This window comes from Barbatula barbatula, assembly GCF_947034865.1.
Source record: "Barbatula barbatula genome assembly, chromosome: 18".
Classification (NCBI taxonomy): Eukaryota; Metazoa; Chordata; class Actinopteri; order Cypriniformes; family Nemacheilidae; genus Barbatula; species Barbatula barbatula.
Genome location: NC_136781.1, coordinates 21,534,042 through 21,604,703, shown reverse-complemented (window position 1 = coordinate 21,604,703; position 70,662 = coordinate 21,534,042). Strand labels below are relative to the sequence as shown.

At 41.1% G+C, this 70,662-nt stretch overlaps 5 protein-coding genes across 7 annotated transcripts; 3 read left to right on the top strand and 2 right to left on the bottom strand.

The window, feature by feature from the left end:
- Positions 1–2,997: 2,997 nt before the first annotated feature.
- Positions 2,998–9,157, top strand: rlim (ring finger protein, LIM domain interacting). 2 transcript variants are annotated; one of them, XM_079480397.1, is made up of 4 exons: positions 2,998–3,189; positions 4,232–4,435; positions 6,064–6,168; positions 6,270–9,157. In XM_079480397.1, the coding sequence occupies exons 2-4, from the start codon at positions 4,267–4,269 to the stop codon at positions 8,003–8,005; spliced, it is 2,010 nt and encodes a 669-aa protein (XP_079336523.1). In that variant the 5' UTR covers positions 2,998–3,189; positions 4,232–4,266; the 3' UTR covers positions 8,006–9,157. The 2 variants fall into 2 exon arrangements, with proteins under 2 accessions (XP_079336523.1, XP_079336524.1); XM_079480398.1 differs by lacking the exon at positions 2,998–3,189 and adding an exon at positions 3,307–3,631.
- Positions 9,158–15,129: 5,972 nt separating this feature from the next.
- glod5 (glyoxalase domain containing 5) lies at positions 15,130–17,622 on the top strand. 2 transcript variants are annotated; one of them, XM_079480638.1, is made up of 4 exons: positions 15,130–15,292; positions 16,503–16,661; positions 16,772–16,927; positions 17,104–17,622. In XM_079480638.1, the coding sequence occupies exons 1-4, from the start codon at positions 15,239–15,241 to the stop codon at positions 17,236–17,238; spliced, it is 504 nt and encodes a 167-aa protein (XP_079336764.1). In that variant the 5' UTR covers positions 15,130–15,238; the 3' UTR covers positions 17,239–17,622. The 2 variants fall into 2 exon arrangements, with proteins under 2 accessions (XP_079336764.1, XP_079336765.1); XM_079480639.1 differs by having other exon boundaries at positions 15,145–15,292; positions 17,079–17,622.
- Positions 17,623–44,582: 26,960 nt separating this feature from the next.
- Positions 44,583–48,236, bottom strand: irg1l (immunoresponsive gene 1, like). Its single transcript, XM_079480530.1, has 5 exons — positions 48,175–48,236; positions 47,784–47,971; positions 47,096–47,188; positions 46,389–46,594; positions 44,583–45,908 (listed from the first exon to the last, which is right to left on the bottom strand). The coding sequence occupies exons 2-5, from the start codon at positions 47,859–47,861 to the stop codon at positions 44,981–44,983; spliced, it is 1,305 nt and encodes a 434-aa protein (XP_079336656.1). The 5' UTR covers positions 47,862–47,971; positions 48,175–48,236; the 3' UTR covers positions 44,583–44,980.
- A 10,834-nt stretch (positions 48,237–59,070) lies between these two features.
- LOC306907259 (uncharacterized protein) lies at positions 59,071–63,395 on the bottom strand. The gene is made up of 9 exons (XM_079479248.1): positions 63,328–63,395; positions 62,755–62,868; positions 60,791–62,476; positions 60,607–60,706; positions 60,357–60,505; positions 60,162–60,274; positions 59,987–60,076; positions 59,786–59,908; positions 59,071–59,702 (listed from the first exon to the last, which is right to left on the bottom strand). Exons 3-9 carry the CDS (start codon positions 62,070–62,072, stop codon positions 59,484–59,486), a joined length of 2,076 nt encoding a protein of 691 aa, XP_079335374.1. The 5' UTR covers positions 62,073–62,476; positions 62,755–62,868; positions 63,328–63,395; the 3' UTR covers positions 59,071–59,483.
- An 827-nt stretch (positions 63,396–64,222) lies between these two features.
- Positions 64,223–66,112, top strand: LOC306907655 (glutamine amidotransferase-like class 1 domain-containing protein 3, mitochondrial). Its single transcript, XM_079479930.1, has 5 exons — positions 64,223–64,338; positions 64,669–64,781; positions 65,114–65,285; positions 65,408–65,609; positions 65,695–66,112. The coding sequence occupies exons 2-5, from the start codon at positions 64,674–64,676 to the stop codon at positions 65,885–65,887; spliced, it is 675 nt and encodes a 224-aa protein (XP_079336056.1). The 5' UTR covers positions 64,223–64,338; positions 64,669–64,673; the 3' UTR covers positions 65,888–66,112.
- Positions 66,113–70,662: the final 4,550 nt, after the last annotated feature.

Sequence of the window (70,662 nt, the reverse complement as noted above, 5' to 3'; positions counted from 1 at the left end):
GGTGGCATACCAGTCCCATGATCGCCTGTGCCCGCTGGCAGTGAGGGCCCACTCCACTCGGAGTGTGGCCTCCTCGTGGGCACTGGCACAAGGCGCCTCTCTGGCAGACATCTGCAGTGCTGCGGGTTGGGCTACGCCCAGTACCTTCGCAAGGTTTTACAATCTTCGCGTGGAACCAGTAGCAGCCCATGTCCTTAACGCCCCCGGCGTGTAGGACGGACTCCTGTTCTGGGCGTACGCCTGCGAAAACGCCTTCTCCCCTTGCTAGGTGAGACTACGGCGTTATTAGCCTCCCTACTTTCCCCTCTAGGCGAAGCATAGGCATTCCATCCATCACTAAGCATTGCACTTGGTAACAGACTGAGCGGAGCCGTCTGTTAGAACCAGGTCCATTATAGGTAGAGTCATCCCTGCTCGGGTAGACCCCTGTATTAGGACTAGTGCCCATACGTAGTGACTCCCCTCTGGGTCATCCCGTGTGTTGTATTCCTCACTCAGGATTTCCCGATTGGTGAATCTGTGACCTCCCCGCCGGTGGTATCCCACCTGGATTGTCCCCCTATTCGGGCTAACACCTTCCGCATGATGTTCTCCCCGCCGGGGAGACCATGTTAGTATCTCCACATGTAACCTCCCCTTGGGTAGGATGTGGCCTCCGTAACACACTCTTCTAAGAGGAGAGCAGTGTTCCCCAGTATTCGGCTCCGGACAGCTCCTCGCTACTAGAGGCGTACGCCACTGTCCGTGAGGCCGTCAGTAGAGGCTTCTCAGTATGACCAATACTATGTGACTGGAAGATTACGTCTCGCGGTAGCACTATAGGGCACTAGCCCAGTCAGGGTCGCTCCGCTAGAGGTCGTGATATCGGTGCAAGCGCTGTGGCGTTTAAGATTGATCCCCAGTCAGTCTCTCACAACGTCGAGAGACCGACTGAAGGGGAACGTCTCGGTTACGTCTGTAACCTCGGTTCCCTGATGGAGGGAACGAGACGTTGTGACTTCATGCCACAACGCTGCACCGAATCACTGCAGTGAACGTTCCAGGTTCCTCAGTACAAAGGGTAAGTGAATGACCGCCGCCATCTTCCTTTATACCCGTATGCACGGGGCGGAGACTGGCGCGTGCCATTCGCCAAGCCCATTGGCGTTTTTTAATTAATTAATTATCTCGGAGAGGGTAGGTTCTCAGGATCAAACCCCAGTCAGTCTCTCACAACGTCTCGTTCCCTCCATCAGGGAACCGAGGTTACAGACGTAACCGAGACGTTTTTCTCTTTTAAAACAGATCTATAAGAGTTATTTCAAATAAATTCTGTGTCTTTGCCTTATATTTACTCATATTGGAATCGTTTTGCAGAAGATATTGTGTGGAAACAGGTTTGGCTTATTCCTAATCAGTATTTAATTACAAACAAAATTAATGAGGTATCATTCAAATTAATACATAGAATATATCCTGTTAAACATGACTTTATAAAGTTAAAAAGTGATATTGATGTTAATTGCATCTTTTGTGACAGTTGCCCTGAAACTGCGCTTCACTTATTCAGGCACTGCCTGTGATCTGACTGTGAATGTATGTGATCTTATCACAAGAAACATTGATGACCAATTTATGTTGTTTTGGAAACATATTTTGTTTGGTCTTTGCGAGAACAGTAGAATCAAGCATAATCAGGTTTATATAATACATTTTATTCTTTTAATGGCAACATTTTATGTTCACAAATGTAACTTTTCCTGTAAAAACCCTGTTTAACTTCATTCAGGAAAGCAACTGAACTTTATGTTGATTCACTCCGATTTTCTATGAAGCAAAAAGCAAATAAAACATTGAAAATTTGTAAATGCTTTAATATATTCATGTAAATTAACAATAGCCCCCTAATGTGCAAATCTTTGTTATATATGTGTTGTATTTCATTATGTAGGCCTACACGAGTGTTTGTAAAGAATTATTGTTGTTGATAATAAAATAAAAAGAGTTTTTTGGCACACGTGGGCATGCATCTCGCGGTGATGGGTTCTGCGCAGGTTTTGCTCATCTCAAACAAGCCTAGTTCTACCGGCATGTATGTTGCCCTGATCACCGGTGAATCTGGCCATCTCAAACGAGCCCAAGTCACTGACACCGCACATCATCTGGGTTTCTGCTTTCATAGAAATGCTGATTTAACACGATTTCAACATTGAAATTCCAATATCAACCAAAATTGTCTATTTTATTTCAGAAATGACAAAAATGATTGATTATTAGAACCGTTCAGGGAATGGGCCAGATTCACTGGGGGAGATGTTCTCTAGTTTTAAGCCACAGATGTAGAAATTGCCATGTATGTATAGCGTTTGGAGGCCATTTCGTAGATAATCTATACTACACATTCTGTGGTGTCACTCCGTTCTCCATTAAAATTCAATCACTACTGGACTCTGTAACTCTGGTACACTTCCAAAAGAAATGTTGGGTTCTTGCCATTAAAAGTAATGTATAACAACGAGAGGATCCTTAAGTTTGTATAAACAGCCTTCATGCAAGTAATTACTTATTAAATTACATGGTTACACTAAATGTATAAGTCTATTTCTTGAGCCCAAAGCCATTTAAAATGATTTACAAGAAAGGGCATGTTTGGCTTTAGGCCTATAATCAAAATGATTGTCAACGGAGAACCCAAATGTGATATTGAGTCAAAGAATCCTACCGAGAAAAGCCAAACAATAGACTAATAAAAAACGGAATAAATTAGAAGGGCATGACCACTTCTGTCGAGGCACAAATTTAGATGCGATTTATCACTTTTTATAGAAACATTCATGTTAATTTAAAATAACTAGATCCATAAGCTGTTCGGGGTTAACCATGTGCAAGCAAAAAAGCGAGTATGACTAATAAGACCTTTACTTTTAAGCTACCGGAAACCCAGAGAGAGTTTAATAAGTTACATTTGAACAACCCTCAAAAACGAAATAATTTAAAAGAAACAGGAGTTTCTAAGCCAACTTAAAATAAGAACTTTTAGTTTGTATTTTGTCGCCCCACAATTCCGTACACCGGAAATAGATTCGACGCTGAAGAGACGCTTGAGAAAATGAAATCTTGAATAGCTGTCAAGATTAACACTTAAAAACATCTCAACGGCACACAGGCAACCGTGACTACGTTATCGCAAACTTCGACATACACAATAAGGTGGAGTTCTGTGTATTTCCTCTCGTTTCGTTTGTGTAATTGTCGTGTTCGTCGAATCGCTGTAGCGCTGTCTGAGTGTTTGCTGTGTTTATCCCATAGCCGTGCTAACGTTAGCTTAGCTTCAGCTCGAGCTGTGTTTCTCTATGGGTCGTGCTCAGCTGAAGCTCATGTTAGCATTCACCGTCAGTCCGCAGCCCTCACGGTACACCGGCGTCCTGTTGAGTGGACGCGTTTATAAAGTCGTGTATTCAGCTGATGAGTTTTCTTCGCTTCTTGTATCTTGTATGTGCTATAAATGACGCAGGGAAGGGTTGTCTTTCACTGAATGTGTTGAGCTTTAGCCTTGTTTTGCTCGATGATGCCATTTTGTTTTCAGTCTTTCTGATCGCATCAAGTTCATTTGATGTAAACGTAGACTCGCAAGTTCACATCACATTGGACTGTAAGTTACTGCTTGAAGGGTGTCAGAAAACCTTAAGGCCCTTTGTCCCGTTTTAGAAGATATTTCTGTCCGATTACAACACACCTGGTTTTCTTTTGTGGAAATGCTAATTCCACATTCTGTCTGGAGACCTGTTGACTTGTGGCTAATATAAACACTTTTCTGGGTTGCTCTGGAAGAACATCACTCATGTTATTAAATAGAAATGATACCAGAAAGGAATTTTAAATGAGTGTAAAGTAGACCTGGCACATGATTTTCAGAGAACTAATGGTTGCCTTGTTTGCTGCAGGTAATGTCCAAGCATTTGTTCACGTTTAGCCATTTGTTTCAGTCTCCGAACATTTTATGTTCATATTTAGATTCTGTATATCATCCACCTTATCAGTTAAGGGTTTATCGGTAATTATTATCGGCCAAAATGTAAACATCGGTGCATCCTTACTTAAAAGTTTTGCAGAGAGCTCCTGTTTCCAAGATTTGAAGAACACAAAAAAATGGCCATCATGCTCTGTGTCTTTCTGTCTGTGTGTGTACGCACTGTATTGATTCTTGCATATTGACATTGTTGTCTTTTTTTCTCTCTTCATCTGTACTTAGGTGTGATATCTGGGTCATAGTGAATCTGAGTCGTGATGGAGGGTCAGGATAATGCAGAACAAGGTGGCAGTGATCAGTCAGAAATGCAGCGCAGGAGACAGCTGGACCGTCTCGACCGAGAAGAAGCCTTCTACCAGTTTGTCAACAATCTCAGCGAGGAAGACTACAGGCTCATGAGAGACAACAATCTGCTTGGCACCCCCGGTAACATGTTTTTTAGTGTTCTTGTAAACATTGGTGCCTTAACATCTTATAGCTTGTGGTGGATTAAAAGTGATTGTTTCCGTCATTGACCTCTTTAGTGTCCTCTTATATTAAAGTCTTACGAACAATAGCATTTAAGAGTTGTTTATTTGAATTTTCGTTATATTGTAGTTTCTGCTCTCGCTTGTGTGTTGTTATTGCAGTGTCAATGCACTGCTCTTTTCAAATTGATCAGTCTTTAACCTTTTAGATTCAGTTATTCCTTAATTGCAAAGGAAGGAAAGAATGAGGAATGGAGTCTGTTGAGTTACTGAGACTTCTTTCTTTAAGTATTTGTCCTTTTTGTAAGCACACATTCTGAGTTCTTATGTTAGTGCTTGACAATAAGCATTGTCATGCAGCTGTCCTTTGGACAAGTCAGAGTACTAAAATGGCTTGTCCAAAGATAGAAAAAATATTTTATTTGAATTATAATATAATATAATTGTTTAATATTTAGATTGGTCAAGTTTGCTTTAAGCATTTTAACTAGTATCCGCTTTGGCTGCCTGAATATGGTTATAGGCCTACTCTCAGTGTCTGCTATAAAACAAAGCAAGCAGTAATTATTAATAGTGTTAAGACTGTAAGTGATTTTTTTGCACATAGCACTGGTGTAAGAGAGGGAATAAAGTTTGGAAGCACAGCCCAAGCAGTAGTAGCACAAGTATAATCGTCTATTGTCATCTTTAAAAAAAACAATTTCAAACTACTATAGTAAACTGGAGTAAAATTCTTATATACTATGTTTTTGAACTTTTCTGTAGTACACAGTGTTTATCAATTTACTACAAGGGCACTAACATTTTAAATTGCAAATACTATAGTACACTACAGTATTTTTTGTCTCTGTGTTCAATTAAAGAGGACTTTTATTTTGACGGGTCTTCGGGAAGTTTGGAGTTGAAGTTCATGTTTTATATCCTCATATAGTGCTCACTCGTGTCGTATTTTAAACGTTGCACATAATTCACTCAGACACGCTGAACAGCCAGATGACATTTAAATAGCAGGATTCCGCGTCCACATCTAGTTACATGGACTCACTGCATCACGCCATTCATTATTGTCACACACAAACAAGCACAACCATTACAAACGCACTTCAAACAAACAATGCAGCTCTGTCTAATGAACATATTCTTATTATCCTATATATGTCGCACTGTTGTTATTTAAGTTTTTTCATGTTACTTGTCCGGTCATACTAAACATTCATTGTCCTGAACAAGCATACAAGCTTTAATGTCGAGCCCTGTGTAAGTAGTAGCCTAATACTTAATGATCTAAACATTTTGTCATATCTATTTTATTGACCTGTTGTGGTATTTGTTTATGATGTCAACGAACAGCAGCTATGAAAACTTTGACGAAGACAAATGTTTTGCTACATTCATATATTTTTTTAACATCATCCATGTTGTGGTGTTCTGTTAGATTCTGCTGTAGAAACATTATAACCTGTGTTATTGTGTAGAATTGTCTGCAGTGTTCTTTGAATTTGTAAGGTTGTCGGTGTAAAAGGTCACACAGGTATTTCTTCGATATCTGACTTCAGAACAATTCTCACTCTTGCATTTCTTTGTCAGGTGAAATAACTGCAGATGAACTGTTGAGTCGTCTTCGTCAAATTAAGCATGGCCCTGAGCCGCCCGACAATGAAAACACTGAGGAAAGAAGGGAAGAGCCTGCTGGTAAGTTTATTGGTGTTTGTTTTCTTGTTGGTAATGGAGTCCATATTACCCAGTCTTAATATTTTAAATTGAACAAAAACAAACAATGTTGTTATTCTCAGTGACAGAGTCAGAGGGCACCGAGGAAAACCCCAGTGGGGAGACCCTTCTTGACTGGCTCAACACAGTTCGACAGACGGGTAATACAACCAGAAGCGGTTACCGGGGTAACCAGTCATGGCGGGCTGTGAGCCAGACCAATCCCAACAGCGGAGATTTCCGTTTCAGTTTGGAAATCAATGTCAATCGAAACCTAGCTGAGCAGCAAACGCAGACAGAGAGGCCGGAAGGCAGCCAGGAAAGACCAGATGGACCCGTGTCTGAGCCAGAGAGTCTTATGGAGACAGCTGAGGTGGTTGAGGAGCCAGTGGTGGATGAGGTGGCAGTGATTGTCGAGCCAGACTTGTCTCTAATCAGAGAAGTTAGTGCACCCAGTCAACCAACTACACTTAGTCCACCAACTACACTTAGTCCACCAACTACACTTAGTCCACCAACTACACTTAGTCCACCAACTACTCTTAGTCCACCATCTCCACCAAGTCCACCATCTCCACCAAGTCCACCAACTCCTCCAAGTCCACCAATTCCACCAATATCGGCCTCAGTGGAGCAACCACGTAGAGGTCAAGTAAGGGCTCGCAGCAGAAGCCCAGAGCAACGACGGACGAGGGCTCGTACCGCAAGAGGTCGATCGCCTCTCAACCTTGAAAGATTAGATGGACTTTCTCCAGCTCAGCATGGCCTACCTCCTCGCACTTCCGAGAGCCTTCCCGAGCCCCAGGTGGAGGGTAGCTCAAGGACTCGTCAGCTGTTTTTGTCTAGGCAGAGCACGGCAGAAGTAGACCCTCAAGAATCGGGAGCAGCTCCCGACGCGCCGCAGGAACGAGAAACACCTGCAGGAGAAGCGGGAGCTTCGGGACGACGTCCTCCAACTATAATGCTGGATTTGCAAGTACGTAGAGTGCGTCCTGGAGAGTATCGCCAGCGGGACAGCATTGCTAACCGTACAAGGTCTCGTTCGCAGACGTCCAACAACACTTTATTATACGAGACCGAACGCGGCGGTTTCCGCCGGACTTTTTCGCGTTCCGAACGTGCCGGAGTGAGAACTTATGTCAGCACAATCCGCATTCCCATTCGGAGGATTTCAGATGCCGGACTGGGGGAAGCCACTTCCTTGGCTCTGCAGTCCATGATTCGGCAGATCATGACTGGCTTTGGTGAGCTCAGCTACTTTATGGACTCGGATTATCCTGACTCCAACCGTGAGGAGTCAGACAGCCCACCGGCGGACATCGCCGACGCACTGAGTAACCCTGATGCGTCTACTGGAACCACGGATTCCTTCGTTTCTGGGGCCGGAGGCTCCAACCAGAGTGATTTAGATGCACGGACAGAAGAGAGGGAGGTGGAAGGTGGAGTTCCCAGCGCTGCTTCTCCACGCGAGAGCCGGGCCAGACCTCGGGCTCCCATTAGCCTGGATGAGACCGGCTCTCTGCCTTTTCTGCGACTTGCGCACTTCTTCTTACTCAACGAGGACGACGACGATCAGCCACGAGGCCTCACCAAAGAGCAGATCGACAACCTGGCCATGCGAAACTTTGGCGAGAGTGATGCGCTTAAAACCTGCAGCGTCTGCATCACGGAATACGCCGAAGGCAACAAGTTGCGGAAGTTGCCCTGTTCTCACGAATACCATGTGCACTGTATTGACCGCTGGCTTTCCGAGAACTCCACCTGCCCGATCTGTCGCAGGGCAGTTCTCGTTTCAGCTAACCGCGAGAGTGTCGTCTAGCCACAATTTGTTTTGTGGCACGTTTCCCACCTCTTTTCCTTAGTGTGTAGTCAAGCAAGGACTTGTATTCAGACTTTTTCCACACATCCTATATGAAGCCTGAATCATTAGGTTTTACCTTATTTAATGGGCTTGGCTAAGAATAAGTTTGTATGCAAACTACAGATCAGTGTATTTCGACCCACCTCACCATGGAATAAATTTTTGTGCGTGACACAACTGATGTGGGCTGTGCTACAAGTTCTAAATTCTCACTTCACATGTTTTTTTAGCATGAAATGAGGGGAAGAGTATATTTTGGAGGTACCTTTGATAGTTTACGGTAAACATGAAGAGATTCTTTCATTTTAAGCGAGTATCCACATTAGGTTTCAATAAAAGTTAAGTTGATGACACTGCCGACCAAGTCAGTTCAACAATTGCTTGACAGTGGCCATTCAGTTTGGGTCTTAAATATTTGTGGTTTCATAGTGTTGGTTGTGTTTCAATTTGAAAGAAAGTCTCTTTTGCACCATGAATGTCTAAACACAGCTAACAGTAGAACATTTCAAGCAGTGTTCCTGAATGAATATGTCATCCTTTAGATTATAATTTGTCATTTTGAGTGTTCTGTAACTCTCTGGTCAGACGCCTAAATGACATTAAAGGCTGTAAATATCTTCCCAGATTTGACCATGATACATCAGATGGCTGATCCAAACACACCATACACACAAAGAATCAGTGCGGCGACGTATAGGCAACTCTGTGCAATGCTAATAGGGTAAAAATGTAAAGAACATGTTGACAGTGTACGTTGTAGTCTGTAAATATTAACACTTAAAATGAAGACTTAAGTTTTTCTAACAGTTGTGTACAATGAAGATAGCACCATTTATCTTCTTCGAGGAGGAATGATTATTTTCTCATTCTGTAATGGTTGGTCTATATGGGTACTCTTTAGTCCCATGAGGGTACAAAAATGCAGTGTTATTATTTAGAGACAATATATTAAAATATCTGATGTCATTGTTTCTGTGTTGACTTTGGAGCCTCATCCTGACAACCACAAGTAAAATCAGCATTTCACACATTGTAAGCAATGCAAACTCTTGTTAAAATGTACATTACAATTAAGTTCATGTATTGTATCATAAAAGTTTCTCAGCTTCATATTTATAGGTTATATTGAGTCATTTTTTGACTAGCTTCCAATTTAAAACGTAATAAAATCTGTGTCCTCATCTGTGTCTCGTCAAATTTAAAGTTACAATGTGAATATGACCTCCCTGCTATCACAAGCTTTGCAATACCCGCTGCTCCTGAGCAATATGCTGTGATAACACACACACACACACACACGGACGGACGCATAAAAGTGTGGCTTGAGCTTTGAGGAATTGAGTGAGTTCTGAAAGGTTTGCTTGTCCTACACCACTTCTTAGAGCACACCATGTGGCAGATTTTCTGCAGTCGTCATGGCTGAGAGATGACTGCAACTTAATTATCATTCTGTTCTGGTTTATGCCGTAATGTTATTTGTAAATTACAATAAAGATATGTACAACAGCAGGACTGGAATAGTTTATTGATATAAAGGATATAACCAAAAGCTTTTCATTTACGTCATGTGGTTATTGGGCATTTAAGTGAACGTGTGTGTTTTGTACCTTTAGATGGCGCACTCCTCATGCTGGTGAAGACTCTTTCGAATGGATTTGTCTTGCATATGCATTAATAACATGATTCCGTAGCTGATGAATACATTTTAACTATGAAAACAACTTTCCCCAGCATTGGACAATTAATACATCTATCTGTCTATCTAATTGCATCTATATCTGCTCCGCCAGACGGACACATCGACGAGAATATCAGTTTTGTTCATGATTTTGTTCTGTTTACCATATTATTTATGATGATGAATTGCATAACATGCCAAGATTCTTGCAGAACATATTTCACTTTTCTTTTAGCCAATATGTGTTAATTTGCATTACTGATTTTGTTTGTTTTACACTGCAGATCGATCAAACGGGTGTTCGTGTAGACTTGCTTTGTGAAGTCTTCATGTTATTTATGAGAGGCAGTATTGCCATTTCTTTTACACAACGGTCTACAGTTTCACACACTTTCACGTGTTTCTTCCATCTGTCGACGGTGTCGCCATTTCACCCGTTTTTGTGCGTACGCCTGGGTCAGAGCTTGTGTGAAGGACCGCACATTTTCCCGTCAAGTTTGCTTTTTATAAATACCAATTATTGCGTAGAGAGCGGCGTACGCCTTGATTTGTGCGTACACAACGTTTCAAAATTAGGCCCCAGGACTTTTCATAGCCGTCATTTCTACTCAAATCTTGATTCGTTTAAATCCGTTAGATTCCAGAGACGGGTCATTCATTCTTCATTTGTGGTGACAAATCCTTGTCTCTTTACTTTGCAACAGTTGAAAACCTTTAAACTAAATGACATTTCCTTTAAAGATTGCATTTGTAACTAAACTGCATGTTCACGCCATACCCAAGCTGCCTGGAACTACATTTCTATTTTTATATGTCACATGCGTCATATGAATATTTTGAATGTCCCCCAGCAATCATGATTCCATGGCAGTCTCAATCGGAAAAATATGGGATTTTATTTCCAGGTACACCAGTATTTTTTCATTGAAAATACTGAAATTAATGATATATTGACAATGATTTCATCGACACGTGTTTCAGCCTATATAACACAAACCAGTACCGAGTAGACTATATATAGAGGTTATATTTTCATATGATGTTCATAACATGATCACAAGCGGTTGAGATAAATCAGTCCTCAATAAAATCCTGCAATTATCAATCATCATCAGACAGCACCATTAGAGTTCAGAATCAGATGGCTGAAGGGTTATTTGCCCGTTCTGTCTGATTGATTGCTCTGTGATTCCTACAAGGAGTACAATACGTCGTATAGATATAGTACATTTACATTTAGTCATTTAGCAGATGCTTTTATCCAAAGTTCATGGAGCAATAAGCGATATGTCATAAAAGAGCAATAGTAGGGGAGACCGGGTATGGTTGTAACACTTTTTTCTTCAGCACCTAAAACTACCTTTTTGTTTAGGCTACACATCTGAAACTTTTAGGCAAAGTACCATCAATTGTCTACTACAAATGACAACACTTTAAATTTATTCAACTACATCACAGACTTTGTGAGATGATGACAAATACAAGGTTGTCCTTTGTTACAACCTACCCCACTACTGGGGTAGGTTGTAACACATACTGGGGTAAATTGTAACAGGTAGACAAAATGCACAAAAACTAAGGGTACTCCAAGTGATATGCCAAAACAACAGTTTTATTTTAAATGAATGGCTGCAACAATAAAATATGGGGAGTGCATGAGCATATTGTGTGTTTTTGTGCATGTACATGTGTACATTTGTGTGTGCATGTCTGTCTGTACATGTGTGTGTGTGTGTGTGTGTGTGTGTGAGAGAGAGAGAGAGAGAGAGAGAGAGAAAGCAAATTACCAAACATATTTACCCCCACTCCACAAAATGATCAAATGAAATGCATTCTTTTTCAGTCACAATAGTGACAAAAACAAACGAATGAAATGCATACTTAAGCCACAATGGTGACAAGAACAAACTATTTAAAAGCATTGTTAATCAGAGTCACAATGGTGACAAATGAAATTGGTTAGGCCTGGAGTGCATGCCTGGTGGGCCCAAAAGCTACATAAAAACACACTTGACCCACACTTCTTTGGATTTTAAATTTCTGAATGCTTCCATGCAGACGACACAGAAATCTTCCTCTTCTGAAGAGGAGTAGTCAGCCTTCACCCTTTTCGCGGCAGGTTTTTCTTACCTTATTGTTTTTTCTTTTCTCACTCCCCTAGATTTTTTTTCTGATGTATTTCCCTTTTCGACGCTCCTCCTCTTCCAATGTCAGCTTCACTGGTGTATCAGTAAGGATTTCCGAGCGCCTCTTCTTCCTACCCCTACCTGTCTCTTTCCTTGGGCCTGCTTTTGGAAATGGCCTAATGAGTGATGGACTGAACAACTGACCTACGATGGACCCTGAGGTGCTCGGCATCTCATCAGAGTTCAGGTGGACAGCATGAGTGGTTGGAGAGGAGCCGGGTGGCAAGTAAGGAGGAGAGGAGATGGGCGGCAGGTGAGCTGGAGAGGAGATGGGCGGCAAGTAAGGAGGAGCCGGGCGGCAGGTGAGCTGGAGAGGAGATGGGCGGCAAGTAAGGAGGAGAGGAGCAGGGCGGCAGGTGAGCTTGAGAGGAGATGGGCGGCAAGTAAGGAGGAGAGGAGCAGGGCGGCAGGTGAGCTTGAGAGGAGTCGGGCGGCAGGTGAGCTGGAGAGGAGTCGGGCGGCAGGTGAGCTGGAGAGGAGTCGGGCGGCAGGTGAGCTGGAGAGGAGTCGGGCGGCAGGTGAGCTGGAGAGGAGTCGGGCAGCAGGTCAGCTGGAGAGGAGTCGGGCGGAAGTTGAGCTGAAGAGGAGCCGGGCAACAGATGAGCTGGAGAGGAGCCGGGTGGCAGGTGAGATGGAAAGGAGTTCTGTTGAAGAGCCCCAGATGGATCAGGACGATCTGTGACTGGAGAAGGTGCAAAGTCACAGTCTTGAAAAATGTTACAATTGTATGGCCATATGCCTGTACACTGGAAGCCCGCCTGTATGTTTTTCTGTGTTGCGGCTGTAGGCAGGGCGATCCTCACAATGCCTGGAATGTCGTAAATACTCATAGATTTACCTGGATTTCCCTCATCCAGTCATCGCTCACCATCCTTTTAAACGGACCAAACACACTACGATCAAGTGGTTGGAGTTTATGGCTGCAATGTGGTGGGAACGTAAGTAGTACAATTCCATAGCTCTCACAGAGATGTGGGAAGAGTGGTTATCAAGCAGGAGCAACACCTTTCTTTCTGGACTTACCTTTGTATGCTTCACAAAGTGAACGAGGAATGACAGGAAATCCTCTTCCTGCATCCAGCCTGATGAATTAACACTTCCTGCACTCCCCAATGGCCCACTCTGAACAAAGTGATCTTTAAAATTCTTACGAGGGAACACAAAGAATGGAGGAATTGTATTCCCCAGAGCTTGCACAGCATATGCAACTGAAACAAGTGTGCCCCTCTCCCCAGACGTCATGGCACCAACCTGCTTCATACCCCGTCGACATTCCATATGTCACTGCCATCAAACCCATTTTTATCAATCACCTCCCCCAGTCGACTGAAGAAGAGTTCCACATTAGCACGATTAAAACTGGTGGCTCTTGAAAGGCTAGTTGCCTGTGGACTCCTCACTGATAGTCTGGGGTTCCGCTTCATAAATGAGCTAAACCAATCAGGCCCCGCCATTTTCTTCTCATCCCAGGTTTGTGGATGCTGTATGCTGAATTCCACCGCGAGTTGATAGGCAAACTTTCTGACCTAAAAGTAATCATAACATGATGTCTGAGAAGGGACACACATTTTTTAGTAATTGTCTAAATGTATGTGTTGGTATTTATTTAACTTTTACCTGTTTTTAAATATTCTATTCATCATTCACAAAGATTAATTTGAGTTTGCATGAGAGGGCCAATACACATTAAGAGGTCTTGAATCTTGCCTTTTCTACCCTGTTCTCAAGATGCCTTTCCATCATGCTCACCTCACGTGGAGTTAGCCCATAGTATATATCAGCTGCCTTGCTTATGTACTGTGACAAAGTCTCCTCCTGCTCCCTGGTGAGGACTGTACTATCCTACACGAGGAAGGTCCCTCGATCCCTGGTCTTTCAGTTCTCTATATTTCTGCCAATATCTGTTCAAGGTTACATGGCAGAATCCGTGGGATTTTGCCACTGCCCTAACAGACTTTCCTGTCCTAACCTCCTCTGCTGCTCTTTTTAAAAGACTGGCATCGACTCCACAATCTGTTTTTCTCACCCAAGTTCTAGGCATTCTGTAGAATTATTAAAAACAGAAAAAAATTCTTAGTTGTATGTAAGGGGATGGTTGTAACACTTTCAAAACACGTGTTACAACCTACCCCGCCACTGTCACCCATTGTTTAGCTAGCTTTATTAGCATGGTGCTTTGAAATTGGCAGGAGGTTGATACACCATTCTTTACTAGAGACACTACAGTTTGACCTGATATAACTCATACAACATTATCTACAACAGCAGAGGGGGGACTAAACAAAATATTATCTTGTTGTTTTTTTTACTTTCTTACCTCAGAATTAGATTTTCTGCTGTAGCTTCAGGAGAGATAGCAGCACAGACTGGAAAATCTCCATGTGGGATCATAAAGGAAGCTTATTAAACTGGGAGGGTCACATGACTCCTATCGTATCCCTGATTCGTGGAATTGGTAGTGTTACAACTCTCCCCGTGTTACAACTATACCCGGTCTCTACAATAGGTGCTAATACAAAGTTACTAGTTTCAACAAAAGCCAGACCACACGGTGGTGGAAAGAATGCCAAGATGGAAGTTTGAATCAGCAAAGTGGGAACATTTCAAGGAATTGTGTCATAACAGAATGTCTGAATTTAAGAATTAGATGGAAGATGTCGAAGGTTTTAATTACAAGTTATGTGAAGTGAGTACTGCTGAAGAAATAGGAAGAAAGCCACTCTATGGTGGAATGAAGTGTGTAGTGAGGCAATAAGTAAAAGAAATAAAGCACTTAAAAAAGCAAGGAGATCATTTATCAATGATTTTATTCATTCTAAAAGAGGCCATAGAGAGGAGTGTAACATCCAAAAGACATTGGAGGGAATTGTACAGCAATTTTTATTATTGTTGCTGGTTATTGTTTTGTAAATCAGGGTCTGCATAGAATGGGGAAGCATGAAACTGTGATGATTGTGGTCATGCAGAATCAATAGATCACGTATTTATTGAATGTGATGCATATGAAAGAGAAAGATATCAACTAACTCACGTGTTAAGAGAGTTGGGAATAAATCATTTGACTAATTATTTTCCTAAAGAAACAAGGATGATTCATAGAATATAAGATATCCTTGTACTAAAACAGTAATAATCTTTTATTATCTCATTTATATATATCGATTCACACTCCAATCCAGTAGGTGGCGGAAATGCGCAATGAAGTTGGTCTGCCCACCGCCATTAAACCCCATAAGAAGAAGAAGATTGCTCTGTGTGTGTAGTGTAATGTCAGTTTCCAGTTAGTGTGCTTCTTGTTAGAAGTGTTTCTGTAAAGTGTGGCATATCATGGCGCTGCGTGTATGTGCTTCTGTGCTCCGCTCTTACTCTGGCTGTGGACAGGTAATGAATAACCTCAGTCTCTGTCAGTTTACTCCAGCACACAGAGTCATTTCAGACGTGTATAAATGTTGCGTAGCATCAGGCTTTATCTTACCGCTGACTGAAATATCATATCTGTTGAAAACGTTACTGTAAGGGTGAGCGATGCTTCCTGGTAACTGTACGAATCCTACTATGCTGAAGGGTTTGCTTATGAATACGCCGTGACGTCTGCTCTTGTTTTGACTTCTATCCACTCCTTTTCGAGCAACAGTTGGAATTGTGATGTTAAAGTATGATGAATTTAACTAGTTGTACAGACTAATCAAAATGCTGTATTACCTTTGTTATGTGTCATTATATATTGCTCGAAATAAAATAAATAAATTAATTTATGAATTCACACAAACATAAAATAGAATAAAGAGAAAATTACAACAAGGAAGAATTCTAATAATGAGAAATATAAAATAAACGCATGTCCTAATTCTTAACTTCAGGCGTGTTTTGTTTTTGTTTAGTTTGCATGTAAATATAAATAAATAGATGGGTAATGTAATTCTTAGAATAAAGAGAAAATGCATCAGATGACATTCTCAGCCAATGAGCATGAAGCTGTGTCGTCAGTCAGTCGTTTCCCATCATGCTTTTGAACAGCGCAGTCGGAGGAGAGCAACTGCGCTCGACTGCTCAATCCGACACAGCCGCCTCGCCGTCGCGAGAGTTTTTTGGCACACGTCAGCATGACATCAGAGCAAGGCGGACGTAACTCGGACACTTTTCTAACCGGCATGCATCTCGCGGTGATCACCGGTGATCGGTTCTGCGCAGATTTTGCTCATCTCAAACAAGCCTATTGGGTTTGATCCGACAGGCGGGTGACATCAAAGTACCGCGAGAGCGATTGGAAAAACGATAAAAAGTTCGCATAAAAATCACTCTCGCGGTACTTTGACGTCATCCTCCCGTCGCATCTTGCGGCGCTGCATCAAGTCGAACTAGCCTATTGGCTCGAATGGAGGCATTGGGTACACGAGTGACGAATCAATGGGCTCTGGTGTGTGTCGTCACAATATCATTTGACGGGTTGACCGTCGCCATATGATTTGTGTGGCTGGAAACCGCAACTGCACATACTCGATATATTTGTATGAACAAGAATTCTGAAGCACGTTAGAAGGAAATGTGAAATGAAACTGAAACGTAATTTTTTTTCTACAATGTGACATAGTTACTATCAGTTGTTAATGGAGTCGGGTCAGTCCGCTTCAGAAGTTCCTGTCCGGTTAACATCAGTCATCTGGACCACCTGGTGCTCACAGTTCAAGATCTGAACAAAACCACTCATTTTTACTCCACAGTTTTGGGAATGGAGGTCGTCACTTTTAAGGTAGAACACTTAATACCACATGATGGCAGCAGTGTGTTGTATCTTGAGTTTTTATTATCAACAACAACACATTTAAAGTGCCATGTACATTGATTGGTTGTGTGTTTCAGGGAGACCGCAAAGCTTTGAGTTTTGGAGAGCAAAAGTTTAACCTGCATCAGGTCGGGAAGGAGTTTGAGCCTAAAGCCAAAATCCCGACCGCAGGATCTGCCGACCTGTGCCTAGTCACCAAAACCCCGCTGACAACTGTCGCTGCCCATCTCAAGGTTTTTCTTTTATAAATCTATTTACACGCATCCAGCTGCTTCCACGCTTACAACATGCATTAGAGATTCAATTTGATCAAATCCAAATATGTCATTCAAATGTGCATTTTATAAGTGATTTAAAAAGACCAAGAAAATCATGTGATCTCAGACCCAGAACCGTTCTGATATTCCAGGCGTGTGGAGTGAAAATTGAAGAGGGTCCAGTTGACAGAACCGGAGCTGTGGGTCTCATCAGCTCTGTTTATTTTCGTGATCCTGACGACAACTTGATCGAGGTCTCAAACTACAAACAACAGATAAAGAAGTAGCATTTAATTATGTGATATAAACTGTAATAATTCATCCCCGGCAGTGCTTTAATAATGGGTTCAAGTTCAGGCGCTTAGTAAAGTGTGTTTAACCAAAGACAAGCATTATCTACAAATTTATTTTTGTAAACATTTATAGACACTAAATGTAAAAAATGCTTGTTTTGTGATTTCTACATACTGTGCTGTATGTCTTTTAAATGAGTTAAATACTCTTTACCTTCAAAAAACGACTTAGTAGTATTCACAGAAGAGATGGGTTCTAAGTCGCTTTGGATAAAAGCATCTGCTAAATGACTAAATGTAAATGTACCCATCTAATATTCTGCTGTGGTTTGGATAGTAATGAAACATTTCTGTTTAAATAAATAGTGTTTTCAAAGGAATGGCGGCTCAAATGACTCTTTCTGTGGCATGCAGATGAACTTTAGCAGAATGTCAAAGCTGCATTTTCTAAAGTTACTAAAATGCAGCATAAGAGTAAACTATCATTAATTGACCTTTCATAAACATAATCATAAATAACTTCAGCGTAACAAGGTTTTGCGTTGTGTCAGTAATACAAACTTACTCTCATCATCCTTTTCTGGGAAGGGAAAATGTACTCTGGATTCAGAGAATGTGTGTTATTCTGTTATTCTAGTGACACATTCTGTCTCAGAGAGAAAATATACATATCAAGCTTGAATTATTCAATGTAATACCCTTGTGCAGGCTTGTAGAGCATAACTTCATGAATAATGTGTCAACAGTAAAGCTTACAGTCAAACTGTTCTCTGATGTAAATTAAAATATATATTTTTGAAGGTTGTGTACAAGCTGTGACAGCTGTGATTTCAAAGCAGCGACATAAACAAACGTTACTGTGCTTCAACATTAAAAGCCTATGGGAGGAAAGTTGAGGTAGAAAATAAAGAAATGGCTCCTATTTTAGAAAATGGCTCGCACCTGTTTGTGATTATCAAGTAACCCTCAACACCCCCTTCAAATCCAAGAACACAAAGAACAGACTTGTGTTCTCGTGGGGACCGGTCTTGCGAGGCAACCTCAGAAGAACGAACTGCTGTGGCTTTTGGGACTTCAAGCCGTTTCCATACACACGGAAAGCTGCATTCGATGCCAGCTTGATATTGAGAACACATCCGGGTACCTTTATGCGTTTCACTGCATTTTATGAGGATGGGAACCAGACTTTGACGTTATTGATGAAGTAGAGTGAAAACACGATGACACAAGACTATTAATAATTTAAAACCATTTTATAGGAGTATTTTATCCATTAAACTGAAGTTATAAGTTTGGAAAATGCGGTTTGAAATCACCCCGGTTTTCTTCGCCATAAACATGTAACCAATCACATCAACACATTTGTTTGAGTAGATCAAGTCAAGTCAGCTTTATTTATATAGCTCTTTTTACAATTTTCATTGTTACAAAGCAGCTGTACAAGAAAACATTGACTATAAGTAAAACATAAAAGGTTATGGAAGTCAAAACACAGGTCAAATATCAGACAGACTATAAATTCCTATATGCAGTGTTCATTAAATAAGACTATCAAATTCTAGCAGCCCCCGGCCCGACAAACAGTGCAAAACAGTATGAAAACGGTGGCGAGGAACCCAAAACTCCATTGGAGGAGAAAAAAAACCTCAGAGGGAGATCAGGCCTAACCGAGGGATTCCAGTTCCCCTCTGGCAAAAACTGCTGCCTCTGCACAAGCTCGACAGTGCGCTGCACAACAAGGCAAAATAAAAAAAGTTTGATTTAAAATTATCATTAATAATCTAATAGCGACTGAAGTTTTGTTGAGTCGCCACGTCCTTCGTCCAGCATTTGTCAGGTCTGGGAATAGATTGCGCCCTGCCCGCTCCGGTAACCTTGGATTGCGCCCTGCCCGCTCCGGTAACCTTGGATTGCGCCCTGCCCGCTCCGGTAACCTTGGACTGCGTCCTGCCCGCTCTGGTAACCTTGGACTGCGTCCTGCCCGCTCTGGTAACCTTGGATTGCGCCCTGCCCGCTCCGGTAACCTTGGACTGCATCCTGCCCGCTCTAGTAACCTTGGAACAATGAGACAAGACTGGCTGAGAGTAGAGCACTGTTCTGCACTCTTTGATGCAACAAATGCATCAGTTGTTATTGGAAGTGTCCCTGGTTCCGGTTGATCTAACTAGTGCAGCCTAAATCTTTGAAATATATATATTATGATAGTTTAGTGTATGCAAGATTAAAAAGATGCGTCTTAAGATCATTCTGAGCCAACAATCTTCTACATCGCCGCTTCATGCAATGCAAGTACTGTATGCTCTGCTCACATGTGTAGTGTGAAACATAAGTGTATGACATCTACAGTATATACATATCTGTGGTCCAAGCTGGTGTTATTGACCTGTGTTGGCTCCAAATGTGTTTAAGCTGGAATCAGTGAGGACTGAAAATGGAAACTTTTTAAAATGACACCATTGCTGTGTAAACTATGAAAACCAGTGAAAACACTGCCATGTTCATGCATATTACCTGTTCAGCATGAGCGAGTATTCCCAAAACAATGAATGGTGCCACGTAATTATTAACATTTCTCAAGCAAAAAGTAGGTTTACTGCAACACTACAACCAGTGGAGACATTATTTACATCCACCAGACTATAAACACACATACAGTATATGTCAACAAAGGATATTAAAAAGCACTTTGTAAAGAAACACTACATACAGTATGCATTTAATCCAAAGTGACATTGCCAACTACTAGCCAGGCATGTGTAACAAAGCGTTTTTACTGAGTTTTAAGTCATAATAAAAATTTTAAGCGATAGAATTATTGACTATAAGTATCAAAACGAAATATGACATCTAGAAACGACATTCATTTCAAGATCAGTGTTTCACAAAGTTTTATATAAATACTGTGTTTGATGCTTTATCTTTAACTTCATATGAGAAATAAAGCAGTTAATGTTGTGTCCAAACTATGTCTTCTCTATAGCGTTCTATCTATACACACGCACCCACGCACTCTATATCACCGATCAGTTTAATCAGCTGAAACAGAAACTTATTGTGCTGTCAATTTACATAAGAGTAGAAAACACAAAACTATTTTCTGCAAACGAAAAAATGCAAGCAAACAATAATAGAGTTCAGTAAATGCGCTCTTCCTTCTTCCTTCTTGGGAACAAATCTTTCGTGGTAGATACTATAGGTTTGCTTGTCGCCACGGTAACATTTTCATCATATTTTCAGACCTTCCTCAGAGTCTGAACAGACTTTTCGACCTGGCCTTGCCAGTGGATGCTCGCCTTAACCGCCTGGAGCGGTACTCTCGTCCTAATCAAGGACTCAGATGCGCGGAGAGCCGATCGTCCAGCGAGAGAGACACGGTCAGTTCCGTCTCCGATCCCGAGCCCATGCAGGTAGGGAGTGCTCGGCTTTCCCGGGAGGAGAGTGAGAGGCGGAGGTCCCGAGGACTATGTCTTTACTGTGGAGGAACGGGTCATTTTTTACACGCATGTAAGGTAGTAAGGAAGATGCTACTATCGGGCGGGGTTCTTTTTGTGGGAAAGAAGGATGGTTCCTTGCGACCTTGTATTGATTATCGAGGACTGAACAACATCTCGGTAAAGAATACCTATTCTTTACCGTTGATGTCTTCGGCTTTCAAGAGGTTGCAAGGAGCATCTGTTTTCACAAAATTGGATTAACGTAACGCTTATTTGGTTCGCATTCGGAAGGGGGATGAATGGAAAACCGCCTTTAACACCCCCAGGGGTCATTTCGAATACTTGGTCATGCCTTTCGGGCTGTCCAACTCCCCGGCGGTTTTTCAGGCACTCGTTTACGACGTGTTGAGAGATATGGTAGATAAGTTCTTATATGTCTACCTGGATGACATATTGATCTTTGTATGTTCTCTCCAGGAACAGGTGCAGCATGTCAGGCGAGTGCTTCAGAGGCTGCTAGAGAATGGGCTTTTTGTCAAGGCGGAGAAATGCGATTTTCATGCACAGTCTTTTTCTTTTCTAGGATACATCGTCTCGTCTGAGGGAGTACGTATGGACCCTGCCAAGGTTAAGGCTGTGGTAGATTGGCCAAGTCCAGATTCCCGTAAGGCCCTACAGAGGTTTCTGGGGTTTGGCAATTGTTACCGCCGTTTCATTCGCAATTTCAGCCAACTAGCCGCGCCTCTGACCGCCTCGACGTTCAGGTGGTCCGCTGCAGCTGAGGTTGCATTCGCTAAACTTAAGGGCCGCTTCGTTCTCATACCCCCTGATCCTTCACGTTAGTTCGTGGTGGAGGTCGACGCATCAGAGGTGGGGGTAGGTGCAGTTCTATCTCAACGTTCTTCCACAGACGACAAGATGCATCCCTGCGCGTTTTTGTCCCATCGTTTATCACCTACTGAACGTAATTTGTCATGAATCTGCCTTCATGTCTTGTCTATTCTTGGTCTTGAGGCAGATTCATGACAAAGCCTTGTGTTTTATGTGAGAGAGAGATGTTGGCTATCGGCTTTCTATGCTCTCTCTCTGGTCCGTGTCTTTGTTCCCGCCATCTCGTTTCCTCGTTAACCTTCCCTGAGTGTTTCATTACCCGCACCTGACCCTTGTCAATTATCCTGTGTTTGTTTCCCCTATAAAACATCCTCGTGTTCATTGTCCTGTGCTCGTTCATTGTATTTTGTACCTTGGTCGTGTATGCTGTGTTTTTCAATATCTAGTGCTTGGTCATTGTAATTTGGTGAGTCAGTGTAGTCTTGTCCTTAGTGTTTGTTTTCTCAGTCTAGTTAGTCCGGGTCCTGATTATAATTTATCTTGTCTTGTCTTGTTTTACCCCCTTGTGGGTTTTTGTTTTGTGTTTATTTATAATAAATTCTTGTTATCCCGTGTCTGCCTGCACTTGGGTTCTTCCTGTCCTAATCCTTGACAGTAATTATGACATTGGTAACAGTGAGTGGCTGGCAGTCAAATTAGCGTTGGAGGAGTGGCGTCATTGGTTAGAAGGGTTGGGGGTACCTTTTATCGTTTGTACCAATCATAAGAACCTAGAATATATCAGATCCGCTAAAAGACTTAACTCCAGGCAGGCTCGGTGGGCACTTTTTTTCGGACGATTTTATTTTTCTCTCTCGTACCGCCCGGGTTCCAATGATCCTTCTGAACGCCCGTCTACTCCCGAGTGTATTTTACCCGAGACATTAGTAGTCTCCACTCAGACATGGGAGGTCGAATCGAGGGTCAGAACGGCCTTGGAAGGGGTAACGCCTTATTATATGTACATTTTATATATAACACTACCTCTACTTACAACATTTTCCATTTGCACAAGTGTACATACAATCTGTTAATATGTATATTCTACTATATACTACGCTGTACAATGTCTCCTATATGTTATTATCCCCCATTTGTATTATTCCGCCCTTCATAAAACTACAAAGTATTCAGATGATGTTACTTTAGAAATTACTTACTTTTGTGGTTGTGTTGCTTCTTATGTATAGACTGAGACAGTAAATATATTATTTTATAAAATTCTATATTGCTGTACAGCCAGTGTTGATTATAAATACACATAATTCTCATGCAGTTACCAGAGATGGGTTAAAGAACACAGAAACTGTATATGTGTTTATGGTCTTCATATTGCACCAGTCAACGTCACACGTTTTCTGACTCTGTAAGTCTCACTTGTGGTCTTTATGTTAGTGCCCTCCAGAGAATGAATTATTACATGAGCGTGTTTACCTCTCCATAATGCTCAGAAACAAAAAGAACAGTCAAGTACTTTATTACGCTGTACTTTGAGTAGTTTTTCAGCAAACTATTTATCTACTCCTACTTGAGTCATTATTTTTCAGTACTTCTTGTACTTGAGTAAAATATTTCTTGAGTAACAATACTTGTACATAAGTACAATCCTTCAGTACTCTTTACACCACTGTTCACAGGAATGCTGCTGTCATCAGTAGCCGTTTTATAATAGCTGCTATCCACATTTACATGAATAACATTACCTAATAAGCTTTATGTTATACATCTCTTACAGAAAACAATACCGAATGTATTTCTGTGTAGTTAAAGCACATTTACGGAAAAAAAAAATTGTGCCAGAAAATGGTGTAAAATGATGAAATCGCTCACACAGCAAACATCAACTCCGAATCATTTGTAAACAGGTCGCCTTAGAATGGAGTATTAGGTGAGAACCTTATAAAGTTGAATGATGATTGCGTAAAATAATTTCTTCAACTTCATTGAGTAAATGGGCTTTCTAAGCTTGGTGCTCAATGTAAAACTATTAGCTTTGTCACATAAGGAGGAAAGAAACAGTCCATACAGCATTACTGCAGTGGGACTTTTCCCTATGTGAACAAAACACTAACTTGGTTTTAACAAACTTAAAGATCTGTTATAACACAACTTTTTGGTAAACTCGATTTAGGTCACGGCCATGTCACTTTACACCACAATCTAAGCAAGATAATACATTAATTGGAACTAAAACTCACTTCCTCTTTGTGGTTATTTTTCAAACAAATCGCACACAGCTTTTAAATCAGAATGTTTCTTTGGAGTTACCATTCATGTTTCTGAAAATATTTTTAAATGGACGATATGAAAAGGTTTAAAAATAGCAAACATATCAACATAATCTTTTCAAACACTTTTACACGTTGGGTTTTCAAGCCGATTCTTCCTATTCGAAAACTATCCAATTTGCGTAGGACCCCATGCACCACCAGCGGGCCTTTTATTTTTATGAATTGCGGATCCAACTTAAGAGGAATCATTTGGAAATGTCTTTTTAATACTTAATTCATTTAATTCCTGTGAAATACTCAGACATGATGCAGTGCACAGCAGGTAGGCCTAATGACATGCGTGTGATGTGCTTATGCGCCTGTACATGTGGCCAAAAATGCCAACAACATGAAACAAAAGAACAAGGAGGCATGTGTGTTGAGCATCCGAGTGCGCAATTCACCTTCACTCGCGTGTAGGAAAACAAGCGAGACGTTGTTCAGTGCTGAATATCCTTTCAGTTGTATTTTTATTTAACACACTTCACTTGAACATAACATCAGTTCACTGCTCTCTCAACTTAGCAGCATGTGACGTAAAACAACGTAACGTCTTCACGTACAAAACCGTATAACTCTTAATAAAACAATTTAGGTAGTCAATACCGTAATACAATGTATAAGGGTGCAATACGTTTAACACCCCCACTCACTCTTAGCCCATTGTATTTCTAAAACAAAAAACAAAACAAAATATTAGGCATCAAATACAATTATCATCTTTACATAAATTATGTTCCAAACATGTCCCGAGAAAAAGTCTTTAACTTCTGTTTGGTGGCTGGCTTTGTCATTATGTCTGCAACCATTGTCTCCGTAGGACAATATTCCAAAATAACCTTGCCACCATTCACAATTTCTCTTATGAAATGGTATTTGATGTCAATGTGTTTACATCTTTGCCTAGAGATTGGATTTCTGGCTAGTGCAATGGTACCTTGGTTGTCTTCGTACACCTTTGTTTGTGCATATTTGTATGTGTCCATACCCTTAAGCAACTGCTCTAAGTAGATACATTCCTGCATGGCTGATGCTAAAGACATATATTCAGCCTCGCAAGTAGATAATGCTACTGTCGGTTGTTTTCTTGTTTTCCATGAGATCATAGAGCTTTCTTCGCTTAGATTAACACAGTATCCTGAAGTACTACGTCTGTCTTTTGTATCCGATGCCCAGTCAGCGTCACTATACACTTTCAGACCTAGCCTCTCTGTGTCATTTCTCCTGAAACATAATTGCTGTTCTGCTGTCCCTTTAAGGTACCTGAACACATGTTTGACTGTGTTCCAGTGTTGCTCTGTTGGTTCAGCAAAATACTGAGATAGTTTACTGACGACAAAACTTAGATCTGGTCTTGTGCAGGTGGACAAGTATATTAAACTTCCTACTGCCTCCCTGAACTTCTTAGGCTCTTTCATTTTTTCAGCATTTTCTGTAAAATCAAGTTTTGCTTCACATGGAGTTTCCCTAGATTTACAGTTCTGCATGTCAAAACGATCCAGTATTCTCCTCACATATCTTTCCTGTGACATTTTGACTAGACCCTCTGCTTGTTCAAAATCTATGCCCAGGAAATGTTTCAACCTTCCCATGTCTTTCATTTTGAACCTTTGGGTGAGCATTTCTTTTACACTTTCCAGAACTTTTTCACTGTTAGCAGCTAGGATTAAATCATCAACCCATACTATCAAGATTACCTTCTCATCTGGTTTTTCTTTTGTGTAAACGCAATTGTCAGCTGGGTTCTGTGTAAAACCGTTCTCAGTCAAACATACATGTAACACAGCATTCCAGTTTCTGCCAGATTGCTTAAGGCCATAGAGAGATTTCTTTAGCTTGCATACTAATTTTGCATCTTTTTCAGATTTTTGCTTATAACCTTCCGGTTGTTCCATATAGATTTCGTGATCTATTGGTGCATGCAAGTAAGCTGTCTCAACGTCCATTTGGTGCAAGATCAGGTTTTCTTGTGCTGCCTTCTGTAAAACCACTCTCACGCTTGTCATGTCAGCTGTGGGTGAGAATGTCTCATCATAGTCAGTCCCTTGTTTCTGACTGTAACCTTTCGCCACAAATCTTGCCTTGTATTTTTCAGATCCGTCAATGTCTCTTTTAAGTGCGTAAACCCATCTTCCTCCAACTGGTTGTTTTCCTGGTGGTAATTTAGTGAGTGTGAAGGTCTTGTTCTCCTCCAATGATCGCATTTCTTTGTCCATAGCATCCTTCCATTGCTTGGATTTTGTTGATGTTATGGCTTCCTGGTAGGTTTGAGGTATATCGCATACTGCTCTGTAGCAAAAATCTATGCATGTTTGCAGTTTGTCTTCTGCATCCTCAATTTCAAAATCCTGTAGGTAAGCTGGCTTCTTCCTGGTTCTTGGGGGGTTCTTTCTCATCTCGGATTCTGTAGCTCTACCTGACTGATTGGGAGCAGCTTGTTCGGGCAAAGTCTCTGAAACATCACTTTGAACACCATGAACTGGTTCATCCTCCATGTTATCGGCAGCATTGACTTCACTGCTGAAGATATTTGGATCCGTGTTTTCATACCTTGTGTATGTCTCAGATGTTTGTTTTTCTCTTTCACTGGTTGTCTGTGTTGTGAACTTCACCAATCTGTGTTTTTGGACTTTTTCGGTGTTGGGATAGTATACTAGATAGGCTGGGCTGTTCTTGTCGTAGCCTATAAAAACACCTTGTTCACATCTTGAGTCCAATTTGCTTTTCTCTTGCTTGTAAGCAAAACATATTGATCCAAATTTGTGCATTCTGGAAACATCTGGCTTTTTGCCTGTGAATAATTCGTATGGTGTTTTCTTTGTACGTCTACTGTAACACCTATTTCTCACGTAGGCTGATGTTTGCATTGCGTAGTTCCACAACTCATCTGGTAACTCACTCTCTATCAGCAAGCATCTGCTCATATCAAAAAGTGTTCTCCATCCTCTCTCTGCTGTGCCATTCTGATGAGGTGAATAAGGTGCAGATGTTTCATGTCTAATCTTATTCCTTCTCAACAGCGCTTGGAAATCTCGACTCATGAATTCAGTGCCGTTATCTGAACGAAAACACTTGATTTCTCCAAAAGGTGCAGTGTCAGCTAAAAACTTTTCAGTAGCTTGTATTGTGTCACCTTTAGTTTTCAAGAAGTAAACGAACATGGTACCTGAATAGTCATCTGTAAACGACTGTACATATCTGTGTCCTTCTTTGCTCTGTGTCGGCGTGGGACCAGCCAGATCCGTGTGAATTAATTCAAGAGGTTTCTTCGCCTTTCTGTCTGGCTCCCGGTTTCTGGTCTGCGTGAATTTTCCTTTTGTACACACTTCACATAATTTTTCCTGTCGCATTTTGTTTCCGCTTATCTCCATGCCTCTTACTACACCTTGTAGCTTCTGTACATCTTCATGGTTACAATGTCCCAAAATTTCATGCCAGGTTTGTAAATCATGACACACTTTGCACTGGTCAGGGTCCTCTTCTATTGTTGGCAGATAGTACAAGTTTCCACTTTCATGGATATCAAAACGGCTTCCGTTTTTGGTAATCAAGTGACTGTCTCCTCTTTTGAAAATGACTGTTGCTCTTCCATTTGTTGCTCTAGCTACAGAGAAAATGTCGTGTGGGTATGAGGGCATGTATAGCGCGTCTCGTAGCTGTGCAGTATGCTGTTTTCCAGCATCATCTATGAGATAAATCACTGCCGTTCCTCTCCGTTGCGCCATTCCACTGCACTTCGTCCCGTCAGCTAATTCCACTGAATGTTTCTCTGGTTGAAATGAGCTATCAAAACTTCTGAACTTTGTGATGTCGCTCACAATATGAGATGTCGCGCCAGCGTCTACCATGATGCCTTTCATCTTCACTTTGTTCTTTGGTTTTTCATATTCTGAGTGTTCAGCTTTGAAGAGGTGATCTTGGTCATTATCGTGTTCGTCTGTAACCTTTCTGAAGCCATCTTGGTCGCCCTTTTTCTTGCACAGGAACTCTGTATGTGAACTATTTTTACAATGATTGCACCACACTCTCTTGTAACATTTTCTTGCTTTGTGTCCTTTTATTCCACATTTGTAACATGTCACATTAATGTCTTCATCTTTTCTTTCTTTAGTGTGGTACCGGACGGGACCTTTTCCACGTCTTGTCTGTGTCTTCATCACATTATCTGTGGATTCGGTTCCTTTCATTTTTTTCCGCCTCTTCGTAAATCCGCAGTCTTCTCTTAAAATCTGTGAACGTAACGTCGTCCTCATTCTGTGTTATGTGGACGGCTAACGGCTTGAAGAAATCTGGTAATCCACGGAGAATCATTGCTATGGTTAATCCATCACTCATGGCTTCTCCCGCATCTCTCAATGCTGTGATGATGTTTTCTGCTCTTATCAAGTAGTCAGTAACACTTTCGTCGGCTGCCATGTGTAGCTGAGTTAACGATGTGTACATATTTATTATCCGTGGCTTGCTTTTCCCTGAATAATGTTCTTTCAGTATTTTAAGGGCTTTCCTGCCATCGTCAGCAGCTTCGTGTCTTATCAGTGATAGGCTTTTATCATCTATCAGTCTTACAAGTTCAGCATAACAATCAGCATTCTTCCGTCTGTCTTCGGCTAGCTGTTCTGCGTTAGCATCAGTGGGTTCATGCAAAATAGTCTCTTTTAACTTTAGAGTGTGCAAACAGCTTAAGAATCTCGTTTCCCAAAGATCGTATTTATCTTCGGATCCATCAAACAAAGATTGTGTTGCCAGTGCTCCTACCGCTCTGTTTACCGCTCTGTTTGCCATTTTTTCGACTTTTCTTCTAATGTAACTCCAGTTTAAGCTTTATCGCTAGCTTCATAGAACGCGTTATACGCCGCGTGGGTTTTACTCACACTCGTTTGTTTCCGTGCCTGGGCCCATAACCTGTTGAGCATCCGAGTGCGCAATTCACCTTCACTCGCGTGTAGGAAAACAAGCGAGACGTTGTTCAGTGCTGAATATCCTTTCAGTTGTATTTTTATTTAACACACTTCACTTGAACATAACATCAGTTCACTGCTCTCTCAACTTAGCAGCATGTGACGTAAAACAACGTAACGTCTTCACGTACAAAACCGTATAACTCTTAATAAAACAATTTAGGTAGTCAATACCGTAATACAATGTATAAGGGTGCAATACGTTTAACAATGTGTTTTTGTTCTATTTTAAAGTCTTATTTTGTTCTTGCCAAATTATGGAAGAACATATTTACAAATGATTCATCCACTGGCACAAAGTTGCTTGACGTTGGAGGTTGTATATTCGTGAATCTACACTCTCGGAAAAAAAGGTACACAAGGGTACAAAAAATGTTCCTTGAAGAACAGTTTTGTACCTCTTCAATAAATGTACCCTTAATGGTACAAGTAAGACCTGTGATGATACTGTTTGGTACCTTTCAAGGTACAATTGATATTAAGGTACATATTTGTTCTCACATCAAGGGTACAGTAACCTTTATTGATATATAACTCATTTTTATTACACATGCAAATAGCATATGAAATATAAATTTTGTCTAAATTAAATCATGAGTAATCCCCTCATAAAAATATGATAATACATTTGGTTTTACTCAATTGACTTTAAAATTCTTCATAATATCAGTTTGAATACAGAATATTGACACGATTATTTATTGAGTATTTAGGATTTATTTTGATACATAAAAAATATCTCTGACTGTTTTAAATAAATGTTTTTATAATATATGAGAATATAAATTCGCATTTATCCACAATTAGTATCTCACGCATTATTGGTTGCTATGTTAATTATTAGGCATAGCAACAACGAGCCGATTGGCCGAAGTTAACTGCCACACAGTGTTCTAGAATTTTCAGTCAGAGCGGAGAGCGGGAAGCAGGTTGCGTGCCAGTGTTTCTTGGTGAGGCTTTTATTAGTTCAAAATAACAGAGTTTGGATTTGGATTAGTATTATCAAACTATAATTCGAAAATTTTGAAGATGTGTTTTTAGTTTTAGGGTTATATTTAGTTCTCAAGTCTAAATGTCAGTCACCCGGTTAAATTCGGGCATTCACGAAACGTTAGGCCTACTTATACCCAATGCTGTTATATATTCTTTACACCTTTTAATAATTCCTGGACATTTAATAACTTTAAAATTAGGTTATCGCGGGTGCATACACCGTAGAGTATTGAATTTAACCATTACTTTCGCTAATTTTTGGGATTGCAAGTGATACGAGATTGGCCGAAGTCTGCCGCCATTACGGAATATTCCGCCAACCTCAAGCATCTCCGGCATGGCTTTGGCGTCTTTGTCATCAGAGGAACTTCTGTCAAAATTAACAGAGGCTAGGCTTGAATTGTCAGAAGAAGAGAAGAGCAAATTCAAAGGTGAGCTTGATAGTTTATGTTAACGTTAGGTAGCTGCACGTTTTAAGTACGGCAACACACACTGTTGATTGAGTAGTTTTACATGAACGTTTTCCAGCCCGGCTATATTGTATTTACATGTAGCAGCAATGCGATCTGTCAGTCATACTTTTCCTCTTCCTGTACTGGATATTTTTTCTGCGATTAAATGACAATAAAAATGTTGGCTAACTAGCATCTTCTTGTAGACTAACATGTATTCGACCATTAGACCTTACAGGACCAGTACAAGAAGACCCAACCAGATGCTGCAATAGTGGATGAAAAAATGAAACAAACATTTGCTTGGAGGAGGAGGGAAATAGTGAATGGCACTCCTGTTGCTGATATTTTTCAAAAATATCCCTTCCTCAGGACTCCTTCAGTTGTAAGTATAACTTGCCTAAACTGTTTCACATCTGTATGAGTTATGGTTGTTTTCAGACCTGTAGTTAATTTACATCATTTCGAAAAGGGGACACTTATTTCAGTGTTGTCATTCTTCTGGGTTCAACTAACTTTCACAAGGCAACGGTGCAAAGAATACCAAAATGTGTTTATGTATATCACATGTGAGTAAAACTGTCCTCTTATTGGTCAGAGTTGATCTTTTTTTCAGTATGTTCCTATACACTATTAATCAAGATAGATTGTCAAATTTGGGCTTATGATGAATTTATTTGTACATTAGCTCTCATAATGCAAAGCTATGCGTTTGCTCTCAACAACAGCAAAGACAAACACACAAACAGAATTAAATATTTGTTATCTGCATTTTAGCTATTTCAGGAATTGGGCCGAATGCATGACGTATCTGATTTAACCCGGCGCTTCCAGGTCTCCTTCAGCAAAATTGTGCACAGTGTGTTGAGGTTAGCTAAGGGGAAATCTTCTATAGAAGCACAGTACATGGATGCCAGAGGAGAGGCTGTAGCAGAGAATATTTGTGGTATGCATGATTTCGGTGTAGGCTTTGCTTGTTTTAAAATTTCTATTTTCGTACTGTTCAACATTAGACCTATTAAATTTATTTTTAGATATGGATTTCCGTGCTGCTCTGGTTTTACTTCCAGTGATATTCAGGGAGAAAGTGGACAATTATGTCACCATTGGAGTTGTACAGGTATTGCGTGTTTCCTATGCATTCACAAAAAATGTACTCTATCCCCTCTCACACTGTAAAATCTGTAAATTTATGAAAGATTGCAAGAATTACATAACTGGTAATTACGATAATGTGCTGTTCACACATGCGACGGGGTTCCATCTCTTTACTGGTTAGATGCCATTCACACATCCTTACTAAAATACCAGCTAACTCAGTGGCGGTTTCCCAGACACGGATTTGTTTAAATCAGAAGTTTAATTATGAAATTTAAGTGATTTTAACAAACACGTCACACTAAAAACATTACTTGAGTGCCTTTTGAGACAACACAATGGTACTGGTGTATTTTATGATATGTCTGTGCAAGTTGTTATCAGTTTGAACAGCTCTTAGACTTTTTTTAGTCTAGGACTAGTCTTAATCCCTGTCAGGGAAACCAGCCCTTTAAGTCAACTTAATTATTATTTTGACTCTTTTATAGTCGTTTGGGAAATAATTTTTCTCCGGACTTTTCTAAAACTGATTTTCTTCTTTTTGTTCAGGATGAACCAGCTACTCCATATCTCACTGTACAGATTTTGGGAACATCTGACTGGAAACAGGTCTTCAGTGAGAAGAGAATCTTCAGCACTGTGAAAATGGAGGGATCTGAAATTTGCCAAGCAGTTGGAGTCGAGGATGGAGTTCTTTCAGATTTTTGTGCGTATTTTGTCTTCAACCTTGTTGAACTGTTGCTTCCACATTTGTTTGATTCTAATTTTCATGCATTTCATGTTTCATATGACAAGGACTGGTGTTGTTTGATGCCAGGAGATGAACTGGACTACCAGGCACTTGACCTCTATATGGTTGATGTTTTTTATGTAGGAGCCAGATATGTGTAGTCACTGTACTGGTTTTTGTAGAATTGTTCCAGTGTTTTTGCATTATTGCATTTTTTTGTGTTGGGAATAATTTATTCTTTATAATTGTAATGTTAATGGTATTGTTCAGGCAAAAATGAAAATTCTGTAATTCAATCACCCTCAAGTAGTTCCAAACCTGTATACATTTACAGTATTTTTTCTGCTGTACTTCTAGAAAGATATTTGGAAGAATGTCAGTAACCAAACAGATGTCGCCCAGCATTTACTGATGCAGTCAATGGTGGTCGAGACCCGTTTGGTTACCAACATTCTTCAAAATATCTTCCTTTGAGTACAACAGAACAAATACATTTATACAGGTTTGGATCAACTTGAGGGTGAGTGCATGATGACAGAATTTTCATTTTTACCTGAACCATACCTTTAATGACTGCTATTGCATGAAAAGTGATAAAAATATGAATATGTTCAATTGTATTGCATACAGTTTTTGACCATTATTATATTGTTGGTTAAAAATTGTATCTTAACATATTACATTTTAGTCAAATGGTTTGCACCAAAGAGACATGTTTTTAAAAGAAGCAATGCTCCTTTTTTCTACATTTGATTGTAAAGAGGAAAGTTGATGTTTATAATTTTTGTACTCTATGCCTGAACGTTGTTGGTTTAAACACCTATGTATTTGATGGCATCAATTTACATTAAATTCTATTAAAATGATGCTTTCTCAATTTGTTGCTTAACGTGTTTTATTCAAATGATAAATTACCTGTAATAGTGCTTAAAGGAACACATTTGCCATAGTTAAGGTACAAACATGCTTGTCACTGGGGTGGTACCTTCAAGGCCAAGATTTGTACCCTTGTTGCAGGTACAATATTGTACCAGCAAGGTTTAAAAAACAAAAGGTACATTTTGGTTACACACGGTACAAATCATGTCCTTTAAGGTACATACTGGAATGGTACAAATTTGTTTCCCTGTTATAAGGTACAAATTTGTACCAGTTAAAGGTACTGCCCCTGTGACAACGGTTTGTACCTTCTTTGGTACAAAATTGTACCTTTTTTTCCGAGAGTGTAGGGACCGTCTCCAAATTCACATATACATTAATGCACGTTTCTAACTTCAGTAGCATTTACAGGGAATGACTTACAAGCCCAAAACAAACTACAGTGTTCATGTGAGTGTCAGCTATAAAGCACACCCCTGCAATCCACTGCATTTGATTTGCCCATGATAATATGTCATTTTTAGTTTTGCATTGACATTTAGAGAATTGTTGATGTGTTTTTGTATGCTTAGCTTTGCTAATGCTAATCAGCATAGCATTAAAAAAACTTCCTTTGTGTTCTTATATAATGCGTTGTAGAAGAATCATGCGCAAAGAGAAAAGCAGAGGGCCTAAAACTAGGCACTCTGTACTTGTCTTGTGATTTTTAAGATATTTTTACAAAACAAAGTATAGTTCCTTTTGGATAAATTAGACTTAAACTAGGTTAGTGCCCAGACCACTAATACCAACATAGTTCTCAAGCATTTACAGTAGAATGCTATGATCAATTGAATAACTGTGCACTGAAATGATATATTTGTGTGTATATCTATATATTGGAAAAAGTAGTATTAGTATTAGTTCATTCCGTAAAACAAGGGTAACCAGTTTGCTCATCTTTGTCAACGTTCTTTTTCCAAGAAATGCCATAAATTCCTGCCAACTGTGTCACTGCATGACACCATCACACTCTTTCATGGAGCTGGCTTTTTTCAGAATAGTCCTTAACTCATGTAAATTATTAACCGAAACACAGTTGAAAAGGCAAGGAAATCATCAATAAATTATTATTACATGTACTGTTGGTATTTGAATTCGTCCATTGACAGTACAGAGAATGTTTAAAATTGAGAAAGTTGCTTTTAATTCATTCTTAACCATTACTTACATCAATATTCACAAACCGGAATTTCTTATGGCCAACACCCTCTCTTTCAGCTATAGTATCGTTCTTTATAATAGATAACAATGCAGCTAACATATAGTAGCTGCTGTTTACAGGTTAACAAACGTCTTTTGATTGGAAATACTGTAAGACAAGAACTCCATGAGGACTCAAATATACTGCAAACCACTCTGGGGAGCAGACTATTGAGGTTTCTAGCCTCTAAAGAATACTGCATCTAGTTACTCACCATTCCAACACTGTCCCAACCTAATTTCCAGTAACAAGCAATGTATCTGTCCACATGAAAAACAACAGAATCACAACAGACACAATCCACGAAGATATTTTATGTATAATTATACATAACTTAACTTAATTTCACTGTTAGCGAGCAATGAATGCAGAAAGGATCAAAGCAAGCAACCAAGGCCGGTGAAACGAAGCCACTAAGGAGAGATGTACAGTAGGTGTATCCAAAAGTTAACCCATATAGATACACATTGCTGCCTTTTTGGTGATCCATTGTCTCCCTAAATGTGTTCTTCTGACAAAACAAAAAAGCAACATAAAAGGTGTTAACAATTCCCTTAGAGCTAAAAAAGCTGCAACATAAATGGATGGAAATGTAAAACCTCACCCCAAACACGTTTAAGACCTCCATGGGTGTAACACTCTCCACCTGCACGTTCCCCACCGGACACCAATTCCCACAATTCCCTGCACGCACACCTGACATTGTTGATTTCACCCGCACCTGTTTCCCATTTCACTCATTATCTGGACACTATTTAGTTCTTGATGTATCCCGCTCTGGTGTCGAGGCTGTGTCGAGGCTGTGTCGAGGCTGTGTCGAGGCTGTGTCGAGGCTGTGTCGAGGCTGTGTCGAGGCTGTGTCGAGGTTGGGTCGAGGTTGGGTTGTGTTGAGGTTGTGTTCGGATTAAAACCTTTGTTCATACCCATTTGTGTGTACGTCGTCATCTGCAAGCTACGTTCTGAAGGTTTCGTGACAACCGACCATAAAGCAGACGATGTACATGTGTCTACTCGACATGGTCTGGGATGTTACCCCAGCTTCTGCAGCTCTGTCAGGAGGGCAGATCTCTGGAGAGGTACGTGGAGGAATTCTTCGATGCGTGCCAGCTGGTGAGTGGGAGCGACCCCAAGCATATCCTTTTTTTATAGGACTCGATGACAAGCTACTCGCTCTCCTTATGCTTCCAGACACTGATATACTTTATTCAGGAGGACTTTATTAACAGAGTCCTCGAGGGAGCTGGGTGTGAATTCTGCATCGGGGAAAGTGATGAGAGCGAGTACAGTAATCTTCTGGTCCCGGCTTTAAATGGGGGACTTGTTTCTGCTCGCGTGGTTGGCACGCCTCAGACCTCCACAACAGCTCTTCTATAAGGTCCTCCCACCATCATAGGAAACGCTGTACTTGTCATGGACCTCCTGAACCAGCGTCTCGTCACTTCCCGGAGTCTGCCGTTAGTCGAGGTGGAATTATGGAAGGCCAAAAGGGCTCAAATCTCCCGCCACCACACCAGCCGGAGCCTACAGGAGTTGGTCACCCTAGCTCCCATGGCACAGCAGCTACTCTGGGAACTCGACCCCCTGTTCTGGACCCCCACAGATCCTGTTCCAGAGTTTCCCTGGATCCACCCCTGAGTTAGTCCCCTTTGATCCCGTTCCACAATGTGTGCCCCTGGAACCTGTTCCAGTATGTCTGCCCTTGGATCATGTTCCAGAATGTTTGCCCCTGGATGGGGATGGCGGCCTGTGTCTGGGTGGCCATCATCTCCAACGACCCCCGAGGACTCCGGCTCAGAATATCCCACACACCCTCCCTTTTCCTTCTCTGTCTGGTCTGTCTCCGCTGCCCCTGCTTCCGGTCAGCCCTATTGCACTCTCCATGCAACATCGGTGCTGTTGAGCTATCACTCTTGTCATCGCTTCTTGCCTCTGAGCCCCAGACTCCACCTCGGCCCATTGACCCATCTTCTCCATCGTCGTCCGGTCATCCACTGGCTCAGCCGGGCTCCTTCCTTCCTCCGGATCCTCCTGGGTCGGTTGGCATGCCCTCTTCGCCTCAGGACTCTGCTTCTCTTGCTGTGCCTTGTCACTCCGTTCCATCAGCTCTGTTCGCCTTCTCCCTCCTGTTGGCTACTGCTTGGTCGTCAGTCACTAGGTCTCGCCACGGACTCCCAGGTCTCCGTCAAGTGCGACTGGAGTTCAGCTTGGGGCTGCTGGATCCTCTGCTTCACCCTGTATCATCGGCTCTCGGTCTCCTCCTCGGTCTTCTCCACTTCGGCCACTTGCCCTAGTAACTGCCCCTTGTCCACCTCCTGAGCACCCTCCTTTTTTACAGCGCGGGGACGCTGAGAGGGGGGAGTTTTTTTACACTTCCCACCTGCACGTCCCCCACCGGACTCCAATTCCCACAATTCCCTGCACCCTCTACCTGACATTGTTGATTTCACCTGCAACTCTTTCCCATTTCACTCATTATTTGGAGACTATTTAGTTCCCATTCTGTCTCTGTTTGTTGTCATTTATTGTCTTTTGTTAAAGTTCTTGATGTATCCTGCTCTAGTTGTTCAAAAAGGAAGATTAAAACCTATTTTCATACCCATTTGTGTGTACGTCGTCGCCTGCAAGCTATGTTCTGGAGAATTTGTGACAATGTGCACATGCTATGCCCGTATCTCTGTCCATTAAAACATGATACAAGTCTATGGAAGGCCTCCTTTACTTAAACTCTTTCAGCTTGATAATGTGAAAATTTTGCTCCCCAAATATTTCAGCACAGTTGGTAGTGCTGAAATGTCAACACATACTGATCCTCCTCTGGCTGAAGAAGGATTTTCTCTTCAATGGAATTGAATTAGCCTTTAATTTTTTTTCTTTTTATTATGAGTCTATAAAATGATATAGCTATAAGTGTTAGGTTTTTTGCCCTATTCCAGGACTTCATGGCCTGGTTTCACAGACAAGGCTTAGCTTTGACATATTTTAAGATGTCGGGGTAAGTTATTTTCAGTGTAGACAGCGCAAACATTCATTTTATTTTTCCCCAGTCACAGTGATGTATGAGAAAGTGTTTTGGACTAGACCTGAACCCTGTCTTTGAAACCAGATCAACATGTTTTAAGACTTAATGTGCCGAATCAAAGTGATGGATCACAACATTTCAGGTAACACACCAATCTACATCTAGCAAGGTGGGTTATTACCCCTCCTACTTGTCATTGTTTAGTGTTCGGCCAATGGCCTGGCGTCCGGTGCGTATAAGAGCACGGGCTACCAGTTCCTTAGTGTGCGTCACTATCCGGGGCCGTGACGTCATACACGCGCCCTGCTGCTTTTTGTTGGAGTGCGCTGTGAGAGGTGTTGTTACGGTAAAAGTTTGCCGACACGATTTATCTACCGGCGGTGCTGACTGTTGATCTGTGCGCTTTCTAGAGAGTTGAATGTGGACATTCGAGACAGGTAAGAGAAGTATTTGTATGTGGCGGTGTTTTGTAGATGAAGTTTCTATGGGTTGCTCGGACTAAGCGAGCAGTCTGACTAATTGTATATTTAATGTAGTGTAAGATCTATCTGCGCTTCCTGCCAATGAGCTTTGTTGGAGACATTTGGCTCCATCCAACGCATAGTTCGGGGGTAGTAATCCCGGGGCAGCATGCTTTGTTGTGAGTATACTGTTTGAGCGTGGAGGAAGAACTCTCAGTGTAACACCTTCCGTTTCATTTCTAGGCATGCAATAAGGACGATACCGACGTTCTGAATGAGGATTATCTGCGATGTGCGTCATTGTAAAGCCCTGTTTGTGCTGTGTCTCATCAGCTGCTGTTCGGTTTTGTCTGTGTTTTGAGTGCATTACTTTGAGTGAACCGTTCCAAGTAAACTGTTCTAACGTGAGCTGATCCCAGCGAGCGGTGACTGTCATGGTTCTCGTGGTGAGACACAGAGAGAGGACCCAGGTGCAGACAGCGGGTAAGGGGTTAAAAGATAATTTAATAAATAATAAAACAAAGACCCACGTGGGGGTAATATAACAAAACATGACATGGGTACAATAACAAGACAGGATTAAAACTAACTACAATAAACCTTAAACATGAACTACAAATAACTAAACTAACAGGACACATGAACTCACCACACGAACCACAATGAACCAGCACAAGACAGAAGACACAAGGGCATTAAGTAAGGGAGCAAATCAAGAGGGAAACAGGTGTAGGGCATTAATCAAGAACGAGAGGATGGGAACAGAGACGAGACCTGGAGAGAGCGTATGGAAGGCAATTACAACAATAATTGCCTCTCTCCACATTAAACATGAGGTTCTGTCATGATCCTGCCACTATACTTAGAGAAACATGACATGATGCAGCAGAATCATGACAGAAGCCTCTCCTTAAGGAGCAGCAGCCTGATGCTCCTCAAGGCACAAACAAGACAGACAATGACAAAGGCAAAACCAAATCAACATGATAAAACAAATCAAAACAAGCAAGCACAAGAGTCCAAGGTAAGGGGCACACAAGAGTCCAAAGGGAAGTCCAAACATGGGCAGACACGGACTGGGTAGCTCCGGCAGACACAAACTGGATAGTGCCGGCAGACATACACTGGATAGCCGGCAGACACAGACATGATGCGCTGGGCTGGAATGGCCGCATACACTGGGCTGGAATGGCCGCATGCACCGGGCGGAAATGCCTGGCTCCGCCAGGCAGGAATGCCCAGCTCCACCAGGCGGAAATGCCCGGCTGCACCGACCTGGAAAGCCCAGCTGCACCGACCTGGAATGCCCAGCTGCACCGACCTGGAATGCCCAGCTGCACCGACCTGGAATGCCTGGCTGGGGATCGGTTGCGGGCAACAGGATTCCGGCAGCTTCAACCCTGGAGGGAAGACCGGCAGTCTCAACCCTGGAAGGCAATCCGACAGCCTCGGCCCTGAGCAGGAATCCATCAGTCTCAACCCTGGAAGGATGTCCGGCGGCCCTGACTCAGGAAGGGAGTCCGGCGTTCTTGGCCCTGGAAGGGAGTCCGTCGGCCTCTAACCCTGGCGGGGAACCCGGCAGCCTCTACTGCTGCCACAACTATCCCTCTGTCTGCTGGGTCCGATTATGGCTGGTTCATTCTGTCATGGTTCTCGTGGTGAGACACAGAGAGAGGACAGGTGCAGACAGCGGGTAAGGGGTTAACAGATAATTTAATAAATAATAAAACAAAGACCCACGTGGGGGTAACATAACATGACATGACATGGGTACAATAACAAGACAGGATTAAAACTAACTACACTTTAACAAGACTACAATAAACCTTAAACATGAACTACAAATAACTAAACTAACAGGACACATGAACTCACCACACGAACCACAATGAACCAGCACAAGACAGAAGACACAAGGGCATTAAGTAAGGGAGCAAATCAAGAGGGAAACAGGTGTAGGGCATTAATCAAGAACGAGAGGATGGGAACAGAGACGAGACCTGGAGAGAGCGTATGGAAGGCAATTACAACAATAATTGCGTCTCTCCACATTAAACATGAGGTTCTGTCATGATCCTGCCACTATACTTAGAGAAACATGACATGATGCAGCAGAATCATGACAGGTGACCCTGTTTCAGTGATATGCTTTGAGTTTTCTTTATTTTTATTTCGAATTTACTTATCGTATTGGTGAATTTATGTTTATTTATTATGGTTGGATTTATGTGATTTATGTGTTATTTCTGGTTTTGGGTTGTGACGACCAGGTCGGGACCAAGGAGTTGGTTCCTTCCTGGGACTGTATTATAATATTCATTATATTATTATTTTTGTTTTGCATAACACTGCTCTTTAATGTTTCTTTTTTTTTGTTTGCTGGCAGGGCCTGGGCACCCGGGGGCAGACGAGTGACCAATTAGGTGGTAGCATCTTCACTGTTTGTCGTGGTCTTTTCTGACCTGAGTTGTTAAGTGTGTGCGGTGCTAGCGTGTGTGTGCACTGGATAGAGTAATTCCCCTAAAGGTGAATTCCTGAGACTGCCCCTTGGGTACGCCCGAGTTTCTGCTGCAGCCAACATTAGTATTCAGTAAATTGAAGAGAGTGATTGCTGGTCAACACTTTTTATAACAAATGCTTGTTTAATCATTAATAAAATATACATACATTCCCATTACCTATGTCTCTGACTCCAACTGTGATTAGGACCTGTGTGTGCCTTTAGTTTAGAGGTTGTGTTAAATTCTTGGGGCGAATTCCCCAAGTGGCGTAGTCGGAAATAATAAACTGAATTGAGCGTGTGTATAAATTGTTGCCCGTTCAATTCCACATAAAATAGAGCTGCCCGCTTACCGGCGCTTCGCTACATACAGTTGAATACTGTTCTCGCTCCTCTTCCTTTGTTCTCAAGTTCTCGGATGGGCAACATGTCTGTTTCCGGCTCAAGTCTTCTCTCTCAACATTTTTCACGAAGCTTTGATGTTTGTCATCATCAGGAAAGACTAAGCAGAATATCATGTTCTTAAGATAATAAAAACTGCTGTGAGCTCAACCTTCCTGGTCACATTGTTCTGTTGTGCATCATTACATTGAAAACTGGTTGTTACCTGCTTGCTGTAAACTCCTTGAAGTAAAATGGGATGACAATAACATTTAAAGAGACTGCTGGGTATGCAGGAGACCAAAGACACTGAGACAGGAGTAGCCAACAATTACTTGCTGTTTAATGGACATGTGAATGGTTGTACAAATGAAAGAAAAATTAGAGTGCTGCCAAATCAAAGAAATGAAAAAAAAACAATTATTAACTAAACATCAAAGCATCAGCAATTATGTTCTCAGAACCTTTCTTGTGTTTAATCACTAAGTTATAACCCTGAACGATCAAAGACCTGCAGCGCATTAAACGTTTATTCTGGTTGCGCATACAAGCTAGAAACACTTAAGGGTTGTGATCTGTAAACACACAAATAGGCCAATTACTTGAACTCAGGTAGACATTGGAATACTGTAAAGGCATCAGTAACACCAAGGTTGCCTTATCTATACTAGAGTCATTCACCTGGGGCCTGTACCATGAAGCTGGTTTAGGTGGCTAGCCAGCTATGTTTCAGTTTAGTTTGTGCCAACCTTGGGTTTTAGGTACCATGAGAGTAGCTCGGCTTTATTCAGTGTTCGTCGCCATGGTGTCTTACGCTGCACGGCTAACCTGCTCCGGGGCAGATTATGTTCTGGATTCAAGATCTCAGACTGAAGTTTGACCAATCAGCTGTGAGCAAAGAAACATATAGGTGACGTAACTGACTCACAGTGCGTGTTAGAATGTCTAGTTATTTTTTATACTGTTTAATAAAATAAAAATATATAAATATATATTACAAATATAAAATAAAATATTGTTTACTATATAGGTAAAATCTGATTTTACAGATTTGCTGGCTTTCCCTTACACTCACATGAAATTCAATTTACTTACTTATATTCCACTTTTATTGTATAACGTGTATTTGCATTGCAGTTTTTACATTCTTGTCTGTGGTGCAGAACATCTAGAAACACTTTCAGTTTCACTGTATTAGGACATTTTTCTTTGTCCTGAACAGTAGTTTTTTTTAAGGCTTCAATGAAATGACTGACCCTGGTTAATGGCGCAAAGACTAGTCTATTAAAGGTAGAGGCTTATGTATTCTGTTGTAAAAGCAGGGCGTTTTATTAAGTGTAATTCTTATATTTTCTTCCGCTTCTCTGTGTTGCAGAACACACCGCTATTTATAATTCTGAGCTCCGTCTTCTTTCTGCAAAAAAATAAACTAGTTTTTTTCCTGCAGAGCATCATATCAGACTAAAAGGAGACCAACATGCACCAGTCCGCGTTATTTTTTGGGTAACTTGTTTGACACGCATTCATTGATTTTAAACACGTAAGATGTCAGAGTTTACAATGCAGAAGCGTTGTGGTGTCATTTGCCTGTCAAATTAGCCGTTTACAGCTTTAACAAATTTGTACAGAAGTTCAGAAATATATGAGAATGAACTTTATTTGCACGCAACTCCTCTCATGTGTACTCGGAAGGGAAATGATGAAGCAGGTGTAAGGTTAACTTTCTTGCTTCTGCTGCCTGAATGGATGTTTTTTGTCCGCACGAGGTTTAAAATTCCAATATGCGGGAGCTTCAATTAACATTTGTTGTAATATTTCTGTACCCATGCCTTACATAAAAAAGTTGCCCGCAAGGACACGGACCCCTTGTAGTTCCACTGAAGACCCCGCGGATCCTGTTTGCACAACAGTAAATGTGTGTACTATATAGTCTTTTAACTTGCGCATTAACGCAATCAGCAGTGTTTCTGAAACACTTCTCTCTTGCGTAGACAGCAGAACCATATCACTCCATGGCTGAAATTCATGTTTGTGTTCATATTGTGGAAATCACTTTATCCATTTATAATGCCATTGGTTTAGCCATGCTGACGTCACTCGTTCATGTGCACGCTCGCGCAAACTAATCTTAGCTTCAGGATCAAAGCTTGAGTTGACAAAGAAACTCCACGAGCTGCTTCATGGTACCAACAAAGCTTGATCACGTTGGTTTGGTTTTGTCAATCCAAAACTAATCCAACTACCCTGAGTTTGTTCAGCTACATTCATGGTACAGGCCCCTGGTGCCTGATGAACTTACTTAACTTCAGAAACATCTCTGCTGGGTTTTCAGTGGTGTATTTTATGTTACTAAAAAGGAAATCTAACTGATGCTTTACTCATCTTGCGTGAGGTGTGTCTTTATCTTTCACTTCTCAAGACATTTCTCCGGAGTTTTGTTAAATGACAGGTAGCTGACATGATGTGTTGAACCGCATTTGACTGTCAATAGATTTCTGTCTCTTTTGTGTCCCTTTGTGAATATGCATCAATACCTTCCAGGAACTGGGATTTACACGAACTCAGTCACACCATCTGAATCCTTTTACAGCATTTGTGTTTTGTAGCATGTTAACAAAAATGACATTTCCAACACCAAACTGATTGACTGACTTAACACAAATTGAATCAGGTTGATACACAAATTTAAGGTAGAACTAATCCTTGAATTTTGCCATATTATTGATCACCAAATCGTTGATATTAAGACTACAGCAAGATATCTAGTCTCAACTCTTTTCATACAATACATATAAATAAACCTGTTCATCGCACTAGTCTATTACTGTCACTGTATATTTATTATGACCCCGACTTAGATAACAAATCAAACTGTGTCTGGTCATTTCACATGTTCAATTACCAAAAACAATTCCAAAATATTCTCACTCCCGCTTCGTTGCATATTGACGTTTGGGCAGTACCCCTCAGCGCCGCTTTTTAATGTGTGGGGTATCCCTTGGTGTTGTTTTTTGGTGTGCGGGGTAACCCATTGCTTTCTGTGAGAAACCATCGGCGTCAAAACGCAGATTCAATATTCCAAGTGGACCAAGGCCAAAAGAACGATTTGTATGAGGAACAGATGCGAATTTTTTATGTGCAATTGCACTGGCACTCGCGGTTGTAGCCGATCACGCATTGCATCTACATTGAACAAGAAACGTATTGGCTCTTGTGATCCATTGCGTCATGATAACATTCCAGATTATGTTTGAACGGGAGCTTCACGGATGCAGACTTTACATTTCCCATATTTCTCCATTGTTAGTTCTCCGTAAAGTTATCGTGCGGGTTGTTTGTAATATTTTTATACAGTTTTTTTGATCTGTTTGTACAATAAATACCTGTGACTGTACTTTTATTTGTGTGTTGTGTTTTATATGGTTGAGATGTGGTTATGTTTAGGGTGGGGTGAGATAAGGTCGCCAAAAAATCTTTGAAACCATAAATATTTATCAAACAAACAAGTGAAATGAATTAAACACATCTCATTTTGGAGTGTATAGCGAACATCATAAAGCAATAAAATACCCTGCTCGTCCTAAAGCGACAACAAAGGGGTACCCTGCGCATTAAAAAGCGATGCTTGATGCTTCAGATGAAGATACTACACATCAGATCAGATTTGATCACATAGCATACAATGTGAACAGCCAGTCTCAATTAAACAATTAAAATTAGAAAACCATATTGGATATGAATATGTGCTAGGCTACAGCTCAGACGTCATATTGGCTTTTAATAATAGAATGAGGTATATAAATATTTATTGAACTACCTACTTAAAAAATATGTGTAGCTGTATCTAATCTATCTGCAAAACAATAAACAAAAATTTGCTACGTTGCAAAAAAAGAGACATTTCTGTTTATTGAGCCAATGAATCATCTATTTGGATCTTTGCTGATGCATTTTCCAGATTTACTAAAAAGAACAATTCAAATTAAAGGATGATTCATTAATGATTTGAACATGTCTTATTTTTATAGTCAGTTAAACTAAATGTTGTTTCAAGTGTTTTTATTTTAATGATGAGATAGTGAATGGTACAGAATAAAGGATAAATATGCACAATGTGATCGATCTAGAAATGTATTTAGGTTGCAACCTAAAAGAGATAAATACATATGTTCATGTTCATCACAATTAAAGGAGAAGTCACCAAATAGACAGTAGTACAATCAAATATTTAAAGAGATTTAAAAAACATTTATATTTACAAAAAAATCTCTTAACTATGAAACACTAGAAAACAGACACAGGTAAGGTAAACCCTTTAGTAGTGGAAATGTTTGTACATAATTTCCTGGAGAAATATAAAACATACAGGTGCTTGATTTGATTTAAATAATTATATAAATGGTTAATTTTGTTTAAGGAAAACGTCCATACAAAAAGCACCGTGTGGTTTAATGCAGCTGTGTTAGCAGAGGTTTGCAGTCATCTAAATGTTCCAGGTTTTCGACGGCTTCAATCAGCTTCTCCACTCTCTCTGGAGCCAAAACTGCACCGGCATTGTTATGGAACTTCTTCCGAAGGGTTTCTTCGCTAAGTGGGTTCCTCCAGTGACCGTAGAAAGTGTCGCAGCGGCCTCGCAGAACATCTCCACTTACTAAGGTCACCACCACCTCACCGTACATTATGTTAAAATTGGCAGGGTTGTCGTGGGGGTGCTCCAAGCGGACACGGGAGAGGAGCGCATGGAGTTCAGGCCGTTGGAGGGCCTCTGGGTGGAAGGACTGGACCGTCACTTCGCCATCCAACAAAGCAGTGCAGGCGTTAAACTGGAAGGAGTGACGCGCCTCATGCTCGGACTCTGGCAGAGGGCGGTTGATGTACTTGGAGACCGGCACTCTCAACAGGATATCTTGCACCATGTTTGGAGAATTGCTGCCCCCTCTGAGGCAGACCAGAGTCTTGTGCACAGTGGCGGCCGCATCTGCAATCCAGTGCATTCCGAGGTGGGCGGGAAAGCGCTTGAAAGCGATATCTTGCCTCTCTAAGAGGAAGCTGTTGTCTTCCTCCTCCGGGGATCTGATGGGATGCGGGGCATAGTCTTCATAGAATGCGCTGAAGCCTGCAACTCCAGGTACTGCATCCAGTACAAGGGGACTTGCTTCCAGCCCACGAGACGCCAGCAGGGCTGCTTCAAGACCAAGACGGGACGCGTTACCGATGTGAAGTGGTTTGCACTGGGTAGCAGCATTGGCCATTGGTGCCCCCGCCAATGACGCAGCGATGGCCAGTGCATTAATACATTGATTGCGATCCAGACAGAGGAGGCGTGCACAGGCGGCAGCACTACCCAGAGTTCCCACTACACTGGGTGGGTGGAATCTGATGGGTTAAACAGAAAGAAAACGTAGGCATTAAAACAGCATCAGCAAAAAGTGAGTGTTGCTTGTCTATGTCTGTTTTTGCTTCCATATGAGTATATGAAATCCCACCCACCTTACAAGCAATAAAAATAGATTGAAAATAAAAGTAATAGCCTCAGCAAACACCATTAATGTTTTCTTGTTCCCCTTACACAGTAAAATTCTGGCATTATTTTGAAACGTTGGTAGACCCAGGTGTTTTTCCAAGAAAATAACAAATTGCTGTTTATCCTTAAGCTCGAAGCCCAAGCCGTTGGACTGCATGAACTCTTGTGTAAAGGAGCTTTGAGTAGCTTTAATTCAAGTCCCAACCCTTCCAGCTGTCTACATGAACTCACAAAATGACCATGTTGTTAGAAAGCCACGCTCTCAAAACATTTGCTGTTCTTATCGCTCACTCAGTGGGGAAATAATACCACAGTATGAGGTGGATTCTTACCTCTTAGGGATGTTGTGAGCCTCATTGGAGAATCTCATCAGTCTTCCCTGTATTTCGATGCCCACATTGAAGGCAGTTAGAAAGTCAAGGCCACTTGGTTTGCTGTTGTCGGGCAGCATGTCGCTTATAGCCAGAAGGGCAGGCAGTACTGCTCCAGAGGGGTGGGTCGCAGGATGCCAAGTGTCATCAAAGTCCATTGAGTGAGACTTTGGAAAATTCAAAACATCTTAAACACAGATCTAGCTCATTCCAAATAGCAACCGTGGTATGATGTTTTCTGATGCATGTGTATAGCACAAAGCCTTCTAAAGGCCTATTGATGTCTTCTCTAGACTAGCCATAACACAGCGGAGGGGACAGAATGACCTGTGAATGACCACAGTTCCTATGAGCAAGACCTAATAACAGAGCATGTCTGAAGTCTGTCTAGTTTCGAAATGTCAAAAACAAACCTCCTGATTAAACACACCGTTTATAGCAGACTGTCTAACTATAACATCAGGTTGAATTTAGGTTTTACAGAGCTGGAATTTGTGTTTATTGAAGAAACATTTGCTTTTTACATTACTACACATACAGTGTGGCTGAATATGTTCAGGACTCCAAAATCTGTCCTGAATGTTACAACACAAGACTATGACTTTACAGTGCAGTGCACTGGATATCCTCAGAAATACTGACATGAGGCTCAGTGTGTTGAGACTTACTGCCACTCCGTTGACAAAGGTGGCAAGGGTTGGAGAGAGCTTCACACCTTGGCACCCATAGACGAAGCTGATATCATCAGCGGCATACATGTGCTTTTGGAAAAAAAAAAAACAAGACCGGTCAGTAGGTTTAACTCTAAGAGCTAAATAACTAAGAGCTGAATAATAATAACATGTCAACATCTGCCTTAACTTGAAGGTTGAGACAGTAAACAGACATGAACAGGAAAGAAATGTACTCTGTAAACATCATGTCATTAATCACAGGAGACTGGAATGAATACTTCTACTTATAATTCTGTTTTTAATAAACAGCATTCATTAATATCATGGAAACAGGTTAATTACTTCCTTTGTGTGAATAAGTGTCTGTGTAATACCCATCGCTGCTTAACTTGCCTGTCAAGATGATTGCATACAAAATGGTATGCCTGTTTCATTTTTGAATGCTGATGTTTTAGATGCAACAAAAGTATTTTAAATAAACATATAGGTGTGGTTTCCTGTTTAACCCCATATGATGCAATGGTGTTGCCATCACATTGCTAGGTGTGTTACACACCTAAGTTTATTCTTCACAGTAAAGAATCATCTTGGCAAACACCATTAATAAAGAATTTTAATGGTTACACGACAGTAGTTATGTCATGTTGCTACCACAATTGTTCCTCTTGGCAGCGTGCCTTACCTGGCAATGCTGCAGGGCGAGTTGAAACACTTCAGTGGTGCTCCCTAGAAGCCCGACACCAATGCTGTCCAGCACCATACGCTTACTGCGCTGCAGCACGGTTGGCGACAGATGCCTCGGCTGTACACTCTGAATGAACCTGCCAAAGCTGCTGGTCACTGTTTCCTCAGGGGAAGGCCGCTCTGCCACTACAAACAGACAGGACACAGTATGATTCTGACTGACAACATCTACGTAGTTCTGACAGTAACTGAAGATTAATGTTTATTGAAATCCCAAACCCTAAATGAAACCTTAGACTCGTGATTTCTGTACGTTCTATGTTGAGTTAATAAAGCGCAGTTTACAGGAATTGTAAGGGTGTGTGCTGTGTAAAGTAAAGCTTGCTCACCCTCTAGTGCAGCCTTATGGAATCCTCGAGTGGCAGATACAACAGACAGGTGTCTTACAGATCTCTGTGTGCAAACAAGTAACTTTTACGACATTAATTACCTTTTACCTTTCAACCTTACTAACTCTACTGAAGAATCATCAGGAGGTTAAAGTATTTAGTGGCTCAAGATAAAACTGCCATAAGCAATTCTTTTACACAATAGCATTAAATTGTTTCTACCTGTACTGTTGAAAGCATGTTGATGATTGTTTTGCTCGATAGTTGGTTATGAAGATGCCTAATATTGTTCTCTGTGTTTTACAGATGGACTTAAGAACGTCTCCTCATCTCTCTCTATGATGGCATGCAGAAGAAATGGTTGATGGAGGATGCTAATGGAGTTGGTGTGTTCATGTCAACCTTTTATACGATACTGGACCAAGAAATACAAAAGATGAAACACCCACTGAACTGGGCTGGAATTTCCCAGGTATTGTTATTTTTAGTTTCATAGGTGGGATTTCGCAGAAGGAAACAAATGGTCTCATGCAAGGGTCATTGATGTCACCGTTAATGAGAGAACAAGGTTTAGCTTACATCACTGTAGCTCCTCCCACCTCTATTAGGAATGTTTCTATAAACTTAAATCCTTCATCACAAACATCTCAATACTGCAATACACATCAGAGATCTTCACTAGGTAGGTTGCTTCCTTCTGCTTTATATATTATGATATATAATCATATAAATATAACATATCTGATATATGTGTAGCCTATGTATACAAATGATATTTATTAATGATATTTATTATTTATTATAATCAAACACCTGTTGAAAAGTTCAGACTTACCTTTAGTTTTCTCTTGGGTCTCTTCTGTCTTTTTGATTCCTGTCTGCTGCGTGCTTGAAGTGAATTACACTCTGTACTGTTTCTGACTGAGGGGTGCAAAGGCTGAGATTTGAGTTTAAGTTGAAATGCCTCCCATTTAAAACATCCATTATGAGAAGAAGCTGTTGGCTCCTGCTCAGCCGCCTGTTGAACTAAACACCTGTGTAGCTGTAGTGGGATTTTGAGAGCACACCAATGAGTGAACTGTTTAGTACACACCCCTGAGCACCCAAAGTGTGCCAGAGAATTCAATATGAGAAGAGTTTTGTTCATGTGTTTTTATCTTGAGAAAAGCGCTTTGAATAACCAAGTCTGTTTTAATGCTAAAAATGTTCCATTTAAATTCATACAGTTGAATTCTCGAGGATTATGTGAATCTTGTTTGTAGACAAATGAACTAATAAGTTTCTGTTTCTTTAAATCAATTAAATTTAGGCAAACTGTGAACAAGTGAATTAGTTAATTATGTTTGAATAACGAATAACTGTTTATCTTCATTTGAACCTTTACTGTGTCCCAATTACCCAGTTACATCTCATCAGAAGCAGCATTCAAAAGTAAAGATGTTCATGGCATCAGGAAGTGGATTTCCTGCAAGTTTTTACGGTGAGCCAGGTGTGCTTGGGCTCCTGGCCAACGGCATCAGTGCCTTCCTCGTCCTGCTGCAGAACTTTCACGGAGCCCGGACCGGCATTCCTGCAGAGGGAGTGGAAAACATGTTAGCAGGTCTCTTTGAACACTGAATGTTTTTTATTTATTTAACCAAATCATATTCATTTAAGAATATCCAGAATTAGACATCTACTAAATATAGCGCTTATTAATTGTTCTTTGTTGTGTGATTTCGCTGGACCGCTTTAATGCATTTCACCAGCACTAGACATTTGTTAATACCTCATGTATCCCTATTTTGTTTGTGCAGGTGTTCATCTCATTCTAATTGGTGGAGTGTGTCAGCTTGTGGCAGGCTTGCTGTCTTTCCGAAAATACGACCATCTCAGTGGCACGTCATTTGTAGGATACGCAGCGCTTTGGGGGAGCTATGGTGCCACAAGAATCTTTCTGGGTGCCAACCAACCGAGACAAAGCTCTTCCAATGAATCCGCATGGATGAATAGCACATCCGACAATCTCTACATTAATTTGACTTTCAATAATACCATTTCTGCAATGCACATCAAAGAGTCTGCCATAGCTGGGCTGGTCCCTTACATCCTTCTTTCCTTTCTGCTGGCCTTCTGTTCAGCAACAGTAAACTACATCATGCCATTTGTGTTTGGGGCCATCACCCTCACACTGATATTCGAGGCCGTGGGTCTGGCGGCAGGGTGGGCTTTAGTGGTGTCAGGAGTTCTGGAGCTTCTAATCCTGCTCTTTGCCATATATGGCTCCTCAGCACTGCTGATCAAGGGGTTAGCCCAGCGCTACGTGTTAAAGGGTTTTGGAAATCCTCTTTTTAATGTGCTCCTCCTAGGAACCACCAGTGCTAGCAGCTCCCAAAGCTTGGGACAAGAAAAAAAGAGGAACACTAAGTATGCTGAACCAATGGCCCTGGGATTCTTCTGCGACAGCGTCTCACCGTTTATCTTCGCCTTTTACGCCTTTGGCTACTTCCCGTCAATCCCAGTGGGTGCCATTTGGATATCCATAAACTCTGCTGCCCAGCTTCTGTCTAGTTATTACGCACACCTGCGTCAAGACTGCTACCATGCTACCAAGTTTGGCCTGCACTCTACTTTTTGGCTGGTGAAGACCTGGGAAGAGTATGTGGTGTCTGCATCTATCGGCAAGACTGAAGCGGGAGTAGGAAGGCACGCCATGGTTGGTAACTGGTTCTTTTTGTCGGCTGCCTTGCTTTTCTGCATCGTGAGTCTAAACAAAGACTCCCTCGAGCTGGTTCACAATTCAGTCTTCGTCCTGGTCACCATATCAACCATCTCCCAAATTCCCATCAACGGTTACTACATCTTCTTTGGAGTGACTTGTTCACTCTTCACTGTCCTCTCTATCTACGGCACCTTTTCACGCCTTATCAACACTATCGCTGAGAAGTCTTTGATTCCAGTGGGACCCCAGCCCGTCTCCACGGAATCTCTACAGGGATGTCTCGGTTACCTTAAGAGATTAAAACTGGATCAACTCGAAGACAAAGTTGCAGCCCTTCCGGACGCCTTATTTTATCTCACCAATGGAGTGGCGGCTCTCTCTGCCATTCACTGCAGTCAGACAGGCCTGGCATTCTTCGACCTGACTGTTCCCTGGGTGCTCATCCCAGGAGGCATTGTCCAGGCCTATGTCAGTCGGCTACAGGTACATGGTGGCCAGCGATTCGGTTCCGTCATTCCATCCTTTTACGCAGCTATTTGGGCAACATGGAGCTGGTTTAGATTTGCAGGTATGACTGTGCATTTTTTTTAGACACCGTGTAAAATTTGCTTTCAAAAATAGTTTTGGAAGAATGATATGATCATGTAGTTTCCCCCACAGGACATCGTTTGCAAATATCCACAGATTCCGCCAATGGCTTTGCAGCTGGGGCGATAGTATTCCTGGTCATCAATGCTTTCCTGATTTTAGTCGGTAGGTCTGTGCACTAATCTCAGTCCAACACTTGTGTGTACAAGTACTTGTGCTTTAAGAATGTGAATCACAAGAATTGTGAATTTCCTTTTTTTGCAGCTGCCTATGGCAATATCGTTCTTTTAGCATTGACCACAGTCATGGAGGTCATTGTTGTCTGTTTTCTCCTCTCTGTCTACCGAAGACTCCCCTATCAGCTGGAAGGTACAGCAAAGACTACATTATCATGGATTCCTGGTTTATTTCATCTATGTAGAATCATGTTCCATGTAAAAATCACCTTTTTCTGTTTTTAGATGCCATGCTAGCAATATTTGCCATCATTTGCTTGTATGGCATGCTAGCATCACTTGTGAACTGCATCTTTTCCAAGACCCTGATACCAGTTGGGCCTTCCCTTATCAAGGTATACAATTATTTTTCAATGCGTACGAAAGTTTCATAATGCCACACATTCATACTGTAGTTATACAAAAAACTTTTGTTTTCCCCTAGGACAAAAGAATGAAGGAACCTGTGACCATACATGCATGTGCTATTGCTCATTCGCGGGGAACCAGTGGACTCCTTAAGATTGCCAAAATGCTGGAAAACAATGGCGTGTGTGGTATCCCTACAGACACGGTTTATGCCTTGGCTGCATCATGCAAGAACCCAAGTGCAATCGAGAAGATCTACACTATCAAAGTACATGCTGAATCTTGGTCTTGAATTCATTTCTATTGTAAAATTGATCCAGTTGACTCACAAAGTTTCCTTTCTGGTAGGACCGTCCTGCAGAGAAGCCTATTTGTATTTGTATTTCAAGTGTGGAGCAACTCATGGCAGCAAAACCCCCTTTCAGCCCTTTGCTGTGGGAGTTCATGAGAAATGTCTACCCGGGAGGCATCAGTTGCATTGTTCCGAAGGGGGAATGGCTCCTAAAGCTTGGTAATGTAATGAACAGAAACCAAACATTTTCAGGAATGTAATTTAACATTTATTAATTTATTACCTTTTCTGTGGTGCTGTTCTTCTCAGGTGTGGGCCCTGCATATGACCGTGTAGGCACTAAAGACAGCATTATGATTCGAGTTCCTGACCACACTGTTACTGCTCACCTGTGTGAATTCACCGGCCCATTGGCCATAACATCAGCCAATCCCAGTGGAGAAGCTGACAGCATTCACCATGACATGGTCATAAGGTGTGTAACCATCAAAAACCAAAACAAATCCCTTAAAGCGAGAATAGAATCACAGTATTAAGTAGTAGTAGTACATAAGCCATATTGTCGTGAACGTGGAGGAAGAACCCAAGTGCAGGCAGACACCGGGATGAAGGGGTTAACAACTAGGAACAAAAAAACTGGGTACAAGAACCTGAACTTTACCAGGGAACATGGCAGGAAACATGTACAACGAACGAGCACAAGACAAAAGGGCATTAAATAGGGAGACTAACAAAGGAGATAACGAAGGGCAGGTGTGGGTAATGAGACACAGGAGGAAAGCTATGCTAGGAACGAGAGGGGCAGGGGCCAAATGACGAGACAGGAGAGAACGCATATTGTGTCCTGATTGACCATAATATGTTTCTCTCCACATAAAACACGTGGGTCTGTCATGATTCTGCCCCTAGACCAGAAAATCAAGACAAGAGTAGGCAGAATCATGACACATATTGCCTTAACACAAGTTTGCATGTAACAGGATTTCTCAAGAAACCAACCTGCTAGTTATCATTGTTGTATGTCAGTATCACTGATCCATTTACACAATAAGCATTTTGCTCTGAGATCAACAAACTCAAGCAAAACCTTGTCTAAAGCCAACTTTCATTAATAGGAAGGATGCGTCACATGCTATCCTTGACATTTGTATTAGAGCATCAAGAAGTCTTGCCAGTTGGGGTTTAATAACTTGGCCTTTGTTTTCTAAAACAGCCGTCTTGGCCACAAGATTGAAGGAGTTCTGTGTGATGGACAATCCAATGAGGTGGTGGCCTCAACTGTAGTGAACTGCCTGAAAATCGATGAGGGTAAACTGATATTAAACTGTTCTTATGTAATTGCAATATTCATACCATTATTCACTCCAATGACATATGTTTATGCTTATTTTCAGGAACCATTAGTATTCTACGGGAAGGTTGTGTGCCTGCACTGAAGGTCAAGCAGATTTTTGAACGGGTCAAAAATAATATGCTATAAAATGACCAGTCCTGTAGCGGACTTGTTTTATGAAGGATGTCTTCTTTTCATATATGAAGAGATTGAAATAACTGGAGCAGATCATACAGTGTAAATAACTCCTGATTGCACTTTTTCAACAATATTAAACAAGAATTGAGAATGTGTTACACATGTTGCTGTATAATTGCTAAAACAATTTAATTCGGAAAAAATCTATTTATTTATATTTTCTTATTTATATATTCTTTCAATTGATCATGGATCTTTTTTGCTTAAAATATTAGCTTTAACTGTTCAGTGAGCAGATTGATAGTGAATCAAATACAGCATAAATTTTGTTTGTGAATGTACAGTATGTGCTGCTCAAAGAGACCAAATGATGTTTTTTTAAATGTTTAAAATAAATATTGTCTAATAAAATATTGGAACACAAGGATTTGGTTTCTCAAAAATTGTCATTTTTGTTCCATTGTTTTTGGTTCATTAATTCGAAGGCCTGTTTTTTAAATAGTTTCAGCATGTTCCCATCTTGTGTGTAATATGATAAACATATAAATAAAACAAATAAATATAAAGAAAACAACAAACAATAAAAACACAACAAACACGTACACGGATCATACATTTTTTATTCTATACATTGACATACAAAAATGTGTACTAGAACCACACTTTACAGAAAAATACACAGGTTTTACCATGAACTGTATAAATTCCACTTTAGTCTTCTTCAGAAAGCAAATTTCAGGCAGTTTACACAATACTTAAACTTATCTAGAAGTTCACTTCCTGAATATTACCTTTACTATTTTATTGAGTAAATAAGATATAAAACTGGTTTGCATGTAAAACACAAACCAATGAACAAAATGATACATACAGTACACATAGATTTTAATGAGCAGTTGCAACAGCAGATCGTTTGTGACTTTTAGGAGAGCAGTCTCTGTGCTATGATAAGGTTTAAAACCTGACTGGAATTTCTTACAGATACCATTTCTTTCCAAAAAGGAATATTGCTCCCAGGAAAGTGTTTTTTTAAATTAAAGGTTGGTTTGAGTTCAGCTTAAAATGAACTAATTCTCCGTGATCAAGTTGAGCTTGAAAGCAAAATCAAAAGTTTTAAGGACATATCCTTATAACAGCCACAAATTAATAATAGGGAGAGGATCTATAATTTCAGGAACCATTTTCAGTAAACTATAGGATTTAGCATACATGTTGTTGATTTAGATGATTTAATAAGTTTGTATGTCTTCCTTGCTTACAGTACTAAATAATCGCAGCTTCTCTTTTTGTGGTGTACCTGTTAGACTGATGTCTAGTAGGGTAAGTAGAAATGTATTTCTGGTAAAAATGTATCTTAGTTGTTTGTTTGACACAAATTATAACTATTATTCATAAGCAACATATTAAATATAGCGTGATTAGAGAGTGCAAAATCTAGTGTGAATGATTCCAGTAAATGTGCAGAAACATCATAATAGTTGGTAATTATTGGCTTATTGTGTCAGTGTTTTTGTGTGAGGACCATCCTATATGTTAGACTAATTCATGGGCTTTCCTACTGAATTTTGTATTTATCCTTAGGCAAATGAAACTTATTGAGCATGGTGTACGTTGTCCCTTTCGATGTATTCAATTACAACATACAGAAACACCCAGACAATAATGACTTTAGGGAAATGTTGCTTAGGTTACAGTGTGTTTGTGTGATGACATAAATCCAGAAGAACTCTTAAACGGTATAAAACACAATACAGGCCTTGTCATGATGTTTTTCGGGATGGAAAAGTAAGGGCTGATGGCAGTGCAGTTTTCGCTATAAACAGGATATTTCAGCATCTCCTGCCGGCCACGCAAGACTTCATGACACAGTCAAAGAATTCAGGAGCCGGTTGTACCCATTACAGCAAGTCAAATAAATAAATGAAACCTTCCGGGTTGAGAGATTGGGTTTCTTGTCAACAAACCACTTAAACACCAGACACACTGGCCACTCATTTACCATTTGATTTCTAAGAAAAAAACCCACATCTTTGTTCACCTGGTACATTACTGCCTTTGATGACTCAATGGGCCCATTAAATGCTTAACTGTGACAATTTCCAGCTCCTGTATCTATTTTAGATACAGTTACTTCCTCTGCAAGATAATTCATGAGTCATTCTGATTTACTCTTCCTAATCTGCAGAAAGAGTGAAGTAAAAAAATACCAAGAATAGACACAAACCTTCCTTATTACCTAACCATCATATGTGAAGATATTTCCTCATCGTCACGGAAACGTCAAAGGAGTCTTTGTAATAGAGGCTGCTTGTTAAATGCAGTTTACCACGTTCATCTGATGTCAGTTTGCTCATAACGGCAGCACCACAGAACAAACCAGAGATCAAAAGTCTGAAAACACACAATAAAAATCTTCTTGTTCCTGTTCAACACAGTCTCACAGGAATTCGTGAATTTCCCCCTTTTCCGTGTCAGTCAGCACAACTTTCAATTCAATGTATTTTAATTTGCGATATCTTTCATATGTATAAATAATCAAATATATTAACACAATCTGATGGGAATTCATACCTATTTCACAAGGTGGTGGCTCATTCGTGTGAATTGCTATTTCCTACGATCTTATTGGTATGTTTCCTTGTGTTTTGACTTTGCCATTTTAAGGTTTTGGGTAAAGTAAGGTGTTGGTTAGCCACAGACTAAAATATGTACGACTTCTTTTGATATCCGGTTATAAATATATTAATTTAAATTCACACACAGTCTGTGTTTTGAAAGTCGTGCTGAGTGACATTAAAAAAAGGCCGTGAACACGTATTAATAGATTTCAACTTTTGTGTCTATGCCACAACAGGCCATGAGACTATATTTAAGTAACACAATTTAAAAAAGTAAAAAATCTTTAATTTCTTAATAAAAAAAAAACAATTACAGCACATGATGATTACATGTAGTCGCATTTTGTATAACTTTTTCAGTTTTAAAATGCAACTTGTCAGTTTTAAATGATTTAAATTCAAGTGACTTGTGTAGCCAATTTGATTTAACTTGAAAATTGAAGGTAGCGTAACCAAAGTTTTTAAGTTGAATCACACATATAGGCATTCTGTGGGTACAGCTCATTCATGTATACTCGTGTGGAATGAACTTGCCAAAATGACTGGAGCTACAGTGTTTCTTCTTGCCAATTTCATAAAGCTTCTATTTCTTCAATATTCGTCATTTTTAAGGTTTATTGTTTTCTTTTGAGATCAGGCCTTCAATTAAAACAAAATCAAAGTTTAAATAAAAAAACGTTTTCTTTGAATCAGTAAATGTGAAAAAAGGTTCTATTCAAAGGGGGAATTAACTAAAACGAAAGGATCTGATTTCATGATGCACGGTAGTTGTAACACTCCCGTCCGTTTCCCTACCTGTTTTTCCCTATGGACTGTTCGTCATCCGTAAGCACCTCGTTTCCCGCACCTGTCAGCCATCATTGCCATCACCAAAGACTTTTTATACTCTGTGTTTCTGTTAGTCCTGGGTCGGTTATTGAATGTCTTGTCTTGCGTTACGTGTACCTGTCTGTTTGATTTATTAAAAGTCAGCCGTTTTTTGTACTCCTGGATCCGCGTCTGTCTCGTCCGGCACGTGAGCCGTGACAGTAGTGTTAAGCAGTAGTACTTCTCGGAATCATTCTCAATTATTTATAATCTGATTTCCTGATTTACCTGATGTTCCCTTGCAAACAATAAAGTCTCACTAAAAGATATACATTCTGCACCTGAATGACGTTACATCACATTGGACAAATATAACTCAAGTATCAGCATTCATTGAATTATATTGGCATTTGTCAAGTTTCCATGTTGTGATTTTTACAGTAAAAGGAAGTCATCACAAAAATAATTTGGTATAACAGTAAAGCATTAGTGAATAATCATCAAAAAATAAAAGTTGTTGTTGCTCAGGTTTTATAATAGGGTCCTTTGACAAAGTGTAGTGATAAATCAAACACACACCAAATATAGTAAAATGTAAAAAAAATCTAAATGTATGTTTAGACAACTTTCAACTCTTATATTTGATATCCTGACTGGTGTGGTAACAAATCAACATTAAACAAGATAATACAGCACAACGCCAATTCCAGAGTTATGAATGTCACATTTTGAGTCAAAACTTGAAACCTAAGCAGCTACAATCCTTTTGGGGTTTGCTGGGTACTATAGGCGGTTTATTAAGGGTTTTACCAGATCGCTAAACCTCTGATTGCATTGCTGGTGGGCACAGGGCGGCGTAAGGGCTGCAATGTTGCGAATATTGTGTGGAGAACAGATTGTGTATCCACCTTTCAGCAGCTGAAAGGGGAGCTTGTGCAAGCCCCTATCCTAGCCTACACAGACTTCTCACAGCCCTTCCTGGTGTATACTGATGCCAGTAACCAAGTGTTGGGAGTAGTGTTAGCACAACAACAGGGAGGGAAAGAACGGGTAAAAGCCTATGCGCGTAGAAGCCTTCACCCAGCTGAACGAAATGATGCAAACTATAGTTCTTTCAAGTTAGAACTTTTCAGCAATGAAGTGGGCCGTCACAGAAAAATTTAAAGACTATCTGTGGGGTGCTAAAGTCGTTGTAATTACTGATAATAACCCCTTAGTGTCCATACGGCAAGATTGAGGGCAGTTGAGCAGAGGTGGGTGGCCAAGTTGGCGAACTACAACTATAAGATAAAATATCGGTTGGGAGGGTTCACACTAATGCTGATGCTACCAGTTCCGCAGGTACCCTCCAAGCCGACCCCACAGGTTGCGGTGGGACCACTTGTGGGAGCGATGGTGGAAGCTCCAGGTGAAGGTCCCAGTGATATGCCCTTTGGGTGGGGTTGTGATGCACAATACTGGCAGGATCCAGCACCACCTATTTCTTCAATATTTATAATTTTTAAGGTTTATTGTTTTCTTTTGAGATCAGGCCTTCAATTAAAACAAGATTAGAGTTCATAAATCAAAGTTTAAATAAAAAAACGATTTCTTTGAATCAGTAAATGTGATAAAAGGTTCTATTCAAAGGGGGAATTAACTAAAACTTAAGGATCTGATTTCATGATGCACGGTAGTGTTAAGCAGTAGTACTTCTCGGAATCATTCTCAATTATTTATAATCTGTTTTCCTGATTTACCTGATGTTGACCCTGGGAATCACTGGGCAGAGTGACATAGGAGGAAACTTATGAATGATTTAAATATCGTGGAATAAAACAACAGAGAACCAAATTGGATAACAAAAGTAGCTTGAAAATGTAATACATGTTATTTACAGCAATGAATTACTATATCATTAAAAATAACACCCATGTAAAGACAGACTTTACAGTTTACATAATACATCAATGTGCCATCTGAAAAGAATAAATACTAAAAAGGACTGACAACAGCACAACTATAATTTACACCAGAAGCCTTCTACACAATTATTACATACAAATAATTTAAATGAACAAGATGTTAACATCTACTAATTTATAATATTTCTCTTAAGATATTTGCTCCTTCATAAATAAATACATGGATCCAAGTGTTCATTGTGACCCATTGTGTGAATTTGCGTTAACTTAGACATAAATGCTGTAATTACGCACACGTTAATAAAAACTATGGAAAGCGTTTTGTTTGGCAGTCTTTGTTACGACTAATTTTCATTCTCCTGTCGGTCAGATTGGCTGAGGTCCAGAGAGCTCTGTGAGTCTGCAGGCATCACATGACCAAAACCAGAGTCTGTGTTCGTCTCGGATGAATCTGTCTGAGAATCTGTCTGTTGTCTGTGAGGATCTGGGATATCAGTCTCAAAAGCGTCATTCAGCTGACCGTGTCTGTGTCTCTTCTGAACCTCCTCAAAGATCTGAAGAACCTGTGGAGAACCAAAACACAATTGCTATTAAATTAAGAAACTGCAAATAGTTAAGTCAGCCTGCTGGAATGAACGTATGTTACCTTGAATTTAGGAAAGAGACCGACCCGGAAAAATCCGATCTGGCCACTTTCAATTTTAGTGCAGTCTACTACCGTGGAGGCGATGTTCTCTGGTGACGGCCCATCACACAACACCCCATCGACCTGCATGTCAGATAAATAATGACATTTCAGTTTTCCAGTTGGCTTATACCAACCAATCTATCAAAACTGCTTCAGTACCTTGTCACCAAGTTTAGCATAAACTTGGTTATGATGGGTTGTGTCTGCTTCACCGGTAGGGTTAGCAGATGTGACAGCAACGGGGCCCACCTAGTCAATAAAAGCAATTTTTTCACTTACAAGAATGTTATCTTGGCCAATTACAACATGACCTTGAGCGAGATGCAAAACTTACCAAATTTATGAGGTGTGTAGCAACACTATAATCTGGGTTTCTTATAGCGATGCTCTGTGGTGTGCCAATGTATTTAGATGACTCGCCCAAACCAAAGAAGTCCATCCATGGAGCTTGAAAATGAAAGATGTTTGTGTTACATTCTATTGCAATAAATAATATCATGCACATCAAAGGTGCATCATGTGAACTCACCTCTTGCTATCACTAAACTAATGGAAGATGGCCAAGCCGCTTCCATGAAGTCCCAGAGAACAGGACTGATCTGTTGCCTGACTGGCTGCAGCTGCTTTATGGAGGAAATCCATAAGGACATGGGACGCTCCTTTGCCTGTTTCTTTACGCTACAGAGACATGAGGACGGCACGTTATCACCAATGGAACCAATTGAGCAACAGAAACCTAAAACTCTTCTACGGAAACATTAAAGTATAAAGTAACTGACCTATACGCTTTCTCAACAGCCTCTGGACGATTGCAGGCTGCCACAAGTACATAGACGGTGTCTGTGGGCATCCCACATATGCCTCCATTCTTCATGATCTCTATGAAAATCAAAGGAAGAGAGACCGTTGGTCTACGATCCCATCACATTTACTGGGGCCTTCATTTGTGCTACAGTGACTCACCTGCAATCTGCTGAACCGATGTGGACCTCTCAGCTGAAAGGTGGGGACAACTATCTTTGCCTCCTCCAAAGCCCTTTAGCATTATCAAGGGATCGCCGAACGGAAGTTGTGGACTTTTGAAGGTGCAGTTAAAAATGTTGGCCAAGAAGATGTAGAAGCTGATAAGTCCAAAGAGAATGGTCACTGCAATATCGTAGCCGTGGGGCAGCGCGTCTACTGCATCTAGTAAGAAGCTGATGAGGATGAGCTGGAAGGTGAAGGCATAGACGAACCATGCCTTGTTGAGGAACAGAGCCCCGGCTGTCACTAAAATATTGAAGAGCATGAAACTGATGATTCCAACAGCGACGTGAAAGCCCCGGACATCACCGTAGAGGCCGCCGAAACGCGTCAGTCCCCAAACCGTCCAGATGACACCGTAAAGGATGAAAGTGGTGCTCTCAAGGGTCTTCCCTCGAGCGAAGGCAACACAACCACACAGCAGTTGCAATATCCCCCCCGAAACAACGGCCCATGGTAGGATCAGCGTTGCCAATGGGTTTCCGCTAGTGGCAGAGGCTGTGATGGAAAAAGCGGCCAGGACACTGCAGGCGTGGCCCAACACAGCAGCGTCTGCATATTTTGAGTAGCCCAGATAGGGAGCATGCAGATCTTTGTCATGGGTTTGTAGGACAAATTTACTACTGTGGGCCATTAGCTTCTTAAATACGTCTGCACCTGTAGGTATCTTATTTGCAGCAACTGTGTTATACAGAGTTATAAAGAGCACAAAGGCAGACATGACAAAGATAGCGGCCTGGACACCTTGCGTCCCCTTTTGAAAGAAGCTTTGGGGTTCGGCTGCGATTGCTATACAGTACGCCACAAAGAAAAGCTGGTAGATGGGGTTCACAAATCCTCCCTGCACATTAAACAAAGCTAGAATAAAAAACAGAACAGCCAAAACAACCGGGAAAGGCACTGGGGAATAGGGCACCTGATGTGTCAAGTCCACCATCAGGGCTGTATAGCCCTCCGTGAAGCGCAGAATAGATGTGAAGCCATAGAAAGTGGGTGCCAGAGTATCCATAGCCCTGTACATCTTCACACACACCCCCAGCTGGAAGACACCAGCCGTCCAGAGCCACGGCACATGAGCAATGAAAAGTTTAGGGACCACACGCAGCAAAGGACAAGCTAGCACGCTAGCCGACAGCAGGTTCATGATGATCCCAACAGCCGCTACATCATTAGCCTCTTGATTTTGTGGCCGTTTGACGCTATGTTTGTTTAATAAACTCATTCCAGGTAGCTGAACTTTTCTCTGAGTGACATAACATAACAAGCGGCCACTTCCGAACTAGTAAGCACCCACCAGACAGACCATGAGGTAGCAAGCAGCGGTGGCCGTCTGTCCAAAGCCCAAATCTGCCAGGCCGGCGATTTGGTGGCCGCATGCTAAACACATCGAGAGGGCAATGAAAGACAGGACCACTTCGTGCTGTAGGATAGCCACTACACAGATAATCAGCAGTGCCAGGGTAAAAGCCGCAAGGCCTGGCACCATGGCATCTCTCAGCACATTCCTGCCACTGATTATATTCTGGCCTATTAGGATGTGCACTAACCCTGAACCGCACCACAGCGCTGACACTGTCAGACACAAACCAGCCAAGAGTGACCGGTGGGACTGGATGCGTAATACACCTGGAGAGAGAGAGAGAGAGAGCTTAGAGAGAACTAAGAAAAGTCTGTTTATGCGATCAAGCATGCACATAAAGACAATATGGCTTGGTGTATGTTAATGTTGTAATTTATATTTGAGAAATGATCAATATCTTTAAAGTACATTCAACAATCAGACTTACCAATAGATCAACCAAATAAGCTATAACAAATGTAATAGTACATTTCTATCTACGTATACTCACATTTATGACACATAACTGTTCATATAGTGTTGTGATGTGTAACACATACTGTACCTGCATAAGCCAATAAAGCAGAAAACAAGAGGAGCAGAACTCCTAAAGCTGTGTCTGTGATGAACACTTTCTCTGGAGAGTCTGCATAGTTCTTCACCAGCAGCAGCAAAGAACCTTTAGAAGTTATTATTACTATTACTATTATTGTTATTAATTAACAATAAACTCAATCGTCATAAGTCATATTATATCTGTTTTCAACTTTCTTTTCTGGTTTGCCATGTATGCTAGTTTATTAACAGTGCACTTTTTAGATTTGTTCTCTGCCAGTTAATCTTCTGCTCGTTACAGAAATAAACAAACGGGTAAAAAATATTCAATAATTTTGTCATCTTATATAGAATATTGTATAGGCTAATATCAATATGTTTATTTCTAGATTTCTGAATATATATAAAAGATAAATGTAAGTATGACATTTCTTTTCAAATAATGTCTTTTCGAATTTTTGTAAACATGTTTTCCGGCAAAAGCATAATTTAATATTAACATTAAATGCAAAGAAAGCATTGCAACATATCCCGAGGTCAGGCTGAATTATTGGCAAGTGTCAAAAGTGTTTTTGTAACTTACCGCCAGATATGCCCAGAATCCCGATGGAGAAGTGAAGTGTACCAGACTGAGACATCCTAACATGAGACGCTCCACATGCACGCGTGTGGCTTTAATATACTCGAGTGACGTCATGAGCACAAAACACTCCTTCAGCTTCCTGCTGTACTGGCGTTTTCCCTCAAACATAACAGAGGAAACAGTCTAGTTCTTTATTTTGATTGATTTATTTTAACTTTGCCATTGTGTCTTAAATAACCTATTTATAAAATATTTAAGCAAATATACAATGTAAATATATATTGATTAAAATCAATACAGTATTGATTCAACTGTATTTCAGTTGGGTCACACATGTATACATTTATTAAAACAGATAACGAAATATGTAAATATTTATTTAAGACTCAAAATGAATTAACCACCTTTAATAATGTGATACAGTAATTGTCAGCTAACAGTGTGAAATATGAATGGAAGGTGTCCAGAGTTATGATTTAATACACCTGTGGTCAGTCTGAGGCAAGTCTGTGAACCAGCAGCTGCCGCTTGCAAGAAACCCCTCAGGGTAAGAAAACCCTTCATTCTAATTGTATTGTTATTGTTACTGAGGTTTTTCTTACCCTACGGGGTTTCTTGCAAACCAGCCGCTGAAAACTGATGTCATGCAGCCACAAACAAATGACCCTTTCTAAAGATATTAGATACAAATATTTTTTCCAAATTGGTTTGTTTAGCCATCAAAGCAAATTAAATGCAGTCTTTATAGTGTGGTTCATATAAACACCGGTGAGTGGGGAGGCATGACTAAGCATGTTAGAACAAACAAAGAAAAAATCCCTATTTCCTTCCCGGCAGCTGTCGTAAAAAGGGTGTGTCCTTGACTCTTTAACACGCCTTCATGGGAGGGACCTTCACAAGGAAGAATATAAGACGTGTACCTGACTCTTTCATCTTCTGTATGTGCTGAGTGACGCATTGAGAACAAAGCTGTGTTCTTCACGTACCTTCTGATTGAACGACTTTAACAAGGTGAGTGCTGCATTACTCTTAACAACTGCAATTCATGATATCAGCCCTAGCATTTCATCTCATGGTGTTATTATTTATAATCTCATTTTTATCTGTAAAAAAGTGACGCTTTGGAGGATCAGTTATAATTCTTATTTTGAGAGTTTTTCCTGAAACATTTAGCAAACACTCTGTTCAACAACTTCTGTTGTCTTGAAACTGGCAGGAAGTAGTGTGTGTAACCTGAACAACCCTCTCCGGAGACTCCATATAAACATTTCATTCTGCTAGTGTCTATCTACACGGTTGCTATGTACAACAATGAAGTGTGTGTGTTTGTATTCGCTCTAGATAACATGGCCAAGCGTGTGGCGGTGATCCTGTCAGGTTGTGGCGTGTATGATGGCACAGAAGTCCACGAGGCGTCTGCTGTCATGGTGCATCTGAGTCGAGCAGGTGCCAAGGTAACGTCACCATGAGAAACACAGCAGGGTTATGTGCAATTCACATTTGCTTTAAGAAAAACTTTTCTATTCCAAATGTAATTTTGCAAATGGCGGAAACAAAGGAAGGGGGTTGAGTTTCTTGAATGGGGACTTCTTTCCTTGAGTCACACACATACTGTAGTACACACAAGCTCACAGAGCAAAAGTGCCGCACGCCAAAGTATCTGATGTTTTGATATCTGTCAGATACTGTGGCATGACGGTGGCCAACGTGAATAGAGTGTAATAGTCCTCACCTTCTGCTTTGCATCAACAAGACTTGACTTAATGGAGCTCGCTCTACATTGCAGGTTCAGATGTTTGCACCTGATGTGGAGATGATGCACGTGGTCAACCACTGTGAAGGAAAACCCGTCACAGACAAGAGGAATGTGATGCAGGAGAGTGCTCGCATCGCCCGGGGGGATGTCACAGACCTCAACAACCTAGACGTCACTGCCTTTGACGCGCTCGTCATTCCAGGTAACAACGTCAGAAATTTGTATTAATAAATAAAACGGGGAAAAGCCTTAGTGTTGCATTGAAGTAGCGACCTCAACGTTAGAGCACCAGGAAGCAGAATTAATTGTCAACATACTTAACAGGTGGATTTGGTGTGGCTAAAAACTTGAGCGACTGGGCCACCAAAGGCAAAGAGTACTCCATACTGCCCCAGGTGGAGAAGGTCATCAAAGGTTTTCATCAGGCCAGAAAGCCAATGGGCATGTGCTGCATCTCACCCGTGCTGGCCGCTAAAGCTATTCCAGGGTGCGAGCTCACCGTCGGCTATGATTCCGAGTGTGAGAAGTGAGTACGAGCGCCGTCTTTGATGATATCGTTGCATTAGATCCATCATCTAAGACCATTTTCTCTTTTTTTCTCTCGGTTGCAGGTGGCCGCATGCTCAGGTGGCAAAATCCATGACGGAAATGGGCTGCAGACACATGAATAAGAATGTTGGCGAGGTGCATGTGGATAAGAAGAATAAACTGGTGACCACCAGTGCATTTATGTGCAACGCTCCCATCCATGAGATCTTTGATGGTCTGGGTCTCATGGTCTCTGAAGTTCTCAAGCTAGCTTGACATTTCAACTGTTTGAATAGAAATGTTTGTATGTGAGAATTTTCTTTTAGTGGGACGCCTGTTCAATATTTATTGGAAATATTAGAAAATATTCACTAGACCGGTGTGACCGGTTCATTCGCAACCCCAGAACACACAATGCAAAGTAGTATCCAGCCGTTCTAACTTATTCACTTATGACTGTCTGTGTTTTTGTTGTAAAATATCAATAAAACTGAGTTTCTGAAAACAATTCCTTGTTCATGTCTTAATTTATTTATATTCATATTTTATGTTGATGGTTGTTCTTGTCACTATCCATGGTACATCTATGTTGTGCAGTCTACATGTACAATGTGTGTGAGGTTTCCTAACTGAACATAACTGGCCCAGAAATATCTTAAAATATTGTAATAAAGTTCCATAAAAGGGAAGGAAGGAGGCGGGAACTGGCGGACATTCAAACAATAAAACTTTAATTAAATAAACAATAAACACGGAAGTAACTTGGGGCCTGTACCATGAATGTAGCTGAACAAACTCAGGGTAGTTGGATTAGTTTTGGTTTGACAAACCCAAACCAACGTGATTAAGCTTTGTTGGTACCATGAAGCAGCTCCTGGAGTTTCTTTGTCAACTCAAGCTTTGATCCTGAAGCTGAGATTAGTTTGCGCGTGCGTGCACATGAACGAGTGACGTCAGCATGGCTAAACCAATCGCATAATGGATAAAGTGATTTCCACAATATGAACACAAACATGAATTTCAGCCACGGAGTGATATGTTTCTGCTGTCTACGCAAGAGAGAAGTGTTTCAGAAACACTGCTGATTGCGTTAATGCGCAAGTTACACATTTACTGTAGTGCTGTAGGGCAAACAGGATCCGCGGGGTCCTCGGTGGAACTACAAGAGGTCCGTGTCCTTGCGGGCAACTTTTTTTATGTAAGGCATGTGCAGTAGGGTTAATTGAGCATGCCATAGGTAGCCAGCTGAATCCATTTAGGGATGTGGGTGTGTGTGTATATATATGGGCAAATACAGACAAACTGGATGTGCGTCTTCTTTGACACCGCCGGTTTCTGGGTGACGTCATCTTTTCTCGTCGCAGGTAGGAAAGGCGGTCTGTAGCGGGTGGGTTTGTTTGTATGGGGAATAATTGTTGTTTATTATTATTCTTAGGAGTTGTTGTGTGGTTGTTCCCTTTGGCTGGCTGCCTGCTGGTGCTGGTATGTCGTTTATTTTTGTCTATTTTATTGTAATAAGAGTTGTTTTAGTGTCTCATGATCCAAAGTTTTTAGGCTTATGTGCTTTACTGCTGGCCGAGTGCCTGCTATTAAGGACTTAAGCTGCAGCACCTTATAAGCAAAGACGTAATTGTTTGTTTCTGTTTTGCTTTTTAGGATAATGTTTACTTTTTTGGTTTCATACTTTATAGGTTTTTGACCATTCAAGGCGTTACGGTTCTTCGGAGCTAAGGGTTAGCTACCTGACTGCTTTGCTGTTTTGTCCTGAGTGCATTGATGCAGCGACTTTCGGCGCACGCTGTCGCCTGGTGACTGTTCTGTTCGCGAACGCAGTTCGTTGAAGTAACTGTGGTGCATTGTCTCACTAGTGACTGTCTCAAACCCTCAACACTATTCAGGCGCGTTGCTTCGCCGTGTTGCAGACTGCGTGCATCTACCGCTTGCATCAAATTCATTGTGACGTTGTGTGTAGAGCTTTGTTAATCACTTTGATTTCTGCTCATTTTATTACAACTGTCTAGGTTTGTTATTTGTTTCTTTTTTTGTTTCCGGTATCTTTTGTGTGGATACTGTTCATGTTCGTTTCTTTTTCTTATAAATATTATTTGTTTCTTTTGTTTTGCCTTGCCGGTAGGCATTATCCCTCTACATATCCCCTTTAGCATTAAGGTCTGACATATATATTCTCATAGTGTGAATAATTGTTTTGTTGGTTTATTGTTGATTTCGTGATTTGTCTATCCCTGTCCTTTATTGGGTAGCCTATATGTGGAGAGAGGGTTGCTTACTCTGTTATAATTTAAGTTTACACGAAGTGCTGTGTTTATTATTGATTGGTTTTGTGTGTGGTTTGGGTTTCTTTTTATTTTTGTAACTAGCCAACTGTTCCACTCTCCCAATTCTGTTTGTTTTCCTTGTTTACTCATGTGATAAACCAACGTTGCCATTAGACCTCTTAAATATTTAAACAAACTTAAAAGATAATAAAATAATTTATATTTATACCCACGTCTGTTGCCTGAATTGTTCACTCTAGGTATTTGAACCTGTGTGCCCTAACTAGGGTTATTTCCCCAAACTGTGGGGTGGCGTAGTCGATTTAAACTAGAGTATTGGGTTTTTCAAGCCCCTCCCCTTCGCTCTGCTACATTTTGGCGTAGTCGGCAGGGTCTACCTATGTTCAGTAAGAGACGTGGGTGTATTTAGCTAAAGTGTTTTTTTTTCCTTTTCTTTTTTTTCTGGGGATTTTTCTTTTCTTTCCAAGGACAAAACAGCATTGTGTGTCAGCATTTTTTTTCTGGTAAGTGATTTCATATTTTATTATGGAAGGAGAATTGAATGAGTTAAGGGAATTGGTGGCGCAATTGAAGGCTGATAATAAGCTGCGTCAAGAACGAGCTTCCGTGCCATCAGGCAGTACTGCTTCTACTAGTGGGTCAGGTGTATCCACAGCCGTGCTTCCACCATCAACTGTGGGCGTCGCTATGCCTGAACGTTTTGTTTTTGTGCCTCGAGACCGAAGATGTTCAAAGTTTAACGGCAAGACTGGCATCAGTATTGATGAGTGGGTTGATGAAGTACAGGCGTGTATGCAGTCAGGTCACCTCTCTCAGGAAGACCAAGCTTTTTTTTCTGTTTGACCACCTAGAGGGTGAGGCGCGTGAGGAAATTAAGTACCATCCTGATAGTGAAAAAGGGGATGCAACTAGAGTTATTTCAGCCTTACGTGAACTCTATGGGTGTTCTCAGTCATATGTGGCTTTACAGGAGGTGTTTTTTTTCCCGGAAGCAACAGGACGGAGAGACCCTGTTAGAATTCTCTCTTGCCTTGATGAGTCTGTTGGACCGTGTTAAGCAGCAGTCGCCATATGCCATGTTAAATGCTGAAACCCTTTTGCGTGATCAATTCGTTGAGCATGTCACAGATAATTCTTTACGTCGAGAACTTAAGCAGTTAGTGCGACGTAACCCTGATTTTAGTCTTCTTGAGGCTCGTAGTGAGGCAATTCGATGGGAATGCCAGGGGGTGCAAGAGGCCGTAGCCATTCAGTCCCATTGGTTCCGTTGATTCAGTATGGGGTTCATGGAGGACCGTTGTTTAGTGACGGTGGTTCCTCACAGAAATCTGAACTAAGCGAATTGAAACAGATGTTTAAGTTACAGCAAGCTCAGTTGGATCAACTTACTAAGGGTTTAGCAGTTCTACAGGGCTCGGTCACTCATAGTTCATCCCCACTATCACATATTCGCCCTCCATATCCACGCAATCCTTCCCGCACTAATCCCATCATTTGTAGAAGGTGCCAGCAGCCTGGTCATTTTGCTAGGGAATGTGATGGGGACAGAGTTGCCCCTCAACCCTCGCTTACGTCTTCATCGGTAGATGGGAGGAGGCATCCTCGTTCTCAGCCACTGTCGGAAAACTAGTTCCCACCGGGCTGCGGAGCCACAGCTCGGACGGGGATACTCTAGGCTCAGAGGCACTTCCTATGTCAAATCCATTGTCTCGATTAATGTCATCATGCCCTCATCTGCTTGTTCTTATTGGCGGGGTGCAAGTGCCTTGTCTGGTTGACACTGGCTCCATGGTATCCACTATTACAGAGAGTTGTTTTCTCCAGAATTTTAAACCAGGGGGCCAGGATCGCCTCCAGTCATGTCAGTGGTTACAACTTCGCGCTGCCAATGGGCTGGACATACCATACATTGGTTATGTGGAGTTGGATGTTGAGCTCTGTGGCAGGTTAGTGCCAAATTGTGGGGTCCTTGTTGTCAGAGACCCTCCTGGGGGCTTATGTGCTCAGGCGCCAGGCATCTTAGGGATGAATGTTCTTAGCAGGTGTTACCAGGAGCTCTTTGGACAGCATGGCCCTGCACTTTTTGAATTACCTTCCATTTTACAGGCACCCAGTTTTTTGGCAAAAGCTTTTCAACATTGCCAAGAAGCTGGTAGTTCATCGTATTCTCATTGCGTGGGTTCAGTCAGGGTGCGCGGTCGTCGGGCATGGCGTATTCCCGGTGGCACACTAAAGTTTGTAACCGCAACTTGTTCTGCGACGCTTGCGAGTGGCCCAGTCCTTTTTGAGCCCCCTGAATCTGGCTTACCAGCAGGTCTCTTAGCTTCTGTGTCGTTAAAAACAGGTAAACCGGGGTACTGTGTCTATACCAGTGGTGAATGTGGGCACTAGTGATGTTTTGTTGTACCCTCGGGTGTTGTTAGGCACTCTGACGAGTGCGTATGTCATTAGTTTGCCCTCAGGGGTGGCTGAAGTTAATTCTGTGGGGGCCATTATGGGCTCTCAGACTACTCAAGTTTCTCCCACTATAAAGGAACAGATAGTCCATCGATTTGGCTGTGTTGTCACTCGATGAGCAGTGTCAGGTTCAGGGTTTGTTGCAAACATATCAATCTGTGTTCTCTGTCTGTGAGGGGGATTTGGGTTGTACTAACTTAATGTCTCATGAGATCCCCTTATTAGACGACACCCCTGTCCGACAAAGACATCGTCGAATACCGCCATCGGAGTATGAAGTGGTTAAAGATCATATTA

What these genes read in the sequence shown, in the direction of transcription:
- LOC306907655 (XM_079479930.1), top strand. Translation starts at nt 64,674, where the DNA reads ATGGCCAAGCGTGTGGCGGTGATCCTGTCAGGTTGTGGCGTGTATGAT. An exon ending in TGAGTCGAGCAGGTGCCAAG is followed by an intron (nt 64,782 to 65,113) that starts GTAACGTCACCA and finishes TCTACATTGCAG; the next exon opens with GTTCAGATGTTTGCACCTGA. An exon ending in TGACGCGCTCGTCATTCCAG is followed by an intron (nt 65,286 to 65,407) that starts GTAACAACGTCA and finishes CATACTTAACAG; the next exon opens with GTGGATTTGGTGTGGCTAAA.
- irg1l (XM_079480530.1), bottom strand. Translation starts at nt 47,861, where the DNA reads ATGGTGCTGGACAGCATTGGTGTCGGGCTTCTAGGGAGCACCACTGAA. An exon ending in CCTTTGTCAACGGAGTGGCA is followed by an intron (nt 46,595 to 47,095) that starts GTAAGTCTCAAC and finishes AATTTTCCAAAG; the next exon opens with TCTCACTCAATGGACTTTGA. An exon ending in GCTCACAACATCCCTAAGAG is followed by an intron (nt 45,909 to 46,388) that starts GTAAGAATCCAC and finishes TTAACCCATCAG; the next exon opens with ATTCCACCCACCCAGTGTAG.
- LOC306907259 (XM_079479248.1), bottom strand. Translation starts at nt 62,072, where the DNA reads ATGAGTTTATTAAACAAACATAGCGTCAAACGGCCACAAAATCAAGAG. An exon ending in GCTGTTGAGAAAGCGTATAG is followed by an intron (nt 60,506 to 60,606) that starts GTCAGTTACTTT and finishes ATGTCTCTGTAG; the next exon opens with CGTAAAGAAACAGGCAAAGG. An exon ending in TAGTTTAGTGATAGCAAGAG is followed by an intron (nt 60,275 to 60,356) that starts GTGAGTTCACAT and finishes TTCATTTTCAAG; the next exon opens with CTCCATGGATGGACTTCTTT.
- glod5 (XM_079480638.1), top strand. Translation starts at nt 15,239, where the DNA reads ATGGCGCTGCGTGTATGTGCTTCTGTGCTCCGCTCTTACTCTGGCTGT. An exon ending in TGGAGGTCGTCACTTTTAAG is followed by an intron (nt 16,662 to 16,771) that starts GTAGAACACTTA and finishes TGTGTGTTTCAG; the next exon opens with GGAGACCGCAAAGCTTTGAG. An exon ending in CTGTCGCTGCCCATCTCAAG is followed by an intron (nt 16,928 to 17,103) that starts GTTTTTCTTTTA and finishes CTGATATTCCAG; the next exon opens with GCGTGTGGAGTGAAAATTGA.
- rlim (XM_079480397.1), top strand. Translation starts at nt 4,267, where the DNA reads ATGGAGGGTCAGGATAATGCAGAACAAGGTGGCAGTGATCAGTCAGAA. An exon ending in CAATCTGCTTGGCACCCCCG is followed by an intron (nt 4,436 to 6,063) that starts GTAACATGTTTT and finishes TTTCTTTGTCAG; the next exon opens with GTGAAATAACTGCAGATGAA. An exon ending in AAGAAGGGAAGAGCCTGCTG is followed by an intron (nt 6,169 to 6,269) that starts GTAAGTTTATTG and finishes TGTTATTCTCAG; the next exon opens with TGACAGAGTCAGAGGGCACC.